General features: G+C 41.1%; 1 protein-coding gene across 1 annotated transcript; it reads left to right on the forward strand.

Annotated features, from left to right (window-relative positions):
- Nucleotides 1–10,290: 10,290 nt before the first annotated feature.
- On the forward strand, nt 10,291–42,980 carry LOC149470221 (thread biopolymer filament subunit alpha-like). Its single transcript, XM_089666113.1, has 10 exons — nt 10,291–10,939; nt 15,826–16,037; nt 17,156–17,216; nt 20,801–20,896; nt 21,623–21,799; nt 23,323–23,448; nt 23,773–23,886; nt 25,534–25,640; nt 40,069–40,373; nt 42,260–42,980. The coding sequence occupies exons 1-10, from the start codon at nt 10,340–10,342 to the stop codon at nt 42,280–42,282; spliced, it is 1,821 nt and encodes a 606-aa protein (XP_089522239.1). The 5' UTR covers nt 10,291–10,339; the 3' UTR covers nt 42,283–42,980.
- The last annotated feature ends 29,109 nt before the right edge of the window (nt 42,981–72,089 follow it).

Consider the following 72,089-nt stretch of genomic DNA (forward strand, 5'->3'; position numbering starts at 1 on the left):
ATTGCACAAAGCAGATAAGTGTAACATGTTTGTTAATTTAAAAAATATTAAAATAAAGGTTTAGAATCACGTTAGTCTCAGATGACTGGGAAGTCCAGAAGAAATTTAAATGCGGGAAAGGCAAAAGAGCATACAAATGCCAATGGGCCCACAGAACAAGGGATGAGAACCCCAAATCAAACAGTGGCCTGATTCACCTTATGGAAACTGGGATCAATAGAGGCCCAAACATCTACCTTGCAAGCATATGAACAGAAAACCAGGTGGTGGCCTTATAAGCTGAGGAACAAATGGTTACTGCTAAAAAGCCCAGGAGGCACCCACAGATCTGATGAAGTGCACAGTTACCAGAAAAGGGGAGATCTATCCTTCAGAAATTAGGCCTGAACTAATAATCCACCTGTAGATGATAGAACGCAGGAGGCCCCCTGTAAGAACCCCCTGAAAAGGGGTGGCAAACGGTTTGCTGGAAGGAAGAAGGACAGGAAGATTATCTCATTGAAGTGAAAAGAAGAAACCACCTTGGGGAAAAAGGGGGCCCTAGCTCTCAAGACAACTTCATCCCTGTGGAACAAAAGAAATAGTTCCTAGCACGATAAGGTGGTCATCTCCAAAACTCACCTGGTGCAGATTATAACAGCCAGGAAAGTAATATTGTGAAAACATCCAAGAGAATATCCACAATTGGATCAAAAGAAGGCAAATGAAGGGCCAACAGAATCAGGTTAAGATCCCACATGGTTGAGATCCCCTGCACAAAAGCCTGAAACAGGACGTTCTGGACACGGGAAGGAGTGGTTAATAGCTATGTTCACATTTGAGTTCCCCATCATTGGTCGGCTTGAAGCTGGGCTTGACCAGCTTGGAAGTCCAGGGCTTACAGAAAAACCAGGCATTACGCTTAAACTTAAAATGTTACTAAACCCAGGACCCTGCATTCTCTCTATCTGGTCTCCCACAGTACACACTACATGAAAATGCAATTATTTTAGTAATTATAAACTGCTAAATACCTTTTCCCATCAACAGTTAGCGCAGTCTTGTGACTTTTATCAGTGTCCAGCACAGCACTGGTTAAAGCTTGTAGGAGGAGTTTTCTTCACTCTAGGAGGATGCAGAACCCTTGACCTCTGTCTGGACAGTGTTGATTGGCCCTGTGCTAATTACATGCACTCTCCCAAGAAAAAAAAAACCTCTCTAGCAATACACACAAAACTGAGCATATACAGAGTGTCTCCATGTGATATGTCTTATCAAGAGATAAGAGGGGGACACTGGAAGAAAGGGAGGATCAGAGAAGTCAGGGTCAAACAGCCTTTTTACACAATGCAGAGGATAAACCCCTTAGGTTCCACAATGAGAATATCAAGCATGCTTTACTGCATATACAGGCTGAATTTACTGTTGTGGGTTTAGTAACATTTTAACGGTTGAGGCCTGTTAGGAACGAAACAAAGGCTTCTGAGGTCTAGAAAAGAAGAGTTTACCTGCAGATACTTTTGTGGCTACCTTGCAAGGCACAATTGTGATGTTTCCTAGACTGTCCACACAATACCTCAGGGTTGCAGGATGGACAGATCCATGGGCAGGGAGACAGGGTCTCAAGCCATCAGTTTGGACCAAACCGCAAAGGATTCACAGATCTCAATGAAATAGTAGGTTGCAGGGCAAGTTGGCTTTAAAGAGCAATTACAGTCTCTTGTCAACTGAGTTCTCACAAGGGACATCCTCAAAAGGGACCAGCAGAGAATTATTGAGGCAGACAATTGCAAGATCCATCAAAGGCACAGTCAATTTTTGTAAAACCCCTCTGCCATCCGGTATTGCTATGTATAACACCCAGCAGAGATGTAAACCTTTCCAGGGTGCACCCAATCACTTTACAATTCTTCCTCAACCACAGAGTGCATAGAGAAGGGATAGGACAGATGGGAAACCTTCTTAGAGCCCATACTGGTGACCTTCGGATGAACAGATACCAGAGATTCCAATTTTAAACAAGTAAGCACGTCACCTACCGGAACAGATATAGTGCCCTTGAGTTTAGAGGAGGGAGCAGCTGAAGCAGCCTCCTCCCTTGCAGAATCCTTATAGTCTGAGGAAGCCGAAACTTCCTCATATTTAACTACCTTCTCCCCCTCCTCCTCCACCTGCTTAAAAACTTAAGCCATGTTAGCATCTAATATAAAATGCAGATGGAAATGGAGGAGGGACCCAAGGTTGCCTATAGGGCAGTAAGCCTGCCCAAAAACTCAAGGAAGATGAAAACTTCTCCCTGCCTAAATAGGAGGAATGGGGAGCACCCAAAGGGGCCACAGAATTAGTGGAGGAAGGAGGAAGCCATGGAGCCAGCATCTGAAATGTGTGTTAGGGTTCCTGGGGGTACAAAAACTTACTCCAGACCCAATGACAGAAAGTGTACCCAGCAGTCTTTTTGCCTTTCCTTCTCCATTTGCAATCCATTGTGCTTGGTGAGAGGGACCCAATGGGTACCAATCTGCAGCCACACAAGAAGGGAAAACAGCTGCATAGGTGGAATTCTTTGGCTGCATGTGTCCTGAACAGCACATTTCTCTGTTCTGCCCAAAACCTTGGGAGAGTAAGACCTTGTGACATGCTAAGTGAAATCCACAAAGGAAAGGAAAATGTGGTGATTACTTCTGCCCCCATCTCAAGGTGTGGAAGGGCATTGTCAGAAAGAGCTTGAGTAGCACCCGGTTCACCTGTCACTAACCACCAAGACATTGTCTGCATGAAGCTTGCATGTTATCCCAATGTTTTCATGGGTTTCCTCCAGGTACTCTGCTTTCCTCACACACTCCACTGACATGCTGGTAGGCTCCATTCTAAATTGGCCCTAGTTTGTGTGTGTACAGGGTCCTTAGACTGAAAGTTCCTTGAGGGTGGGGAGTGATGTGAAAGTGCAATATGAAAACAGCTGTGTAAAATGTTGGTGCTATACAGTATACATACCTGAAATACTGTAAATATGGTGTACAAGTATAAATATAAGTGGCATTTCTGCATTGACCACCAATGTTAAGGGTGCACTATACTAATTACACATGTAAGGAAGTATTTCTCCTTTGTTCACCACAGGGTTCTTCTCCCCCTGACCACCATTATAAGGTCACATTTCTCCACTGACCTCAAATAGTAAGGGTGCATTACATTCGGTACAAATGTAAGGGGGTATTTCTCCACTGACCACCAATGTTACTAAACATTATTTAGTTGTATAGAGGAGTAGGTGTTAACATGTATCCATTGTCAAATACTGTAGGTATGCCATATTCGTAAAGTGGTACTAACTGCACATAGTACTAAATTTAATGCGTTAAGCTAAAAAATAGTCCAGTACAATTCTGTGTCCCCTGTCCCCAAACATTTACCTGTGGTCCATGTTCACCACCTTTAGGTCACCATGATCTGTGCTGCTTCCCTGATCTTCTAGGTTGCAAAAGAGGGTATGGAAGTACTGAGGAACTATATTAAAAACCAAGTTTGTACTCACACTGGGCATGGTAGATCCCAACTATGCCTGAGTTTGAGTGTCTCCCCTTTCCACTGATCTATACTGTGCTGTAAGGAAGCTGTCCTGGGTGCGATTACATCACCACCTCTGCCTTCCAGACCACAGTGATCCTTCCTTCTGCGCTCAGTGATCTATGGAGAATTCGTGTGCAGACACAGTTTGCACTCACACTGATGTGAACTGTACCAGACCACAAGTGAACTGTGCCCAGGACCACCTCTTCCAGTTGGGTGCTGTATGCTTAAAGCCCAACATGGATTATCTGAAAATGTCTTCTTGCAGTGAGGCTGCAAGGATTAACTGCTTGTTTAGTCTAGGGAAGAGTTTTAGCACTTATCTGCTTGCTTGGAACTGGTCTAGCTGCAGAGCCATGCAGGATCAGGTAAGTAGATCTTTTTTATGCCCTCTAGACCTAAAGTTGGCCATAGATGGATCAAACATAAGCTGGTACAACAAGGGGAGACCGAATTTTGATCCATCTAAAGCCGTTCCTGCTCAATAGAAGTTGATCTAATGACTGGCTTGAAAAGGAATGTTGGAAATTTTTGGTTTGATCAGTACATGCAGTCAATCTGCTGCAGCACTGATCCATGTATTAGGGGCAGCACAGTGGCTAAATGGTTAGCACTTCTGCCTGGCAGTACTCAGGTTGTTGGTTCAAATCTCAACCATGGCACCACCTGCCTGGAGTTTGCATGTTCTCTCTGTGCCTGCGTGGGTTTCCCACACTTCAAAGACATGCTGAGAGGTGAATTGGCTCCTGTCTAAATTGTCCCTAGTATGTGTATGTATGAATGTGAGTTACGGACCTTAGATTGTATACCCCTTGAGGGTTAGGGACTGATGTGAATGGACAATATACATATGTAAAAGTGCTACATAAAATTGATGGCGCTATATAAGTACCTGAAATAAATATTCTGACAGCAGAGGAGTCCCACTGTCAGAATACAATAGTGCAGTGGGGAGGATTCCTCCAACCACCTCAAATGTGTGGATGGGCGGAATCTGTTCATTTTGATCAGCCAAAAATAATAGCATCCATCTATGGCTGACCTACACTAGCCTTTAACTCTTGGGATGCAAACCCACTGCAATTAATCATTTTTAAAGAGGTTGTAAAGGCAGAAGTTTTTTTTTTACCTTACTGTATTCTATGCAATAAGGTAAAAAAAACCTTCTGCATGCAGTTTCCCCCGCAGACCCCCTAAATACATACCTGAGCTTGATCACAATTCAGCAATGTGTATGAGAGCTGAAGCTTTCCCGCTCCTCACAGGCTCAGATGCAACAGTTATCAATCAGAGTCAGTGAGGAGGGAGGGGAAGGTCAGGGACAAGCTCCGCTCTGTGTGTCTTATGGACACACAGAGCAGGGCTTCGGAGCGAACACGCATGAGTGCCCCCAGAGCAAGTGACTTGCTATGGGGGTACTCAGCTGGGGGGGAGTGGAGCCAGGAACACCTGCAGGGGACCTGAGAAGAAGAGGATCAGGGCTACTTTGTGCAAAACCATTGTACAGAACAGGTAAGTATAACATGGCTGTTATTTTAATAGAAAAAAATTAAATACTCACTCACACTGATGGGGTTTTGGATGTGTTTTAGACTGCAGTAATTCGCATGATATGGAAAATAATTAATTCCTATGGAGGTCGTTCACATCTATGCAGTCCACACACAGTGCAATTTGATAAAGGGTCGTGTGCGTGTTTGGAGTGGTGCGATCCAATTTTGTGGTTAAATGTAAATTACATGTGAAATGCTTATCTGTTCACATCAAATGCACTTCCAGCACATTTGTGCAAAGTCTCCTGTGTGTTACTGAGCTGGCTTACAGGGAAGACCACAAGGACATTAAGCCAAAATCGCAACTGTGTGAAAATCACAAGAAAAATGCATTGCTATCCAATCTGAACCACTGCTGAATCGATCTACTCCTTGAATTGCACTTGAAAACTGAAAGAACTTTCACCGCTTCAGGGTGAACCTAGCCTACGTTTCCTGGTTTTGGGCTTTAAAAGGTATGTAAACACAGCATTTCATATTCTTGATATGTGTCTGCTGCACCATGTACTTGTATGAAATAGTATCCTATACTCTTTGTATTGCTTCCTTTGTGTGAAATCCCTGGTAACCTGCCAGTCCCTCTGTTTTCCTATTATAAACTGACCACACTAGACAGGCAAGCACAGCGTGGTCAGTTCTCTGACTATGCTGAAACTCAGCCTGCTCTCCTCCAATGATCAGACTTCTACTCACACACCCCTTCTGCAAAGTCATTCACAGTGAAGTTCATTGTACTGCTGTTTCTCCTCCCCAGTTCTCTAAGCTCCTTATGCAGCTGGGAACACAGGGTATTTGATCACTTATATAAGAGGGGGAAAAAATAATTTATAATATTTTATACATTTATACACGAATGTTTTGCCTTTCATTTCTATTTTGAATTGGATGGGTTGTTTTACAAGGTGAGGGTTCACATATACACTATATTGCCAAACGTATTGGTATACCCTTCCAAATCATTTGATTCAGGTGTTCTAATCACCTCCATGGCCACAGGTGTATAAAATCAAGCACCTAGGCATGCAGACTGCTTCTACAAACATTTGTAGAAGAAGTAACTCTAAGGAGCTCTGTGAATGAGTCACTCTAAGGAGCTCTGTGAATGAGTCACTCTAAGGAGCTCTGTGAATACAAGCGTGGTACCGTGATAGGTTGACACCTGTACAATAAGTCCATCTGTGAAATTTCCTTGTTACTAAATATTCCACGGTCAACTGTTAGTGGTATTATAACGAAGTGGAAGCAATTGGGAACAACAGCAACTCAGCCATGAAGTGGTAGGCCATATAATATGACAGAGCGGGGTCATTACATGCTGAAGCGCACAGTGTGCCAACTGACTGCAGGATCAATAGCTAAAGACCTCCAAACTTCGTGTGGCCTTCAGATTAGCACAACAATGCGTAGAGATCTCAATGGAATGGGTTTCCATGGCCGAGCAGCTCATCCAAGCCTTACATCACCAAGTGCAATGCAAAGCGTTGGATGCAGTGGTGTAAAGCACACCGCCACTGGACTCTAGAGCAGTGAAGACGTGTTCTCTGGAGTGACAAATCACACTTCTCTGTCTGGCAATCCAGTGGATGTGTCTGGGTGTGGTGATTACCAGGAGAACAGTACTTGCCTGACGGCACTGTGCCAAGTGTAAAGTTTGGTGGAGGGGGATTATGGTGTGGGGTTGTTTTTCAGGGGTTGGGCTTGGCCCCTTAGTTCCAGTGAAGAGACTTCTTAAGGCATCAGCAGACCAAGACAACTGCTGGTGGTACTATAACAAAGTGGAAGCAACTGGGAACAACAGCAACTCAGCCACAAAGTGGTAGGCCAAGTAAAATGACAGAGCAAAGTCAGTGCATGCTGAAGCGCACAGTGCAAATGTCTGTAGAGTCAGTATCTAAAGACCTCCAAACTTCATGTGGTCTTACATAATCAAGTGTAATGCACATCAGTGTCTGACCTCACAGATGCACTTCTGGAAGAATGGTCAAACATTCCCATAGACACACTCCTAAACCTTGTGGACAGCCTTCCCAGAAGAGTTGAAGCTGTCATAGCTGCAAAGGGTGGGCCAACTCAATATTGAAACCTATGGACTAAGACTTGGATGCCATTAAAGTTCATTTGCATGTAAGGGCGGACGTCCCAATGCTTTTGGCAATATAGTGTACTTTAAAGCAAAGTTCTAATGAAAATGTAAAAAAATAAAAGTCAGTAGCTACAAAAACTGTAGCTGCTGACTTTAAAAAAAAAAAGCCACTTACCTGTCCCTCAATCCCATAGTGTCCTCCCTGCAGCCCGTTTCAAAGGATGCCCTGTGTTCCCGGTGCATCTTCAGTGTGGGCACCCAGCTGTGACAGCTTGCGGTTTCAAAGCTGGGTGCCCACTGCGCATGCACAAATGAATGGTCCTGTAGTCTTCTGGGACCTGTCACATGTCCCAGGAGACTACGGGGAGGGAAGGGGCAACTATTATCTCCGACTGCCTAGGTGATCGCAACAGGAGTGGGAATGGGTACCTGTCAATTTCAAGTACCTGCTCCCCAAAAGTGCTAATCCTTAACTACTTCCTGACCACCCTATAGCAGAAGTACTGCTACAGGGCAGCAGGGCTGCACAAAATCGTGTGTGTGTGTGTGTGTGTGTGTATATATATATATATATATATATATATATATGTCAATCAGTGGGTCCTGTCCGGAGATTTCCCGCCAGCACCCGGCGATCGCTGAGGAATAGTGACAGAGGAGAGGTCTGTATGTAAACAATACAGATCTCTCCTCTGTCAGCACCAACATGTTGCTTTCTTTTGATCTGCATAGCACAGCAATACAAAGCAGTGTGATTATACAGTAAAGCATACGCACACAGGAAAACAGTACACAGTTAACCCTTTGATATCCCCAGATGGTAACCACTTCCTGTCCACTTCCTTTTTCTTAGCACTGATCACTGTATTAGTGTCAGGGGGGATGTCAGTGGCAGTTAGTCAGTCCCTCCCTAGTATCAGAATTCCTGCTGCAGTCCTGCAGTCTCATTATAAGTCGCTGATTGCCGCCATTACTAGTATAAAAAAAATTAAAATAAAAATTCCAGTATATATACCGCCATTTGTAGATGCTATAACTTTCATGGAAACCAATTAATTTACACGTATTGGGATTTTTTTTTAGCAAAGACATGTAACAGAATACATTTTGGCCTAAATTAACGAAATTTGATTTTTAATTTTTTTTTTACTGGATAAGTTGTATAGCAAAAAGTCAAAAATATAGTTTTTTTTCAAAATTGTCAGTATTTTTTATAGCACAAAAAATAAAAAATGCAGTGGTAATCAAATACCACTGCAAGAAAGCTCAATTTGTGGGAAAAAAAGGATGTAAATTTCATTTGGGTGCAGCGCTGCATGACCGCACAAATGTCAAAGTAACGCAACGCTGTAACGCACACAATGGCCTGGTCAGGAAAAGTGAGGGGGGTAAATCCTCTAGAGGGCAAGTGGTTAACGGGGAGCCAGGGATATACATCTATCCACTGGAAATGCTGCCATGTCAGTAATATTCTCAGATTTATGGCTAAGCAATGTTACAGTAGCCTAGGATTTCTGGGACCCCTCTGCAACTTTTAGGTCATATTCTTAAAGCAGAGCTCTAACAATATGACCTTAGAGCTCTGCTTTAAGGTCAGAGTTCCAACCAAAAGGGGACGTTCCCCTTTAAGTCCTTAAAGGAGAATGTCCCCTTTTGATTGGAGCTTCGCTTTAAGACTATGACTTAAAAGTTGCAGAGGTTGACAATAGAGGGCTCAGCGATGTTACAGTAGCCTAGGATTCCTGGACCCCTCTATTGTCAACCTCTGCAACGTTTAGGTCATATTCTTAAAGCAGAGCTCCAACCAAAAGGGGACATTCCCCTTTAAGGACTTAAAGGGGAATGTCCCATTTTGGTTGGAACTCTGACCTTAAAGCGGAGCTCTAAGGTCATATTGTTAGAGCTCTGCTTATAGGTCATATTCTTAAAGTGGAGCTCTAACAATATGACCTTAGAGCTCCGCTTTAAGGTCAGAGTTCCAACCAAAAGGGGACGTTCCCCTTTAAGTCCTTAAAGGAGAATGCCCCCTTTTGATTGTTTGATTGGAGCTCCGCTTTAAGAATATGACTTAAAAGTTGCAGAGGTTGACAATAGAGGGCTCAGCAATGTTATAGTAGCCTAGGATTCCTGGGACCCCTCTATTGCCAACCTCTGCAACTTTTAGGTCATATTCTTAAAGCAGAGCTCCAACCAAAAGGGGACGTTCCCATTTAAGGACTTAAAGGGGAACGTCCCATTTTGGTTGGAACTCCGACCTTAAAGCGGAGCTCTAAGGTCATATTGTTAGAGCTCCGCTTTAAGAATATGACCTAAAAGTTGCAGACGTTGACAATAGAGGGCTCAGCAATGTTACAGTAGCCTAGGATTCCTGGGACCCCTCTATTGTCAACCTCTGCAACTTTTAGGTCATATTCTTAAAGCAGAGCTCCAACCAAAAGGGGACATTCCCCTTTAAGGACGTAAGAGCTCCACTTATAGCTCATATTCTTAAAGTGGAGCTCTAACAATATGACCTTAGAGCTCCGCTTTAAAGTCAGAGTTCCAACCAAAATGGGACATTCCCCTTTACGTCCTTGAAGGGGAATGTCCCCTTTTGGTTGGAGGTCTGCTTTAAGAATATGACCTATCCGTTGCAGAGGTTGACAATAGAGGGGTCCCAGGAATCCTAGGCTACTGTAACATTGCTGAGCCATGTCTCTGAGAATATTACTGACGTGGCAGCATTTCCAGTGGATAGGTGTACAGTATATCCCATGTACATGGCTGAATGTCCCTGTAAGAATGATGATCCTCTGACTATGAGAGCTACAAGTTCCAACAGCCATCTCCAGCCTGGAGCAGGTGGAAGGCAACGCTAGCCCTTGGCAAAGAGCTTAAATTTAGACGTTGACATTTTCTTCATTCTTTCAGCGGCTTGCTACCCCTTGTCTTGCGCTTGATCGCTCCTGCCCGAGGCCAGCTCCGCTCGCTGATTGTAGAGTTTGATTCCAGCTCCGGGAATTTTGATGATTCGTCTTAAAGTGTCTGCTCGCCCAATGGGGAGCGGAGTTTGTGCGTCTGCCCCGGACACCCCATTGACATATATAAGTGGCGGCTGCCTCGGCTGAGACTTCGCTCTGGACGGTGTCAATCTCGGATCCATCAAGCTCTCAGGATGACGGTGGAAAAGCAAATGAAAATCAGCGGCGCCGCTGTGCGCTTCGGAGGCTCGTATGGCAGCAACCGAGTGTTCGGCGGGATCAAGAGCTTTAGGTCACCAGTGCTAGGACTAGGTGGGGGCCTGGGAGGTGGCCTGGGCATGTCCAGGGCGTTCGGGTTGGGAGCTGCAGCTGGTGGAGGAGCTGGGCTCAGAGCAAGCTATGCCGGAGGGCTGAGATTTGGTTTTGGGGGTGGGCAAGGCTTTGGCTCCGCATCAGGCTTCTCCTTAGGGGCAGGCATGGGAGGAGGAATTGGTGGGGCAGGAGGAAGGCTTGGAGGAGCTTCTGGGCTGCTTAGGGGCCGCATAGGCGGGAGAGGCTTCAAGGTTGGTAGCTATGGCTCCAGCCCTTCATTCATGTTTGGTGGTGGAAGACCAGGAATGGGGGGGCTTGGGGGAATTGGAGGAATTGGGGGTCTAGGAGCTGGCCCAAGCGTTTCTGACATGCCGTCCATCGACCCATCTCTGCCTTCTGTGGACACTGTCCAAGTCACCCGTCAGAAGGAGAAGGAGGAACTCCAGAACCTGAACAACAAGTTCGCCCAGTTCATTGACAAGGTACTCTGCCTGCTTGGATCTCACCCAATTCTGGACTGAAAAATGGCCACTCATCTATGTTTGATTGAGGTGTGACTGTAAGTTTAGGGTCCATCTACACTGGCTTAAAGGATAAGTTCATCGTTTAACAAAAAATAATAAATACTTAATTTTTTTTGTAGGTAAAAACATGTACATTTACTATTTTTTGTTTTGGGAGCATGGAAAGCATTGCACCTGCAATCAGCAGATTGCTTGTGCTATACAGGGCTCCTGCAGACCTGTCAGTATATCTGCGTGCTTGTACCTGGTACACAAGCAGGTGCACACTGACAGGAAGACTTCATGAACTACCACAGCACTCAACAGCGCTGTGGTAGTTCAATGAGAACTACAAGCCAACAACTGCAAAGGTTGTCAGAACTTGTAGTTTTCTCATTCAGAGAAAGTCCCACACTAGCTGTGAAAACAGAGGATCAGGGGAGCCGGGGCAGTCCTTTTGTAACACGTCACATGTTACACCTTGAATATGGGTGTAACATGTTACATGTTATAAAAGATGATCCTTTAAAAAAAATACCAGTGCTCTTGGCAGAGAGAAAAACGCTAATTTTTTTGTGCTAGCATTTAGGCGCACTTTTTTTTCTGCCAAAAAAACGCTCTCAAAAAAGGTCTGAACTCTGAGCTTAAAATGTGCCTCTAGACTACCTAATGTGCATGGACACATAGGACAACATTAGATGCTTCTACATGCAAAACACTAAACTCCCTTTATGAGCAGCATTGTTTTTTTTAAGCCAGTGTGCATGGACCCTATTTAATTAGATGTATCAAAGAGTGCTGACCTGCAATAATTTATAGCAAGCAATTACAGATCAGCCTTCAGTAGCCCGACAACACTAAACTGTTGTCTGATTGGCTGTTATAGTTTACTATTTACAAGGGTGCTTTGATCCATGGTCAATAAGTCTATGGGTCAGTTAATTCATTAATGATTAGCTATCAAAAGTCTTATAGTTTTAAATTAATAGATCTGACCTGTGAAATCATGTTATGGAAAACAGTGCATATTGTTCTTTGAACCATTGCCATTTACTTCATGTTGTACAGGTTTCTTTGTAATTCATTTCAGTACTGCTTGTCTATGTAAAAGTCTGTTAGAGTTACAATTGCATGTTTCACATAACTATTTTTATATGGGATATATTTTATGAGATAGTTATAGGAAATGGACCTATAAATATCTCATTCACATAATATGAAGGAAGGTATTGTTTATAAGCTATTTATAAGACATGGTGAAACTCCATGGGGTGATATTGTAAAAGATATAAAACAACTTAGTAAATATTGTATCATATCTAAAGTAATGTATTTTGCAACAGTCTAGTAAATGTTTGTTTTCAGTCAGCACCCAGATAAAGTTGAAAAAAGCCTAAATTTTCCCATTGGCTGGGTGTATGAAGCGACCACAGATTTGACCGATCTGGTGAAAACCTAACTCTCTCACCCTTTATTATAGCTTTTCAGTCTATACCAGTCATTCCCAACCAAGGTTTCATGGAACCCAAAGGGTTCCTCCGAGGGTTCCTATGGGTTGCTTGAGCTGTGGCTGATGGATCTTCCATTTGATGATGTCTGCATAGTTCCAAGACCATCACCACTTGGCAACACCAGTTGCAGGACACCATTGATCTGTTTAGATCTCTGTAGGGGTGGCAATCTGACCTCCACTGTGAGGAAGGCAATTTTCCCATTGACCCCCAAAGAACTGGATTTAGTAAGGGCTTCCGTGAACTAAATATCATTTCTAGGGTTACTCTGGGGTAAAAATGTTGAAAAAAGCTAGTCTATACAGCAGTGCACAATGCTATGCTTCAATTAGATATTTCTCAGTAAACTGATTTTTACAGTTCAGCATAATAGATTGACCCTCTCCAGTTTGGCATGACTTATTTGACGGTCTAGATATAAATCAAGCCCTAACTTTGTGACCAGGATCAGAGATAGGAGGATAGGGCAACAGTGTTGTTCTTATCTCTGCAACAATTTTAACAATGCGCTCACTATAGTGGGTCTGCACAAGGGCTGACACCAGATTCATGGCCACAGAACATAAGTACTGTGTGTGAAAGATTTGTCTCAGGGAATCCCACATAATCTAGTGGGTCAGTCCCACCCCCCATCCTAAATCACTTCTGACATGTTGTAAAGCATAGCCCCTATTTCTTAAATATTACATTCTATAACACATACAGCTATACAACATTCTACTACATACTAACAGAAACACAATTACAGGGGCTGATTTACAAAAAGTAGAGCAAAAACAAAGTGTTGTAGAATACAGTAGTTGTAACAGAATATGTATCTATAGCAATCAATCAGGTTTCATCACATGCAGCAAGTAATGTCATTGTTGCTCCCATTTACCTATTTTATTTGACATTTTACATGTTCCGTAACATTTTGTGATGTGTAGTTTGCTTGTTTTTTTTAATGATGCACATAGTATATTGTGTTTCTTTAAAAGACAGGTAAATTAGAATTCCAAAACAGACTTTACACAGCAATGTAATTACATTTTTACATGTTTTCATACAGTATTACTATGGTACAGAGAATGCTGCAGCCTATATCAAACCAACTCCTAAATATTGATTATGCTAATGAATGATATGGTAGAAAGATGCTGGTAGCCCATAAAAGTTAATCCAGTAGCATCTACATTAATGTCATTTTGGATTGATGTAATTAAAATGTTGCTGTAGTTTAGGTTATCATTGTCAAACATTGTTAATCCTAATTTCTGTTATTGTACATATTAATATAATAATAAACTACAGCAGCAGTCACAGTTAGATGTGTCTAAGGGTGCACATTATACTTCCAGAAAAATAAGCATTTACTTCATATGCACAAGGAAGTAGAAATATCTGTACCAATATTCAGCAGATTACCGTATTTGCCGGCGTATAAGACGACTGGGCGTATAAGACGACCCCCCTACTTTTCCTGCTAAAATTTAGTGTTTGAGCTATACTCGCCGTATAAGACTACCCCTCTTCCAATGCACACCAGTAGCAGGAATAGTGCCCCATCATTGGTATCGGTGGCAGGAATAGTGCCCCATCATTGGTATCAGTGGCAGGAATAGTGCCCCATCATTGGTATCAGTGGGAGGAATAGTGCCCCATCATTGGTATCAGTGGCAGGAATAGTGCCCCATCATTGGTATCAGTGGCAGGAATAGTGCCCCATCATTGGCATTAGTGGCAGGAATAGTGCCCCATCATTAGTATCAGTGGGAGGAATAGTGCCCCATCATTGGTGTCAGTGGGAGGAATAGTGCCCCATCATTAGTATCAGTGGGGGGAATAGTGCCCCATCATTGGTATCAGTGGCAGGAATAGTGCCCCATCATTAGTATCAGTGGGGGGAATAGTGCCCCATCATTGGTATCAGTGGGGGGAATAGTGCCCCATCATTGGTGTCAGTGGGAGGAATGGTGTCCCAACATTGGTGTCAGTGGGAGGAATGGTGTCCCATCATTGGTGTCAGTGGGGGGTGGAATAGTGCCCCATCATTGGTGTCAGTGGGGGGGGGGAATAGTGCCCCATCGTTGATGTCAGTGGGGGGGAGGAATAGTGCCCCATCGTTGGTGTCAGTGGGGGGGAGGAATAGTGCCCCATCGTTGGTGTCAGTGGGGGGGAGGAATAGTGCCCCATCGTTGGTGTCAGTGGGAGGAATAGTGCCACATCATTGGTATCAGTGGGAAGAATAGTGCCCCATCGTTGGTGTCAGTGGGAGGAATAGTGCCCCATCATTGGTATCAGTGGGAGGAATAGTGCTCCATCATTGGTATCAGTGACACCAATGATGGGGCACTATTCCTCCCACTGACACTTGCTGACCCTGTTCTCGTATGGTGCTGCTGTAGCCAGCATATGTGGTTGCAGCAGCACCTCTACACTGACCACTTACCTGCTGGTCCTGCACTCGATTTTCGCGGGGCCGCTCGGCTCCACCCCCTCGCCGGTGATTGGCCGCCTGTGTGCCTTTCCTGAGCTACAGTTCTGGCGGCCAATCACTGGTGAGGAGGCGGAGCCGAGCAGCCGCACGAACATCCAGTGGCCGAACTGAAGGCGCAGCCGCGCTTTCTGGACCGGATCGTCGTGGGACCGGAACCAGGTAAGAAACAGCCGCTGCCCACCCCTGTACTTAGTGTCCCTTCCATTGGGGGAAGGGGGGGGCGGCGGCGGCAACGCGCCGCCCCCCTAAAAAGTGTCAGTATGCCGTATACCGGCGTATAAGACGACCCCCGACTTTTGAGAAGATTTTCAAGGGGTAAAAAGTCGTCTTATACGCCGGCAAATACGGTATGTCTTTGGAGCACTGGAATCCATGTTCCCTTACTGTAAAATGTGTATCACCTTCTATCATGAAACTTGCCAGCATTTTCAGATCAACCCTGGGAACTTGAATGATTTTAAATATAGCACAGTTTACTGGTGATCAATACATGTTATCTATTAGAACAGTGGTTCTTAACCTTGTTGGAGGTACTGAACCCCACCAGTTTCATATGCGCATTCACCGAACCCTTCTTAATTGGAAAAATAAAATATGATTTTTAAAATTCAAAACATAGGTATATATTTATACATAGGTGCACAAAATGAACAAAACCGTTAAGAACAAAGAACAAAACCATTAAAACATGATTTTCACACAAAAACAAAAACATAATAATGAATATTTACTGCACGAATCATATGAGTCGGGTGTGGGTCTTCACCTCTGCCGAACCTGCGAGACTGACTCACTGAACCCCTGGGGTTCGATCGAACCCAGGTTAAGAACCACTGTATTAGAATAATGTGAGTCTGCTTTTATGTGCTCTTCAGGTCCGCAGTTTGGAACAGCAGAACACCATACTCAAAGCTCAGATCAACCTCTACAACCGAAGTGACCCAAGTGGACCAGCCAATGCCACCGTTGTTACCACCACTGCTGTAGCTGGCTACAAAGCCCAGATTGACACCCTAACTCAAACCAAAACAGCACTTTTGGCAGAAATTGATCACTACAAGCAAGTGATTGGTGATATCCAAGTCAAGTGAGTGTCTTGTGGGTGTCATATATCAAATATAATCACAAATATCAATTATGTAAGCATTTGCCTTTAGTTACTGAGGTGTTCATATAATCAGAAACTTTGGTAGTTTTTAGGATAATCTCCCTTCATCCAGTCTAATAGGTGCACTATGACAACTTCGGAAACTTACTATTTCTCCCTAAACATCACTTAGTGCATCTAATGGCTTCTGTGTGACACTTGGAATGAGTCCCATATTAAAATACTATAAATTACATGTAAACACTTCCTTCAACTCCATTGTGAGCCAAATCTTCTTTCATTTGTGTTTCACATGCTTTCCCTCCGAGACACTGCAGCTCACGTTGGCAGGAGAAGCAGTGCTACCACCTCAGAAAGCAGTGACAGGAATAGGTGTGGCCAATTGATGATTGACAAGATACAGACTTTTAAATCAGCAGTGACAATCCTGATAGCCACACCCCCTGCCACAACTTGTCATCCAACTGCAGTACAAGCAGGAGCCTACATGAGGTTGACAACGCTGCTCTGAATTCAGAAGCAGTGCATTAGCATTGTCATTCCATCCCAGAACTCTGCATGAGGTGGAAATTACTGGCAAAATTGACATGAATTTTGGAGACTTTGCATGTAAAGGGAAAGAGCAAACTGTATTGTAGATGTATTTTCAGATAATGGGAGACAATTTCTACTTTAATTATTTTGTCAGTAGCTTGATGAACTTTGGTCCACTGTCAAACGTCGTATAGGATTCCTGGGTTTTTGGAGGTTCATTATGAGGTTTATTCCACCTGTAATGTCTTATATAAAAAGCAGCTATTGAAAACGTAATTCATTACAAAGTAAGAAGTGCCATATTTTAGCAGAATTTTCAGTTTTGCTGAGTTTGATATTTTTGAGTGTTTAACTCTCTGCCAGTTTACATTAATGCCTTGAAATTTGAGTACAATGCAATACATTGCAGCAGTTAATTTATGACAGCTGCACTCTTTTTCAAATCTAAGGGAGTGAGTAGCTGTGAAACCAGTCTATGTGTTGATAATAAGATGTATTATGTAATAACCACAGCTCTATGATCATCAGTAAGCACTAATGTGCTCTACCATGTTTGCCTTTAGGTACGATGAGGACAGTTCAGTCACAAAGACCCTGGAGGCAGAATGGACCACACTCAAAGAGGTCAGTATCAGTGTTAAAAGAAAAAGGTGTTAGTCTTGCAGTAGTTTATGGGTAAATCTCCAGAGTGTCCATGCTGTAGTCAGGAGAATTTGGGCACTTAGCCAAATGTTATGTATAGAATGCATTCCAACTCTTTCCACCTCACCAGTAAAGTCTGCACCTTTATTGATCTTTAAAGTTGAACTCCATATAGATATAAAAGACACAATGTAAGGCCCCACAAGGAACAGTGGAGAAAAAATTACCCTTCCACTCCACAAGCAAAGTCTTCACTTTTATTGATCTTTAAAGTTGAACACCAGTTAGATATAAACAACACAATTTAAGGCCCCACTAGGGGCGGTGGAGAAAAAAATATCTTTGAAGAGGGGCCTTCACTGCAATGGGTAAATGCTTGTTATATCTAGGGATAATACTTACTTTATTCTTCACTCCAGCATGCTTCAACCACACTGTTTGACTGCTGCTCTGAAGCCGGTTCGCTTCGGTGCTCCGTCAAGTGGTTGCACCCTGACACCATCATAGCAGACTAGCAGTTCTGCATTGTACAGTGGGGCAAAAAAGTATTTAGTCAGCCACCAATTGTGCAAGTTCTCCCACTTAAAAAGATGAGAGAGGCCTGTAATTGGCATCATAGGTAGACCTCAACTATGAGAGACAAAATGAGAAAAAAAATCCAGACAATCACATTGGCTGATTTGGAAAGAATTTATTTGCAAATTATGGTGGAAAATAAGTATTTGGTCAATATGAAAAGTTCGTCTCAATACTTTGTTATATATCCTTTGTTGGCAATGACAGAGGTCAAACGTTTCCTGTAAGTCTTCACAAGGTTGGTACACACTGTTGCTGGTATGTTGGCCCATTCCTCCATGCAGATCTCCTCTAGAGCAGTGATGTTTTGTGGCTGTCGCTGGGCAACATGGACTTTCAACTCCCTCCAAAGGTTTTCTATGGGGTTGAGATCTGGAGACTGGCTAGGCCACTCCAGGACCTTGAAATGCTTCTTACGAAGCCACTCCTTCATTGCCCGGGCAGTATGTTTGGGATCATTGTCATGTTGGAAGACCCAGCCACGTTTCATCTTCAATGCCCTTGCTGATGGAAGAAGGTTTGCACTCAAAATCTCACGATACATGGCCCCATTCATTCTGTCATGTACATGGATCAGTCGTCCTGGTCCCTTTGCGGAGAAACAGCCCCAAAGCATGATGTTGCCACCCCAATGCTTCACAGTAGGTATGGTGTTCTTTGGATGCAACTCAGCATTCTCTCTCCTCCAAACACGACGAGTTGTGTTTCTACCAAACAGTTCTATTTTGGTTTCATCTGACCATATGACATTCTCCCAGTCCTCTTCTGGATCATCCAGATGCTCTCTAGCAAACTTCAGACCGGCCCGGACATGTACTGGCTTAAGCAGGGGGACACGTCTGGCACTGCAGGATCTGAGTCCCTGGCGGCGTAGTGTGTTACTGATGGTAGCCTTTGTTACGTTGGTCCCAGCTCTCTGCAGGTCATTCACTAGGTCCCCCGTGTGGTCCTGGGATTTTTGCTCACCGTTCTTGTGATCATTTTGATCCCACGATGTGAGATCTTGCGTGGAGCCCCAGATCAAGGGAGATTATCAGTGGTCTTGTATGTCTCCCATTTTCTAATTATTGCTCCCACAGTTGATTTGTTCACACCAAGCTGCTTGCCTATTGCAGATTCAGTCTTCCCAGCCTGGTGCAGGTCTACAATTTTGTTTCTGGTGACCTTCGACAGCTCTTTGGTCTTCACCATAGTGGAGTTTGGAGTGTGACTGTTTGAGGTTGTGGACAGGTGTCTTTTATACTGATAACAAGTTCAAACAGGTGCCATTGATGCAAGTAATGAGTGCAGAACAGAGGAACCTCTTAAAGAAGAAGGTACAGGTCTGTGAGAGCCAGAAATCTTGCTTGTTTGTAGGTGACCAAATACTTATTTTCCACCATAATTTGCAAATAAATTCATTCCAAATCAGCCAATGTGATTGTCTGGATTTTTGTTCTCATTTTGTCTCTCATAGTTGAGGTCTACCTATGATGCCAATTACAGGCCTCTCTCATCTTTTTAAGTGGGAGAACTTGCACAATTGGTGGCTGACTAAATACTTTTTTGCCCCAGTGTATGTGAGGATAGCAAGGGTCTGCCCACAACCTGGAACATCGAAAAGAAGAGGAGAGATCTGGATTCTGCCAGAACAAGCAATAAGGTAAGTATTACAGCTTATTCCTCTACCTCTAGACTTAACGAGCAATTACCTCTTGATGTGGGGAGACTATTTTTTTTTATCTCAAAGTTCACTTTTAATGCAGCATTTATTGATACATTATTAAATGAAGAAAAAAAAATCAAATCTCCTGCACTGTCAGACAGGGTGGTGCTGTGTAATTCTCAGGACTGTATGGACAGAAACACAAATCCACTCATATGTGTAGAGATATATATTTAATTATTTAATTCTCCACCAGTATTGGTTTCTGTTAGTAAGCTGTACATGTCATGCTGGAGCATGTATAGTATTACTTTTTCTATTATATAGTCGGGCTACAAAAAAGTGTTAAAAAAATACATGTTTCAAATTCAAAAAATATGAAATATTGCATATTAATATTATGTAGCCTTGGATCCAGCCAACATTTAGTTTAGCTTTACAGGTGAAGCAAAGCATGTCCTTTGATAAAGGGGTAGAGATAATAATCCAATCAGGTGCAAGAAAATCTTTTTTTTTCCCAGTTTTGTTTACAGATGATTGCTTATTCAAATTGAACTCAGCTTTTACGTAATTCACTAAGCCTAGTTAACAAAGCCTTTTACTGTGTTAATAAATTATCCTCATTGAGTCATCAAAGCTTTGACTCATCCATTGTCAGAGAACTTACGTTCTAGGTTTCAATGAGAGAGAACCTCAAAGCAAACTGCTCCTTTGTGCTGTTTCTTTAGCTAACCCTTAGTGGTCTGGGTTCCTTGTATTGATTGTTTGTAATATTTATATTATGTATTTTATGTATTCTAAAAAGATGTTTTATTCCCACCCTCATTTTGCAGCTTTTGTAGAGTGTGTACTTCACACTGGCTAAATGGTTAGCACTTCCGCCTGGCAGTACTAGCATCGTTGGTTCGAATCCCAGCCATGGCACCTCCTGCCTGGAGTTTGCATGTTCTCCCTGTGCCTGCATGGGTTTTCTTTGGGTGCTCCGGTTTCCTCCCACACTCCAAAGACATGCTGTTAGGTTAATTGGCTCCTGTCTAAATTGTCCCTAGTGTGTATGTATGAATGTAAGTTAGGGACTTTAGATTGTACGCCCCCTGAGGGTTAGGGACTGATGTGAATGTACAATATATATGTAAAGCGCTGTGTAAATTGACGGCGCTATATAAGTACCTGAAATAAATAAATATTTACTAAGGAGCATATAATGCGTACATTACATACAGAAGTTCCATTATTTGTATTCATCATTTTCTACAGGAATTGACCAGGGGGGCTTCTCAATATTTGCAGCAGATACAATATTTGTCAGCATAACCTTAATAACTTTTCCAATTCTTTCTTTCAGGATATCGATCACTTGTACCTGACCATCTTCGACCTTCAGACCAAACTCACTGGAGTAGAGGATCAAATTACTCTTTCCAAACAAGTCTATGATGCTGTAAGTACAGGTCACTCAACACCATGGAAAATGGGAAATGGAAATGATCCCCAGACAAATAAGCCATGCACCTGGTAGATAAAATAATCATTTTGTCTGGATTTATACCACAATGTAAAATCAAAGCCACTGGTCATGCTGCCATCTTAAAAATCAGATTTTGTGAAATTGTGTCTGAATGCCAGATAAGTGACTTAGTTTATTACCCCAGCACTGAGAACTCTTCAGTGCAGCATCTCAGAGATGCCAGAATCAGAATTGTTTGGCCATGCACATCTAACAGGGACCTAACCCTAGAACTACAATGCAGAACAGAGGAAAAGTTTTTTTTTTTTTTCAACTGGAAAGAGGTTAAATGAAGGCATTGAGATCCAAAGTATAATGAACAAAAACATATTTTGAAGACTTAAATTCCATTTTACAATCTTATTTACCCAATACTTTAAAATTAGCATATGTCCAACAACTGTATGTGTGATGAAGAGCACTTTTAGAAGTTCTGGTTATCACCCTCTAGGGAACCCCAACCATCATATGATCACTGAGATCCATGCTCAAATCAGGAGCATCCTCTGCACAGAACAGAATGTATATAACCTCTTAATTCTATCTTCTGTTCCATATTTACTAAGGGGATTAGTAATTGCAAGAATTTTGACCTAATTTCTATGGCTTTAGAGGACTGCAACACATGGTAAATGATATATCTTGTTCTTCTGTATACAGAAAGTAAGAGAAGTTCAGACCATCATTACAAGTGGTACCAAAGCAGCCATTTCCATTTCATTTGACAACTATGCTCAAGCCGTGGACCTGACATCAGCCATCTCTGATATGAAATTACAGTATGAAGTACTCGTCCAGAAGACCAAACACGAGGCATTCGCAGCAGCTGAGAGCAAGGTGACCTTAGCAGATACCTGTAAAATAATCTCAACAACTGTTGTCAATTTCTTCTTCTAATCTGATTTCTGATTGTATTAGTACACAACTCTCGAGTCCCCTTGTAATCAACAGTGGGAAGCTTTTCCAACTGCTTTTTTTTTATGAACTGTTTATCAACACAGGCCTAGAAAACTAAAGCACTTACCCACAGGAACCAGAGTCCTTGACTCATTTAAAAGATGATACTTGATTGATTTCTGTAGGCGAGTGAAGTCATATCATAATGATAGAAATCATTTTGTCTGCTAAGGAGGCCTTTTTTATCTATTCTGCTCAATGCTAAAGCGGAACTTCACCCAAAAGGCTGCAAGCAGCACAGCCGTCTGCCCACAGTTAAGATGCTAGCACTGGGAACCCAAAAGCTAGTGAAGAACTAGCCCAGGTGAGGCAGTACTGGATCCCTGGTCAGGTGAGTGTTCAAGTCAGCAGCTACAGGATTTGTAGCTGCTGACTTTACTTTTATTTTTTTTCTAGAGTGAAGAACCTCTTTAACGATCCTTTAATACCAAACATTGGTAATTAAGGTATGGTGTGTTAATGCAGCTCATTAATTTGAATGGGCTGCCTAATGCACCAGAACAGACCAAACATTGCTCCTATAGCATTTTCTCTAGCACAGCATACTGCAGTGCAATGGTGTAAATAGGACATATAGTGTAGTAAAAGCCAAATACTAATATATTGGATACATTTGGGAATTATTAGGTCCCTTGAAAGGTTTTTTATTGCTTTATATGCCCTATTGGTAAGCTTTTGCTTCATTCCTTGTCCTTGTGACACAAGAGAAATTCTCTTTAATGTAATGAGAAATCTCCTCTTAGTCAATTGTCACTGAAACTATTTTGGATTCTCCATCTCTTTATGTGTTGGATACAGTGGTCACCAGGATAAAAAGTGTGGGTGATTCACACATAGTAATCAAAACCTGGCAGGAGCTTTAACACTTCCTCTCTAGTTAAAGTTATTGTAAACCCTTGAATATACTCAGTGAAGTTACAGGTCTCAGGTGATACACAGAGGTGAAATAAATCCTCCTAAATAACAAATAATAGTAATAAAATTGCAGCTGTTTATCTACAGCCATCTGTTCCCTACATCCATTTAAAGTGCAGAATTTACATAGGATCTCCCAGCTCTGAAAAGCAAGGGGTGGGGGGCTAAAGCTACATCAGTGAGAAAAGCTCAGAGAGCTGATTGGAGGGAAGGGATACACCCCCTTTACACCGCATACAGGAACAGAGCTGATGCTGTCAGTCACAGGCTGTGTCCTCCCCAGTCACCATTTTTAACTTAAGGAAAATTCATCAGATGTGACCGATGCTTATAGTAGACCAATGAGGAAGTGGACATAAATGTCTGAGGCTTGCAACAATTTCAAACATGTTTGGCTTTAAATGTACTGTGTGCAGTATTTTTAGTCTTGTCGCATTACCATGTTAAGCAGAATCCTTCACGTCTAACCTTTTTTGTCATCTGCACAGATTGTTCTGGCTTCTGGCTCCACACAACCATCTGTACAAGCCCTGACATCATTCAAGGAGGAGTACAGGTCGTTGAAGCTGCAGGTTGACTCAGTTCAACGTGAAATAGAAAGGATTAAGACCTTGGTAAGTATTCATTTATATGACAAATGTTTGAGAATATCAAAATAGTTTATGAATTTTATTAAAAAAATAAAATGTTATAGCTTTATTTTACCGACCTTTACAGCCTTTCTGCATACTCACAATACGGATAGATTTTTTTACATTCACTTTTTACTGTTTCTTTATTTGGGGTAGTTGCAGTGACTTGGTATTCCTTATGTTCTTGAATGCAAAAAGAAAAACTCATAAAAGTTGCCACTTTGTCATAATTCAGTCAGCATAATTTTTTCCTAGTAACAGGATGACCGAGGTGGCTTTATCAAAGCTTCTTTTCTTTTTTTACAGAACATTCAGCTGGAGACTCAGATCGCCGAGGCAGAGACCAGCACCAGCAGCGAGACTGACACATACCAAGAGCAGGTTACAGCCCTCAAGGCTCAGCTAGATGACATTAGAAAGGTAAAGAATGCTGACACAGATTCCTTTCTTATCCTATCTTTCAATTTCACTGTTCACATACTTCAGAGATAGAATCCTTATATAGGCAATGTGGGAACAAGAAATTCCTATTTATACTTGATCTGTGACTTATGAGGGCTGGGATGAAAAACCACTTATCTCTAACCATTAAATCATATGCAATGTGTGTAGAGATAAGTGCGTTGAATGCTAAACTAGCCCACTACCAATGTCTATGAATCTTAATGTGTGATAAGCTGCTGAGAAATGCTACACTTTGGCTATTGTTCCTTGTATTATTAAATTGTGTCTATAGCCAGGACTTTATTTTTAATTTAAAAGCAGTGCTTACTCTTTCCCACCAACAATTTGTTCAGACCCCTCATAAGGTTGCACTACAATACATCACGCTGTGCTGCATCCCAAATCATTTATCTTTTTCTATGGCTTCTCGGTCCTATAACTATTGGCCTCTGGGAACGCATCACTATGTCTTTCTCTTTCCCCTTCTAACTATATCTCCTTTTCTTCTCATATACTCCCAGTTCCTAGGTTTTAACTTTTCTCTTTCTCTTTCCCTATTTTATTTTCTTATTTTTCTTTCTGTTAATCGCATACATGATCATCACCTTCAATGTTCATAATGACGATTGGTCAACATATGGCTACACATATCTATTCTAATACCTACAAATATGACATCACATACTATCATACCCTCTGACCTCCTCCTGCTTGGCCCCCACCACAGCTTACATTTCATAACCTTCTTCTCCCTATATAGGTACCTTTCGCTACAACTCAATGTACATAGTTCCTCTCATCTCTGGGGCTATATAAGTGTCCTTATTTGAAGAATATTAGCCTTGCTTTGGTTGACGTACTTGAATTATTGCCAGCATTGTTATGTTGCCATGTTATACTTGCGAATTTCACCGTTGGTTGATATTAAGTACACAACAAAAACCAATAAAGATTCTTTAAAAAAAAAAAAAAGAAGTGCTGAAGAGTTAGAATCATTATCAGGTTTTTATTGTTGTATGTGTCTCCATTGGAAAAACGTACCTTTCCCACTTGTTCTGGTGACCACTGTCACGTGAATAAAAAGCAATGAAATATAGAATATGTTCAGCCATTATCAGAACAGGAATAGAAGGGAGATCTTCTCATGGGAACACTAGTTCAGGCGACAACTGTTAAATATTTATTTTATCATAGGTCTGTCAATTTACGCAACACTTTACATATATATTGTACATTCACATAAGTCTCTAACCCTCAAGGAGGGTACAATCTAAGGTCCCTAACTTACATTTGAGCCAATCAACCTACCAGCATGTCTCTGGAGTGTGGGAGGATACTCTTGCTGGTGCAGGGAGAACATGCAAATTCTATGCACGGAGTGCCATAGTTGGGATTTGAACTGACAACCCTAGTCCTGCCAGGTGGAAGTGCTAACCACTTAGCCACCATGCTGCCAATGTAATAGAGGTTTTCTCCATTGTGGAGAGTTCCTCAAATGTTATGTTATGCCTACAGAACAGAAATGAGGGGAAATCTCCTCAACATATACAGCAAAGTAGGGAAACAAGCTACTGTACAAATCAGTCCCAGTTTATTCTTATTTTTTATCTTACTTCCTCATAGCAAATTGCCCACTATGGCCAAGAATATCAGGATCTCCTGGCAGTGAAGATGGGATTAGATGTAGAAATTACAGCCTACAAGAAACTGATGGACAGTGAAGAATTAAGGTAAGTGATACCAGTAAAAATTGGAAACATAGGACAAATGCATACAGATTTCTGAAGAGCCATCTCTGAAGGTTTACTAGGGTATCTCACAGCTACAGGGGGCAGTGCAGCTATACTGTAGACCGCACATTACCCTGCTACAATGCAGACCTGTTTTTATTTTATAAACTTTAAGTAAGTTCCATACAGAGATTGACAGTGGCCGACTTCATCCTGTTCTCTTCAGTCTGCTTGTCTGGTTTTTAAATAATAACATTTACTCTACAGCTTGGTCTGCTTTCCTGACAATGAGATCCTTGAAATATTTCTACTTTAAAAAATGCTGCAGAAAAATGTGAGACCTGACATAAATATGGAATAATGGAGCTAAATCCAAAGGAAGCCTTTTACAGCATCAGCTATATCTCAGTGGAAATATCTTGATCTACTAGGATTTGCTGCTGTAATTATGGGTTACAAACACCACCATATTAAGACCAGCACTGTGACCAGTTTGATCACACTGTGCTACTATACAATGTAGAGTTAAAAAAGAGTGATTCCAAGAGCTTCCATCCATCAGAAACCCTCATTATTGTAAGAGTTGGTTTCTGCTATTAATATAAACAACCACCAATTTCTTCATTTTTATGAACAAAAAGGAACAGCATTTTCAAAAAGTACACTGCATCTGCATGTTAGTTAGATAGAAGGTTCCTCTGGTCCCAACATCCCAGCAGATTTCTCACCATCCATCATCCTAGCTGGGATATTTTTATGTCTAGGGTGTTGTCTCTCAACCTTTTTTAGTTGCGACACACGGTTTAAAAGTATCCCCAGTCCAAAATATAAAAAACATAAATGTTACTTATCACTGGGAAACCTAAGCTTGGGACAATGTACTCAAGCACCTTGATGAAGTTAACATCACATTGAAAACCCCCCTTCACATTGAATGTCCCCCATCATATTAGAGTCGCCTCTTCATGTCAGAGGCCCCTATAATTTCAGAGGTCCCCCTACATATTAGGGTCACCCCATCACAATAATGTTCTCCCTACACATCAGGGTCCACCCAACACAATAATGCTCCCTCTATACATCAGAGTCCATCCATCACAGAGCCAGAGCCCCCCCCCCCCCATCACGTTAGAGTCTTCCCATCACACTAGAATCTCATCTATACATTATAGATCCCAAATCACACAAAGTTCTCTCATCCATCTCTGTTCCAAGGCAAACTGGGGTTTGTTCTTGAGGAATCCTGGAGGACCTGAAAGAACACCCCAGGGTGCTGCAGCACCCTGGTTGAGAAACACTGGTTTAGAGCCCAGTCTTACATTTTTGAATATATTCCTTACACAGAGGTTTTAAACTTATGAGGTATAGGGCACATCAACTGTGGCCCCTTACTGTGCCAAAGGGCCATATATAATTTTCAATATATGCAATGATACAGAAGACTGCAGACATACTTCAGAAGTTGTCCAGAAACTGCAGAAATGCTACAGGTGTGAACTGAAGACATGTTACTTTAGAAAGTCATTGTTACATGAGACTGTTAGACATTTCTGCCATTACAGTTCCTTTACCTATTAATGCTCCAGCTCCAACTGCCAACTGTTGGGGTTTGCAATGGACCACACAACAAGTACTAGAAGGCTTGCAGGTTAGTCTTCAGGGCTGTAAAACATCAGTTGAAATTAAATTGTACCAACTGCACGCCCAAAGTACTGCTAAAAAGAATGTAGTGTTTGATTAACCAAAGAAATAGGGTCATTACGCTAGTTTTGTTTCCCATTCTTCCATCCTGTATGGCATTGTTAGCTATTTATTGTCTCTTCTGGCAACACTGGTCGGTGTTGAAAGAAATGCAGTATTAAATTCAGGTCTGTAGCCTGCAGCACAGAATATGTCACAGTCACCCCCGTGTTCTTTCAGAAACTCCTGCCTTTACTGACCCCGCTATTCAGTCTCACTGTGAACAGCTGTTTCCATGAACCCAGCTGATTGATAGCCAGTTTTGCTGAGTAACGGAGTGTAGCCGACTGTAAATTAGAGAGCTGTGCTAAAACAGCCCAAGAACATACAGTAAGAATGGGATGTATTAATCAGACTCTGGACAGATCAGGCAAGGTGACCATTCGGTAAATTCAGGACAGGCGGCCCTGGGCGAGATTGAATGCAGCATGGTATACCTCACTGGGTAAACAGCAGTAAAATACCTCTCTTTGTGGGAGCACTTGCTGCGGCTCAGCTAAATACCTTTTACAATCGGATATATGCTACATTCACTGCTATGTTTATATTGTTTGAGTGTCATACCAAAGCAGTGCAGTCATATTACATTTTCTGTAAGTGTTAGATCTTGTATGTATGTCAGTGTATGGTAGAATATAACAACGAAGTGGCCTACTTACTATATATAAAAGCATATACAGTATATGGAAATAGACACTGAGAATGAGAGAGAAAGAGGTCCAGACAAGCAGTTTCACATAAATGGATCTACTTCAGTTATTTATATTATTGCTCCTGAAATCTTATTTTCTTATTTTATATTTGAAATTATTTTTACATCAGGTATAGTGTACATTTCATTTTGGTGCCCTTGTGATATCTGCATGTTCACAAAATATATGTATATAAAAGATAAGGCGGCACTCAGAGGGCTTGAAATGTGAACACTCATTGATAAGGCTTATTTCCATATCACTCAGCCTAGCTACATATTATTGTGGGTTGGGAATGCACTCAAAATCACTCTCATTGCCGACCCACAGGCAAACATGCTGCTCTTTAGCAGATGCAAAGGGGTGCCAATAATTGTTAATCAGCAGAAGTGGTGCAGTTTCGTGTGCGCCAAACCACATGGTGCCACAACACTATACGGCGCAGTGCGTTTTAAAAAAAAAAGGGTCAGGGACTTCTTTTCTTGCGTTTCTATGAGTAGGGCAACCCATTGAAATGAATGAGCTGCCTACACACAGACCACAGGTTGCAATACTGTGAACCAGGGATAAGTTCTCACCTTTCAAACTCTGTGTACCACCTTATCTTTTGGATTATATCTGTCTCATGCCATGCTGAGTACATAGACCCATTTTCTCTGGATATGTGTGCAGTAGCAACCACTGGATTTTATATACATATATATATATATATATATATATATATATATATATATATATATATATATATATATAAAATAGCACAGGTCTTTTAGACTGATAAAAAGCTTTGTTTTGTTGTATTTTGTAAAATAACAAACATCTCACACTTACCTGCTCTGTGCAGCAGTTTTGCACAGAGCAGTCCCAATTCTCTTCTTCTTGGGTCCTCTGCTGGCACTCCTGGCTCCTCCCCCTTGACTAGTGCCCCCGCAATAGCAAGCCATTTGCTATGGACGCATGTGTGTGTGTTTGCTCCAGAGCCTAGTCCGATGCATCCAATAGACACATAGAACCGTGTTTCAGCCCTGCCCCCCGTTCTCTCCTCATTGGCTCACTGGCTGTGATTGACTGCTGTTTCTTTGCTAATGAGGAGAGAGTGACCTGGGACAGCCGAGGCTCCCATGCACATTGCTGGATAGAGATTGGGCTCAGGTGAGTATTAGGGGAGTTGGTGGGAGGAGCAGTGCATAGATTTTTTACCTTAGAATGCACGAAGGTAAAAAAAACCTTCAGCCTTTACTACTACTTTAACAACCCCCAGCAGCATATACCCACACACACCTTTTTTACATCCATTCGCCAGGTAGGAGTGACAATGTGACTTCCTCCTCTCATGTGACAGAACTGTCACATGAGATTGAGGAAGTAGTGCATAGCTCGGTGTAAGCTCCATCAAGTTGTTTTAGAACTTACACAGATCTTTCTTTCCTACCCCTGTCTTTCCTATCCCATCAACTGGGATATATTATTTTTTATAGCAAAACTAGAGTTTTCCTTTAAAAGTGACTGCCTTTGTATTTGGAGGAAAAAAAAGACTGCCTTTGATTAATGTGTATCTACACAAGAAACAATATTTGCTATATTGCAGCTTCCAAGTATTTCAATGTGGTGTCTGCATTAGTATTTTTAGTATATTTTTTTTAGGCTGTTTTTCCTTTTTATCACCTGGTGATCCTGCCAGTAACACTTCCTGTCCTAGGGTGACAACGCTCATTCACTATACTGTGACTACAGAGTATCAGTGAAGTCACTGTAGGACAGGACTACAGACTAAAACTCCTCCTCTCCTCTTCTCAGTAATATAAGGGAGAGGTTAGCAATGTGCCTGATAAAGACTGCCACACATTTAAACAGCAAATGAAGTTAAGATTTCTGGTAGGATCAACATGTATTTTTTGCACATATCACCCATGTATAACAAAATGCTTTCAATGGTATTTTTAACAGATCAAAAGAGAGTGAATAAAAGATGTTCATTCTTAAGGTTTACATATACTCTAATTACTGGTCTGTGAGCGTTTACAGACTAATGATTATGTTAGGTGTTTTTGCTTCGTTTGCAGCTCTATAAGTCTTTGCAAGCATGGGGAGGCAGGTCTCTGAATGGATGTAACATATGCTACGCAAAAATTGGCACCCTTATGTTATAGCTATTAAAAAATTCAGTGGGAGTCTAAAACTCTATTACAAAAATTATTAGAAGTTATTGAGAGTGTTATACAACATCATATTTAATTACATTAAATTGACAATAAAAGCATGCATCCATCTATTCCAATAACCTATGGGATTTTTTATTTTTTACTTTTATTTGGCACTTCCTAATAGCAGGGCATTCCCCTGCCTGAAAAAGTAATATTGAAAATATCCTGAACCAAGCATTTATTCAGAATCCTGACACTGGCTGGAAGTTTTCTGATATAATCCATTTTAAATTATTTAGCAGAGCAATTTAGAGTCGAGAGGGACATGTCAGCCAAAAATAAGCAGAGATTGAGAGAATGTGAAAAATATACTGGAGTGAAATAGCTGGATAATCAAAATGTGACTGATTACATTATGGCCTCCATAGTCTGTCATTGCCTGACAGCTATATTGCCCAGGAGGTCAAGTTGCACTTGGGGGCCGATGTTTTATACTGCAGCGACAGGCAGGTCTTGGCTGTACATCTGTCTTTTTTTTTACCTTTCTATGAAATCAGACTGGAAAGCATTAAACAGATACTGACTGAACTGCCACATAGATAAAAATACCTACACACCTGTAATTTAGTATTAAATGTAAAGGGAGGGTTAGGAAGACCCTGCATGGGCTCTTCCAGCAATAAGGACTTTCAAGCTGTCATGGTTCAAGTCTACTGGTCATCAGAAAAATGCTAGTTCCCTGGCTGTCATTGTGATGCTCTGGCTTCAATGTCTTTGACCCAGAACAAATACGGAGATAAGGAATTACATGCCTATTCAAGGTCTGGAAATGCATGTTACACGCCTATTCCAGGTCTGGAAATACATGTTACACGCCTATTCCAGGTCTGGGACTGAAGTGTTAAAGCCAGACATGGCAAGCAATTCGCATTTTTAGAAGGAAGTTAGAAATGGCAGTTCTGTATTCCTGTTTTGACAACATACAGACTTAATGCATGGTAACACAATGCATTCATGCACATTAACATGTGCTTCGCTAAAGCCTAACTCCAGACACAATAGTGTTTTTAATCTTTAGTGCTGAACTCCAGCCATAAACAAGTTTTGGCCATTTGTACTGTAAACATAAATGAACACTAATGCATTGTGTGCAGTGCAAGGCATTCTGTGATTGGAGATTGTGATATTCATTCACACCTCCTCCAATCAAAAAAAAAAACCTCTCATCCCTTGAAAAGAATGAAGGACATCTTCGGAATGGAAAGCGACTGACCCCCTGTGACCTGTGTCACAGTCACACTGGAACGGTGTCAGTGTTCTGACTGTACTATATGGAGGGAATAAAAGTATGAGTATTAAATAACGCAGCACATTTACCACACTTCATTATTGTTCATTTATATTTACAATGCAGATGGCCAAAGGTTTTGGCCACAGTTCAGCTTTAATAGTCTCATTGACACTATGTTTTTTACTATTTTAGGAGGACTCTAATCTCCGCTGAGCAATTCTGATACGCACAGTGGGGAGGAACAGTAGAATTATGCCTATATTCAACACCATTTCCAACCTTGTGCCTCCATCCTCCACACTCTGATGTACCAATTGCAAAGTACAGTACAATGATGACATTTGTGCCATGCTTTGTGAATGGCATGGCAGCGTAAGGGGAAGAAGGCACAACACTGGAACTGGTGTGGATTGTAGACCCTGATCTGATACAGAGGGAGCTGAAAGTGTGCACCCCCACTGTACATATTAAAATAGTTCAACACAACTTAGAGAGCTCCTAAAATAGAAACAATAAGTGTTAATGTGACTAGTAAGGATTAAAAAACTAAAAGAGCTGAGTTGGGCTTTAAGGCAGCCATTTATTTGGGGTTGCAGCGCAGCTTAACACTTAGAAAAATGGGACATGACCCATTTTCCAAATGCAGCAAATCACAACACACGGCATGTGCATTGTACTGCATTGCCTGCTACTTTTATTAGTGCATTGGGCTGTCATTCAAAATGAATAGCTCTGCACCCCACTTCATGCATTACAGTGAGTTGTGGTTACACAAAATAAAATATGCGTTTTATCACATGTTGCCATAACGTGCCAGCGGGCTAGCTCAGTAGATTGCATTAAAAAAAGGCCTGGATTCTTTCTTAGATACACAGAATATAAATGGATACTAACATTTACAGGTAAAGTTGATCCAGAGAATATCCAATTGTGTCACAGGGGATCAGGAAGGATTTTTTTCCCTGCAGGAGCAAATTGGATCGTGCTTTGCTGGGTTTTTTGCCTTCCTCTGGATCAACTGTGGGTATAGGATTATAAAAATGTTTCTCTTTTTTTTTAAAGGTTGAACTGAATGGACTTTTGTCTTTTTTCAGCCAGACTAACTATGTAACTATGTAACACATAAATATAACTGAGCCCTCAGGCCTAATTTATTTCAGTGTGTTTTTCTGATAGGATGTTGTATTTTTATTGCTGCCTGGTTCTCCAGAGTGGGGGCTTTCCCTCACTTCCTGTCCCGGTGACCACTGCCACTGAATATTAAGTGATTAAAAGCCTTTGCAGCAGGATTGCAGGCAGCAATAAAAAACTGACTGAGGTTCTAATGTTTTCCTGTACAATTAAAATGTTTTTAATACTCTATAGTCCTACTTAGAGAGATATTCTGTTTCAATGACCACCCTCACTGTGCATACAGTAACACTCTGGGACACTGACTCTGTCATGTTATGAAATGCATGTCAAGTTTTCTTTTTGTTTCACATGCTGCTTACTTTTCTCTCTTGGGAATAACACTATCAGAATTTTAGCTCAGGCTGACAATCAATACAATACTCAAACAGTGGTATCCCTGGATGGATTATCCTTTATGTAGAATAAGCACAAAGGTCAGTAAATAGTGCACAGAGATGCCCACCTAGAAACCAATCAGAACTGACTTCAATGAAGTCAGATTAGTGAAAAATGGATTCTGATTGGTTCACCTCAATAATGAAGTAGTCTGAATATTGAAGTCCAGGGGATGTTAAGCCACAACCATCTCTAATCTTGCCACTTGATTTTTGGAAGATGTAAAAAGCTGGCGGTTATTTCAACTTATCTAACCAGAACCAAATTTTCAGTTTTGGTGAAGTTGTTTTTCAACTTGGGCAACCCTTTAAAAAACCTTCATATTTGTTCTTCTAATGTGTGGCACTCTCGGGGCACAGGCAGGATCTATAACTTCAGGTTTCTACAGTGGTACAGGTATTTAGGTAGTGGGTAATGTAATGTAGTGTTGTATGATTAAAACTCTGAAAAGAGTTTAAAAACAAAAAACCAATAAACACCTATCTGGATGCAGCATCAGTCTGATGCTGCATCTGTTCCAAGACCCAAAACTGAGAGATCAAACATCACTGATTTCTCCATTCTAGGTCTTCAGTGAGCAGAGAGCCGGTGACTGTCATTCACTGGCTCTCTGCTCTGCCCCTCCAGCGCTCACTGAGAGGCTCTCAAAGGCTCGCAGAGAGGCTGAGTCACCAGCCAGTCCATGCATCTGAATTGATCCCTAAGTCAGGTTCTCTCGAGAGTCTGGAGAGGCTCTGTAAACATCATAAGCAAACATACATATTTGACAGCATACCACAGATCTCCAATATGGTCCAAAAAAGGTTTTTATTGCAAAAAGATCACATCACAAAAGAAAGTGCAACGTTTCAGAGCCACACAGGACCCCTTTGTCAGGCATACGCAGGACCCCTTCATCAGGCATACGGCTCCGAAATGTTGCACTTTCTTTTTTGATGTGCTCTTTTTGCAATAATAATCTTTTTTGGACCATATTAGAGATCCGTAGTGTGCTAGCGAATAAGAACGTTTGCTTATGATGTTTCCAGTCCCTGCTGGTAGTCACTACAGCACCCTCCATTGATGAGCCATACTTCCAGGAATGTGTGCAAAGGGAATATATTGATAGATGGAGAGGTTCTGTGACATCGGTACACAGCAGGCTTTAATCCGCTCTGAAAACAGGTCACGGGAATGCACAATGAAGTGCAACTCCTGTGATCCCCAGGAGAAGTAGGGCCAAAAGAGCTTTGACCCTATTTTTCCTTTATTAAGTATAGTACTGTGTGAAAATTAGTAAGGCTACTGCATTATACCTGGTACTGCATATTTTATGATCATATTCATGGTGTTCATTTGAAAAATCTGACTTTATTTAATAAAATGTAAGTAATGAGACCTATTTATGTATCCTCTAACCATTAAGCATACAACGCAATTAGAATTTCTTTTTCATTGGCCCATACTACTGAATAAATGAGAAGCAGAATCTGGTTGCCAATGGTGACAGTTACAGAGTTAACTATAGTTCTTTGATAAATTCCCTTTTTTCTGCAGCCGTGTTCCATTATCATATAAAAATCTGCAGTGTGTTCCATTCCAGCGGGGCACGGCTGCAGAGGTTGTGTTTACTCTTGATATTCTGATGTCTTCCTCTAAACATCGCAGTGCATTCCGCATCCAACGAGACGTTGGCTCTAATGTGTTTCTTCATTGCGCACTTGTTAATGGCTTGCTAAAAATAGCCGTGCTGTATTCCAGTAAAATATTACTAGTGAAATAGAGCAGAGCGCAGACAAGTTTAATGCGCTGTCTTCTCTCCAGCTACAGTACGCTTTGCTGACTTGGATATGTTTCATGGTACAGTATTTTCCATTGCAGGGAAATAAATATGTCTAGTCTTTATTGAAGGTAGCAGTAGAGAAGAAAGGATGTCACCTATACTGCATAACAAGAACAGCCTGTCCTGGGAAGATATCACATATAGATAGATCCAGTGTAATCTCTGCCAGGGCTGACCAAACAGCAGGGACTTGATTTGCTGAGACTTGTGGTTCTTTAGCAGCTGCTGCATTGCAGGTTGCTTGTGTCTGTTCAATGCCTCCATAATGAAAGAACAACCTTCACACCCCAAGAAGTAGGAAGATGCCTCTACTCTATGAGCTCATTCTTTTTTTACTATAAATTTACTTTATTTTATCTTTATTCAAAACATCTTTTTACATTACTAAATGCACAAAATATAACTGGATATTAACATTTATAGGTAATACCACTAGGTATTATTGATCCAGGGAATATCAAATGCCTCCTAGGGGATCAGCAAGGAATTTTTTCCCCCCGCTGGAGCAAATTGGATCATGTTTTATTGGGGGTTTTGAACCTTCCTCTGGATCAGCTATGGGTATGGGATTGTGTATGGAGGTTCTTTATTTATTTATTTTTTTCTATTAGTTAATTCATTTAAACCCAGTTTTTATTGATTCTGGTTCTCTGCAAAAACAACAATCTTCAGATTTCCCTTCATCCATTGCTTCCCATTGAGGTTGATGTGAGGTTTACTGGGCATAACTGCCAGTTACAATCACATAAGGAAAACTCTCACTGGGATAATATGGGCACAGCCATTCCTGACTACAAAATAATATTTGCTGATGCAACAGCTTTTATACTTTCTGTATCAAAGACTTACTCTCTCTGCATGCTTGTGGGTCAGGGAGACATTTTTACTGTAAGGTAGTGCAGAGTGAACAGTGGATCCCAGTCAATGCCTACTGATCCAGACTCTGAGCATTCTGTAAGTTCCAGTTCAAGAAGACTCCACATGGCCAACATCAATGTTGGGGAAGCCATGCAACCCTTCAGGAGTGATTACATGGGTGCTTCTAGAGAGGGTTCCGAGCAAGTGATATTACTGAATAGCTTGCTTGAATGAAAGGATAAGGTAGAGCTTCATGTTCAATAGTTTTTTCTGCAGGTATAATTTTTAATTGTTATCAAACCCGATCTTTTGAATGGGCAACTGCAAATTGTTGCATATAGTCCCTTCTTTGCAGGACTTAGTGAGATTTTAGGGGGGGGAAAATTAGCCAAACTCTTCCCCATTTTTAAAGCAACGGAAAAAATCAAAGACAATTAGTCATGGCCATGCACGGTCATGAGAAGTTAATGGTTGCCTCATTACGTCAAGCTTCCCACTAATCTCTAGCCCAAAGGCCATGTCAAACTAGTACCTTTGTTATAGAGGTATGTCACAGCTACAGATCTTTCTGCTTATTTTTTTCTGTCCATTTGTAGTTAGCTACAGAATTGTTGCTGTAGTCGACTTCAATGGTTATCTATGCAGCTAGAATTCACCTTGGCTATTACCAGTGACATGCTTTCAAATGTGACATGGACATAAAGAGAGCAAGTCTGTTGCTGCTACAAATCCCTGCTACAAAATCGCCAACAGGACAACAAATTTGACATAGACATAGGGAGAGGGAGTCTGTAGCTGCTACAAATACCTGCTGTAATTCTTCAGTATGACATGGGCTTAAGAGTGCAAGATAGGAGAAAGGTGATTTGGTGGACAGCTGGGTCCAGGCAAGATTTTAATCTCCCTCAAGACCTTTTGTCTGGTCAAGCATCACCCAGAGGATATGGATGAATGTAAGGCTCCATTGAGGAGGGTTTGTATTTGGTCCTAAATAGTCCACAAACACAGACTGGGATTGATTTACTAAAATTAGCGAGTGCAAAATCTGGTGCAGCTCTGCATAGAAACCAATCAGCTTCCAGGTTTTACTGTCAAAGCTTAATTGAACAAGCAGAAGTGTAATGCTGGTTGGCTACCAAGCACAGCTGCACACAATGTTGCACTCTCCAGCTTTAGTAAATCAACCCCATTGAGTTTAGGCAATATCTATGAGAGCACCCCTTACTGACTATTACACCTAGGCAAAAATGCTGGAAGAAGCACATCTGCATCTGAATGGAGCCAAGGGTTAAATAGCACTATGGTACAAGATACCTCCATCTTCTCTGGCTCCCAAGGGTGACATTTGTATCTAGCTTTTAATGACTCATGTAGTTTATGAATTGCTGATAATACACTGTCTCGTGACCTACATAGAGGTTATTTTAGTTCTGTTAAACAGCTTGTGTGTACAGAGTCACCTCATCAATACATTGACCCTCATGTGCATTAAAAGTGGTGCCAATGCAAATGGGAACTGTTGCCTCCTTAACCCTTTCTCTGTTGAAGGACATTTCTGTGTTGACAATTCAAAAGCTTTCTGATCTTTCCAGCAAAGATGGCTATAAGTCTGGCTTATTTATAGCTTAGCGAAGCGAAAGGAAAATGTCAGGAGAGGTTAAGAGTTCTAGAAATCCAGTAAATTGGCAGTGCAGGTTCTGGCGCCCAGAATTAATTTTCCAACACTTTATATTGTGCTTTGTAAAAGAAAATTATATCCCTTGAAGAAGAAGTCAAACTTAATTAACTGTAATCCATGTGTCGGCAACTTTGCAAATATCATTTTATTAACATTTTCTTATTGCCTGACATTAAGGTGACAAAAATGCTGAATGAGCCATCGTTTTATGCTGCAGGTGTAAGACTGAAGCTAGCTGCTTGTAAACATTAATGCTGCAATCCTTAGAAGTGCATATTTTGCTTTTTTTGCTCTTCCCCTATTGGTATGAATGAGCACATAGCTCCCTTACCAAGCCATTCTGGTGGTTGATGATTGGTTCAGTGCATTCACATCAGAGTGGGAAAAGACAATAGACAAGGCTCCCTATACATGCTTTTGGCTGTTGAATGGAGCTGAGGGGAAAGGTTTGCTTTAAAGTAGCTTTCCACTTTGATCAAAAGCTTAAAATGTACTACAATCATGGTTGTAGGAATTCTGATGATGACAAAGTTAGCCATTAAAGTTGCAAGCTTAAAGTATAACTAAAGGCAAAACTTTTTTTTTTTAGTTTTGGACAGAGTGGAGAGGAATTAGAACACCTGTCAAGTTTTATTGCTGTCTGTGCCCGCCATTAGGAAGATTCACCCTTTCTATTTGACCTGTTTACCATTATCATTGAAAGCGAAAGTACAAGAAGTCCCAAAATTTGGATTATCCCCAAAAAGTAATAGAGGGAATATTTTTCAATGGGGACACTATTTTTGATAACCTGGGGTCCCCAAAAGAATTTCCTTAATTTGTTGATAATTTCTCATGTCCTGTTTTGGCTATGCGATAGGAAGTGAAGGCAAATCTCCCCAGCTGGACACAGATGGCAAAAAATAAACTGATTAGAGTTATAACCCTCCCTTACTCTATCCAAAATAAAAAAAAAATGCCTATAGTTGTACTTTAATGTAGCTCTTTACTATATATATATATATATATATATACAGCACAGAGCAGAGATCCAGTGTGAATTTTGAGACGGAAGGCACTTTTAAAGGACCAGTTTCTCCAGAAAGTAATATTTTATGTTCATAGGCCCTTGACTTCTTTGATTACTTAAATACTCCAACAGGGAGATCTTGCCATAATTCCCAAATCTATTCCTGTTCACTAGGAAGTATTGGGTGTCCCCATTCACCTTTGTGCGCCCCATCTAATCTTGTTAGAATCTCCATATTATAAAATACATATAAAAATCCAGTAGGAAGAGGGTGCCTCCCTATAAGGCTCTGGCAGGTGCACAGATCTGGGAAATCAAGAAAAGATATTAGGCAAAGACCCCAAGAGACTTAAGAAATAAAGCTCCATCATCTTCCAAAAACAGAAATTTTAACATTTGCTTTCATAGACAATAATAGAGCTATCCTGCTTATTTTGATTTGCATTGGATGTAACCGCTGTGTACGATTATATCTTTTCAAACATTTTCTTTTATGATTTGACTGGTCCAAGTTTAAAGTTCACATTCCTTCAGCACATCGTAGGGGTGGCACGTGGCTCCCTTATCTAGGACAAAGATGCTCTGCACTGCTTTTCATGCACAAAAGGAGACAAGCCTTCTGTACACAGCTTCATCTTCTGTGACGATGGGATCCAGAACGCCTAATTACCCTGATTTCTGCTGTTTTGATAAATGCGTTTATTTGGAAAATGACATCATTTGCTTCATTGCCCAGAACAAACACATTAATTTGCCTAAGCTCTATACAGTGTTATTTTTGTGACACAACATGACAGTTGTGGGGGCTGATATAGGGTCCTTAGGAAACAATGCTTAATTCCTTTCTAATACATTTAAAATATATGTTTTATAAATAGGCCATTTAGTACAACCATTTCAGTATTAAACAATGTTTCGTGCATAAGACTATTATGGCTCTTTCAAACAATGGTGAGCATAGTCAGCAATGGGCCCCTGTGCAAGAACAAAGGGATGAAGTGACAGGTTCTTTCACAGGTGCATTTGACCTGCAGTTTACCGCTGCATTTGACTTGCTTCAAGCAGGCTCAGTATTCCTATAGACATGTATAGGAATGCAAAACCCTGTTGAAGCCAACAAAAGCATGTCAATGCAGGTCCCAAAATACCACCCCACCTTTGCCCTTCTGTGGCCTTTCTTACTGGCTTTTATAACAGCCAATGCCAAATTATAAAACATATACTGTAATCTCTCTAGGGTCTCCAGGGTTGCAAATGATCTTTTGCTGCTGTGAAAATCCCCCCTGACCAGGAACCAGTAATATGACATGGCATAGATATATAGGGAAAAACAGAATTTGGCGTCAGTCACCTCGGCCCTATACTTGCTTTTCCATTTCAGAAACCATAACATATAGAGCTATGGACTGAGTGATTGGAAATGTCTGTTGGTATGCAGTAGATGATGGGGTTTTAATATAAAGAAAGCTTGTGTGTAATTTCACAAAGAACTGTTAAAGTTTGTTAAGTTTTGCATTTGCTCAGTGGATATACTATATGTAGGATAAATAGAGTGTTCTTAAATGTGGCTGGTGTCTTCTTTAAGTTTAATGCTTAAGGTAATACATTTCTATTTTATCTTACAGACTCAGCTCTGGAAGTGGCATCACGGTACAGATGTCCAAAACTAGCATTGGTGGAGGAGGCGGAGGTGCTGGTGGTGGAGCTGGACTTGGCGGAGGCCTTGGTGGAGGACTAGGAGGTGGTTTTGGAGGCGGTCTTGGTCTTGGAGGAGGTCTTGGAGGAGGTCTTGGAGCAGGATTTGGAGGTGGCTTAAGCCTTGGTGGTGGCCTTGGTGGTGGCATTGGAAGTAGTGTCAGTTCAAGCCTGGGCCTGGGTGCCGGAGGAGGTTTCGGATTTTCAGGATTTGGAAATTTGAACTCTAGCTCAAGTAAGTTTATTATCACGTAAACAAGCAATTTAAGACTTAATGCAGCACAAGATTCACTAGCAGTCAATCAAATCTGAGTTTACTGTAATCTGCTCAGTAAAAGATGATTTGTTGCTATGGGTTTTTGTATTTTCTGCATAATTATTTGTTTGCCTTATTAAAAGTTAAGCTATAATCTTTTTTAGAATTTATAGATATCTACATAAATGTGATCAGCTTAATACTAATAATATTGATGAGTATTAAAGGTTAAAACACTTCATTTCTGGGTATGGGTTGTAATGATATATGTACAAGGGGGAGCCACATTTACTCATTAAATATGCAGGCTCTGCTTCCTGCTTAGTAATATTGCACAATGACTTCCCTTGCCCTGTCTCTCACTGTAAAGCTGGACATACACAAATTAAAATTCAGCTGAAATCTAGTGTAATATATGCATGAAACAAACATGATTCAGGGAATGCAGTACTGCAAGTCTTAGCATTCTATAAGATTCAGTATCTGGATTTACAATTTCCAGCATTTTGTGATGTCCAAAGGAAGCGCAGAACCAGTTCTGTAACAGTGGTATTTGGTAAGCCTATTGGAAGCCTCCTCCTTGGTGGCATCAGGAGCAGACAGTGCTGTAATCATATACCTCCCAGCTTCATGAGATGGGAAAGAGGGGCACCTTTTAGTACAAAGTATGTTTGCAAAAAGACACACACCCTTGCTCTGAGTTTCATGGACCACTAGGTCCAACAAAAAATGTATTGCCTATACCCAAAAAGTGTTATTATTATTCACACTTTTTTTCCTTTTGTAAAGGATTTTCAAAGTAGCAAACACAATAATTTAGAGGTTGGATAAATTATATGGTGTAATATGAGACTCTGCATAGTTAAATAATACATATTTAAAGAGGTCTATATTTCATGTCAAAACAATGGGATAGCTGAGGAGGAAAAAGGGATTTGGTTTGAAAAGAGGGACAGCCCTTCGAAATGAGGGTCAGTTGGGAGCTATGCTGTAAGGCCCCATTCACACTTGGGCATTATGAATTATATGGAATCACCACGATTCTGCCTGTAATTTTTTTGGCTATACAGTGAAATAAATAAGTGATGGCAGAAAAAGACCGAGTGGTCCATCGAGTCTGCCGTTTTTGTTTGGGGGGGTTTGTGTGTGGTTTTTTTTTGGTGTTTCCTTTTTTTGTTTTTGTCAGGGGGGGTTGTATTTTGTTTTTTTTTCATTAACTTTTTTGTATAGATCTATGCTTCTCCCAAAGCATGTTTGAAGCTATTTACTGCTGACTGGCCCACTACCTCTGCTGGAAGTTATTCCAATCATCAACTACTCCTTCAGTAAAATAGTACTTCCTGAGATTAGTTTTGAACGTTCATCCAGTTAGTTTAAGGTCATGTCCCCATGTTCTTGATTTTGGTTTTGTGTTGAAAATACTGCCCTCCTGAACCTTATTCACCCCCTTGATGTATTTAAAGGTTTCAATCATGTCTCCTCTTTCCCTTCTGTCCTCCAGACTGTACATAAGTTCCTGAAGTTGCTCTTGATATGTTGTACCCCCAGACCTTTCACCATTTTTGTTACCCATCACTGGACTTGTTTTATCTTACCAATATCTTTTTGTAAGTGGGGTCTCCAGAACTGGACACAGTATTCTAAATGAGGTCTAACTAAAGATCTATATAGAGGAATCAGGACACCCTTCCTCCTGCTGGTGACCCCTCTAGAGATGCATCCTAGAATTCTATTTGCTTTCCTCACTGCCTGGCCACACTGTTTGCTCATTTTGAAATAATCTGAAATAAGTACCCCAAGTATATAGCAGTATATATGTATAATTAGTGGTTCGCATTGAATAACTTTGCATTTTTCTCCCCCAGTGTCCACATCAAGTATCTTTTGAAGAACGAATATTGAAGAACATCGCCTGATATGAATTTCTTAGAAACCATAACATGAAACCAATGTGGCGTTCAGATGAAAACAGCCAGAACGTTTTCCACATAAAAAAAAAGTAATGAAAAAAAAAAAAGAAAAAATCTTATCTGCACTCACAGAGCTACCTGAGAAGACCCCGACACTTTATTCTCTAATGTCGCTAACTACGGGAACTTTGTTTCATGTTTTTGTTTATAGTTGAAAGCGCTATCATATAACCCTTCTGCGTATTCTTGCGGTGATTGAAAGACTTTCCTTTAATATTTTTTTTATATTTCTTTTCATTTTCCACAAAATGTATAAATTATACATGTAACCCCAGCGCTTGCCACTTAAGTCTCTAATTACTGAACTGCAGGAAGTTTAGCCTAATCTGGGATTTATCCGGACTACTGAACACACAAGGGCAAATCTCTCCTCTCTATGTCAGGCTGAAAGTGTGCAGTAATAGGAACGCGGTATAACAGTGACACGCTACTAGGAATAGACACGTGCAATCTACAGGTAAATGCATCGCGTGTTGCTAGAAAAGAAAGGAGCGTGTTTTAACCTCCTGCAGGGTCCTTGTATCAAGAGAGCATTTAGCAGATCCCTGATCAAAATAAAGGGCTTTTTCTGTTAAAAATTTAAAGAAATCAAAATAAAAGCATTTCTTAAACATTAGTTGTGTATGTAGTTAATTGTATTTGAAGGTCTTTATTAATGTATGACAGCGATATTGTGTGCCTTTGCCTTTGTTGTAATTCAGAAGATGTTAAAAACTCTAAGCAACAAGTGGATTGCTAATACTATTCACGAAACATTGCAATGAGGCTGAAATCAGAAAGTCTATTCAATAATGTTGAACTCTAGGGAGATATAAATGACACACATGAAAGCAATTTTGTTACATTATTAAAGCAGTATTAGATCCAAAAATGTAATATATTGCAGCTTACCACTATTTAGATGTGGTGGCTGCATTAGTCTTCTTTTGTAAGTTTTTTTTTTTTTGCTTCTGTTTTCACCTGGTGATCTGGTCAGTGACACACCTCCTGTATTAGAGTGCTTCCACTGTGGATGAAGGAGCACCTTTGGACAGTAGCACTGTCAGTCTGGGGGGAGGGGAGTCTTAGATGTGTTGGAAAAAACTGAAGCCAAACTCCCCCTATCACTTTTTAAGCAGCTACAGCAACAGTTTTTTTTTTTCTTTAGGGATAAAGGTTTTACATAAATCAATAAAAGCTGACAATTGTAAGCACCCCTGTCAATGATATATTGTTTGTCTCAACCTTCTAACTGCTACATCTGAATGACAGCTTGTTCTGTTGAAAAACAGTAGACTTACTGGGCAGATCACCTGGTGAAAATAAAAGAATGAAAGCCTTAAAAAGAAAGCTAATGTAGCCACCAAATCTAAGAATAGGTAAGCTGAAGTATATTAAATGTTTGCTTTTGGGGTTAATACCACTTTAAATGCATTTTTTTAAAGCCAAAATGTGCAGCATAAAAAAAAAGTCACAGAAAATCCAGCACAATGGACATTACTTACTGTTAGTAGGATGTGTCCCTTGTGCTGATGCCTCTTCTTTTAGATGAAATCTTCCTCCTTATGAAACCAAAACCTCCCCACAGCCATTATATTCCTGTGTAGGTTAATCTAAGGGACTGTCACAGGCTCTCATCAAGAGAGCCTGACTTTGCCTGTTGTTTCTGCCCAACTGTTCTTTTCATAGAGCTTGTTACTACAGCTTCTATAAATGAAACAGGATCTATGAATGGAGGATGGGTGGGTGATTAAAAGGATCTCCCCCTCCATTCACAGATTATGTAGAACATTTGTAGTACACTTACCTTCTGGCAACAGCGCCAAAATCTCTTCTTTGGAACCACAGTGCAATCTCAGTGAAAAGAATTGGTATACACAATTACATGCAGCCCTGCTGCAGGCACTGTATAGTGAATCCATAACCCATAGACAGAAGGCTATAGATTGCCTATCAAAACCATAAATAGACAGGCACCTGCTCAATAGCATACAGCATATAAATATGTGCCCTATAACATAAGAGATGAAATACACAAATATATAAAGTGCTCTCCCAACACCACATGTAATAGCATATCTAATACAGTGTATGGGAAAGTCCAAAAATGGTAAATGGATCAGATTCCCATAGGAGGGTGTCACATAGATCCAATAAGTTATTTTCCACCATTTGTGAATAATAAATTAATTTACCACTCACCAAAAGGTGTTGACCTCCACTCTGGGTGGTCAAATAACGTTAGGGTAATGAAATGACATATGGGTTCCTCACTACAGGCTCTCTTAAGATGGATCTCCAAGCTCCCCTTCTTGTAGTAGTAGCTCTCAGGAAGACGCCGCCAGGTGAAACGTACGTAGAAGCATGATCCCGTCACTTCTGGAGTCCCACCAGACGTCACGTCCGGCCCGCTAACATGAGGCTTGGAACATACCCTGGCATTACACAGGGAGACATGTTGTTCCCACATTGGCACAGTTACACATGGTACAGGCACCATATTATGTGAGTGCATTTTTACTTAATTTATGAACCATAGTTCCTAATAAATACTACATTTAGAGCACATTTTATGGAAATTCTTTTATATTTTGATCTTTTCGAGAGCTACTACTATAATCCATCTTATGAAAGCCTGTAGTGAAGAACCCATATGTCATTTGATTACCCTAGCGTTATTTGACCACCCAGAATGGAGGTCAACGCCTTCTGGTGAGTGGGAAATTCATTTATTACTCACAAGTGGTGGAGAACACCCTCCTATGGGACTCTCATCCATTTACAATTTTTGGACTTTACCATACACTGTATGAGATACTGTATACAATTACACGTGGTGTTGGGAGAGCGCCTTATATATTTGCTTATTTCATCTCTTCTGTTATGTTATATGTGTTATATTATATAATATTATATTATGTTATGTTTTGTTATCTTATATGACACATATTTATATGTTGTATTCTATTGAGCAAGCGCCTGTCTATTTATGTTTTTGATATTTCGAGTGTTTACTCACTTAATAAGAGCAACTGCCTTTTCTTATAGCTTTACTATATTTTAGTTTATATTCTTACTAGGTTACACAGGTGCCATGATATTGCCTTTTTTTATTTATATAGATTGCCTATGCCTAGCAAAGCAGGTTTACTGTAATCATTCCCAGGCTACACTTACTTAAAGAGTAACCCTACATTTATTATGAAAAAACACTCCCCTCTGGGTGATCAATGTATATTGCAGGGATTTCCTCAAATGTGTTGCAGAGCCCTACCTGTTTCTGCGCTGAAGAAAAAAGCTGTTTGTTCTTCTATTTATCTTTGGATATTGATTCAGATTGGGGGGGACTTTCTCATTATTATTAAGCTGATGCACTTACAGTGTTCTAATGAAAAAAAGTTGCAGGGTCTGCATCCTTTTAGAAGTGATTGACCCTTCAGGAGAATCTCACCAAAAATGATTTTTTTTGTTGCAGAGGATGTCTAAAATCTGATTTGTATCTTACTGAAGTCTTCAGGGAAAATCAGTCAGCCAACCACACAAGCAAGAAATGACATTTCTGGGGGTGTTTCTTACACCAAGTCTATACAGAACTCCTTCAGGTTGCCATATTATATAAAATTTTACAGAAACTTAAAGCACTGCAGATTGAAAAGAAAATGTCATTTTAAAAAGCATTCAATTACAACATGGCTTATGTTGGAATTATGCATGCTAGGTTTTTGTTTTTTTAATTTGTCATTTTTTTCCCCACAAATGTGGAGTTACCCTTTAAGACATGACATTGTAAAAGGGCTATTTGAAACCAAAAGGTGATCACATATTTTTTCATGTGCATGGACACAAAATTCAGTACATTATAGTTTATTCAACCCACAATTCATAAAATGCAGTAGTGAGGAGAGAAATACCGACCAAAAGGGCAGATAAAAAGGCACCTTCTAATGCACGTATGTATCCACTAAAATGATTGATGGTATTTTTAATAGAGTCTGTTTAATGATGAATATTGAATTTAGTCATTATATTGGCTTCTTGCAATCCTCTATACAACACTGACACTGTGAGTGGGGGAGTCAACACTCTGAGCCTGCCAGGTCCCTATTGCTTTGAATAATGCTGTCATCCTAACACTGAATATGCTTACAGGGAGGAAGGAACAGGAGTGACTTCATTAGCGTGCTGCTATCGCTATTGCTACTGCTTGTTTAGTGTGCGTTCAACAAAGGGTTTGCAGATCTTTGACCAGGTTGTACTGCTTAACTGCACTAGAGGTCAGGAACCAGTACATGCTATATTAGCAGAGGGGTTTGGCTGACTGGCTGAAAATGATTATGTATGTTTTGCTACTAGAGATGCAGATAGTGCCTTTTTTCACAGGGAAAGGGTCCATGAACAGGTGTGAAACTGATTGGAGATAGGTAGGTGCAGCCCACAAAAGAGACTATTCTCTAGTAGAGTGGTTCTCAACCTGTGGGTCGTGACCCCTTTGGGGGTCGAACGACCCTTTCACAGGGGCCACCTAAGACCATCAGAAAACACATATTTCCGATGTGTAAAGAGCAGCTACTGTGTTGAAAGCAGCTGCTGTGTTAAAAGCAGCTACTGTGTTGAAAGCAGCAGTATTGGAGGTAAAACGACACTCATGAATTATAATTACTGGGTAAATAATTTTATGGTTGGGGGTCACCACAACATGAGGAACTGTATTAAAGGGTCACGGCATTAGGAAGGTTGAGAACCACTGCTCTAGTCAGTCTTGGCTCCTAGGCGCTTTGAGAGCAGCGTGAAGCCTAACAGGTAGGGAGCATGAGAACTATGAGAGGCTGAGAGCTGCGGTGACTGGACAGGGCTGGATGGTGTACCCAGCGATACTTCCAATTAGGACAGTATGCGCCCAGGACAAACATCCATAAAGCTAGCAAATGACTCACATAGAGTATGACAGCCTGCTGGCAGCAGGGCTGGATGGAGCACCTATGCCCCCATCCACAACTAAACATCAAAGTCCTGTGCACTGGGGCTAAAGACAGTGTGCAGGTGGCCTAAATCTCAAAATACATACTTATCATTTACACTTGGTCATGCATGACCATGGTCTCCACTAGACCTCTGAAGATATGATGTGGTATCTGGCAACAAGGTTGCGAGGTGGGTCCTTCATGGAATGGACTTGTTTTACCAGCACATCCCACAGATGCTTGCTTGGATTGAGCTCTAAAGAATGTGTTGGTTAAGTAAACGCAATGAAGACACATTCTTCTGTTTCTATGTGGTCCAGTTCTGATGCTCATATGCCCATTGGCTGTGGACACCCTGGCCAGTCTGTGGCATACAAAACAAACTGCAATGCAGAACTGTGTGTTCTGAGAGCAGAGAGCAGTGATTCTGCAGCCTGGGAGTGTACAGGAGCCTGTCAGACTGCTTGTGCACTCACAGACTGCAGTGCCAGCCAGTCCTAGTGTCCCTGATCACTGCCCCTGTGTCCCTGATCATTACCCAGTGTAGGGACAATAAACAATGCAGCCAGCCCTGTCACCTATCCTGGTGCACACCAAAACACTATCATACACCATACCAGTGTCCTGATCACCGCTATAACCCACAGCAGCTCTCTGATAACTGCCTTACTCCATACCAGCATCCTGATCACCCCATACACCATACCAGCATCTTGATAACCACCATGCCCAATACCAACATCCTGATCACCCCATATGCCTTACCAACGTCCTGATCACCACCATACACCATAACAATGTCCTGATCACCGCCATACCTCATGCTAACATCCTGATTACTGCCATACCCCATACCAGTGTCCTGATCACTACCATACGTCATATCAGCGTCTGGCATTTTAGGGTCTCAACAAATCCATTTTCAGATTTACACTATATTGCCAAAAGTATTGGGAAGTCTACCTTTAAGCACATGAACTTTAATAGCAACCAGGTGTTAGTCTGTAGGGTTTAATACTGAGTTGGCCAACCCTTTGCAGCTATAACAGCTTTAACTCTTCTGGGAAGGCTGTCCACAAGGTTTAGGAGTGTGTAAATGGAAATGTTTGACCATTCTTCCAGAAGTGCATTTATGAGGTCAGGCACCGATGTCGGACGAGAAGGCCTGGCTCGCAGTCTCCACTCGAATTCATCCTCAAGGTGTTCTATCGGGTTGAGGTCAGGATTCTGTGCAGGCCAGTTAAGTTCCTCTACCCCAAACTCACTCATCCATGTCTTTATGGATCTTGCTTTGTGTACTGATGCGCAGTCATGTTGGAACAGGAATAGTCAAACAAAACTGTTCCCACAAAGTTGAGAGCATAAAATTGTCCAAAATGTCATGGGAAAAACAACCCCACACCATAATCCCCCCCACCAAAGTTTACACATGCACAATGTAGTCAGGTAAGTACTGTTCTTCTGGCAACCACCAAACCCAGACATGTCCATTGGATTGCCAGACAAAGAAGATTCTTCACTCCATAAAAACACGTCTCCACTGCTGCAGAGTCCAGTGGCGGCTTGCTTTACATCACTGCATCCGACTCTTTGCATTGCACTTGGTGATATAAGGTGTAGAGAGCTCCATTCCATGAAGCTCTCTACGCACTGTTGCTGAAGGTCATATGAAGTTTGGAGGTCTTCAGCTATTGACTGTGCAGACAGTTGGTGACTTCTGAGCACTGTGGCCTACCTCTTTGTGGCTGAGTTGCTGTTGTTCCCAGTTGCTTCCACTTTGTTATAATACCACTAGCAGCTGACCGTGGAATATTTAGTAACAAGGAAATTTCACGGATGGACTTATTGCACAGGTGGCAACCTATCATGGTACCACTCTTGAATTCACTGGACTCCTGAGAGTGACCCATTCTTTCACAAATGTTTGTAGAAGCAGTCTGCATGCCTAGGTGCTTGATTTTATACACCTGCGGCCATGGAGGTGATTGGAACCCCTGAATCCAATGATTTGGAGGGGTGTCCCAATACTTATGACAATATAGTGTATATCTCATTGTTTGTAGACTCTATAACCTTTACACAGATAATATGACAAATAATATACACCGCTTGGGTTATTTTTACCCAAAAAATGTATCAGCATACATTTTGGCCTAAATTTATGAAGAAAAATATTTTGCTAAATTTTATAACAAAAACTAAGCAAAAAAAAAAGGATTTATTTCAAAATGTTCTGTCTTTTTTCATGTATATAGCAAAAAATAAAAAAAAACCAGTGGTGATAAAATACCACCAAAAGAATGCATCTCTCTGCCTCAAAAAAATTATAAAAATTTCATATGGGTACAATGTTGCATGACTAAGTAATTGTCACTCAAGGTGTGATAGTGCTGAAAGCTGAAAATTGGCCTGGACTTGAAGCGGGTGAAAATATCCAGACTTGAAGTGGTTAAAGTGGTTGTAAACCCTTACACAAACCCATTAAAGTGACTAGCCTCAGGTGATATACAGAGATGAAACAAATCCTCGTACATAAGTTGCACCTGTTTATCTACAAACTCTCTTCTCTACAGCCATTCAAAGTGCTCAATATATATAGCTTGTCTGAGCTTTCAGAAACAGGAGGCGGAAAGGTGCACTCAGTGAGAACAGCTCTGAGATCAGTTCTGAGAGCTGACTGGAGGGAAAGGACACACCACCTTTCACAAAGCCCACAGGAACAGTGATGAAGCTGTCAATCACAGGCTGTGTTTTGGAGTTCCCTCACCATCACCTTTGTTTAGCTCTTGGTGTCTGGAAAACCTTTCAGAAGTGACTCATGTAGATAGCAGAGGAACGAGGCAGCAGAGAAAAATGACACTTAGTGCTCTGGATTAAGACAGGCACACACTATAGAGGTATATGTTAATAATTCATGTCAGAGGTTTACAACCACTTTAACTTTTTCAGCAATCTGAGCTCCAGTAGCTTTTCTATTGGATCGGACTACACGAGCCAGCCTTCACTCCCCACATGCATCAATGAACCTTGCTCATCCATGACCCTGTTGCCAGTTCACTGGTTCTCCTTTCCTGGACCACTTTTGGTAGATCCTGACCTCTGCAAACCAGGAATATTCCACAAGAGCTGCAGTTTTGGACTTGCTCTGACCCAGTCATCAATTCATTACAACTTAGCCCTTGTCAAAGTCACTCAAATCCTTACAGTTGCCCATTTTTTCTGCTTTCAACACATCAACTTCAGGGACAACATGTTCACTTGCTGCCTAATATATCCCACCTATTTCCAGATGTCACTGTCACAAGGTAATCAATGTTATTTGCTTTACCTGTCAGTGGTCATAATAGTGAAGTATCATTGACTGTGTCACTGAAGTCTCTAGAATAACAGGAATATTTTCATTCTTATAGACAGTGTATGATTTAAATGCTACCCATATCCAATATATATATATATATATATATATATATATATATACAGTCAGGTCCATAAATATTGGGACATCAACACAATTCTAACATTTTTGGCTCTATATACCACCACAATGGATTTGAAATGAAACAAAGAAGATGTGCTTTAACTACAGACTGTCAGCTTTAATTTGAGGGTATTTACATCCAAATCAGGTGAACGGTGTAGGAATTACAACAGTTTGCATATGTGCCTCCCACTTATTAAGGAACCAAAAGTAATGGGACAGAATAATAATCATAAATCAAACTTTCACTTTTTAATACTTGGTTGCAAATCCTTTGCAGTCAATTACAGTCTGAAGTATGGAACGCATAGACATCACCAGACGCTGGGTTTCATCCCTGGTGATGCTCTGCCAGGCCTCTACTGCAACTGTCTTCAGTTCCTGCTTGTTCTTGGGGCATTTTCCCTTCAGTTTTGTCTTCAGCAAGTGAAATGCATGCTCAATCGGATTCAGGTCAGGTGATTGACTTGGCCACTGCATAACATTCCACTTCTTTCCCTTAAAAAACTCTTTGGTTGCTTTTGCAGTATGCTTTGGGTCATTGTCCATCTGCACTGTGAAGCGGCGTCCAATGAGTTCTGAAGCATTTGGCTGAATATGAGCAGATAATATTGCCCGAAACACTTCAGAATTCATCCTGCTGATTTTGTCAGCAGTCACATCATCAATAAATACAAGAGAAGCAGTTCCATTGGCAGCCATACATGCCCACGCCATGACACTACCACCACCATGCTTCACTGATGAGGTGGTATGCTTAGGATCATGAGCAGTTCCTTTCCTTCTCCATACTCTTCTCTTCCCATCACTCTGGTACAAGTTGATCTTGGTCTCATCTGTCCATAGGATGTTGTTCCAGAACTTTGAAGGCTTTTTTAGATGTCGTTTGGCAAACTCTAATCTGGCCTTCCTGTTTTTGAGGCTCACCAATGGCTTACATCTTGTGGTGAACCCTCTGTATTCACTCTGGTGAGGTCTTCTCTTGATTGTTGACTTTGACACACATACACTTACCTCCTGGAGAGTGTTCTTGATCTGGCCAACTGTTGTGAAGGGTGTTTTCTTCACCAGAGAAAGAATTCTTCGGTCATCCACCACAGTTGTTTTCCGTGGTCTTCCGGGTCTTTTGGTGTTGCTGAGCTCACCGGTGCGTTCCTTCTTTTTAAGAATGTTACAAACAGTTGTTTTGGCCACGCCTAATGTTTTTGCTATCTCTTTGATGGGTTTGTTTTGTTTTTTCAGCCTAATGATGGCTTGCTTCACTGATAGTGACAGCTCTTTGGATCTCATCTTGAGACTTGACAGCAACAGATTCCAAATGCAAATAGCACACTTGAAATTAACTCTGGACCTTTTATCTGCTCATTGTAATTGGGATAATGAGGGAATAACACACACCTGGCCATGGAACAGCTGAGAAACCAATTGTCTCATTACTTTTGGTCCCTTAATAAGTGGGAGGCACATATGCAAACTGTTGTAATTCCTACACCGTTCACCTGATTTGGATGTAAATACCCTCAAATTAAACCTGACAGTCTGCAGTTAAAGCACATCTTGTTCGTTTCATTTCAAATCCATTGTGGTGGTGTATAGAGCCAAAAATGTTAGAATTGTGTAGATGTCCCAATATTTATGGACCTGACTGTATATATATATATATATATATATATATATATATCATAGGATCCTCAGTGCAATTGCCAGTCTCACCAGCTTTATGTTGTAAAGAAAGAATGGAGATTGTCATCTAAAACCCTTGTGTTTAAATGAGTATTTTTGGTATACCTCTGTGTTCATCCTTTTTTCACCATGACAATGCCAACAGTTTTGTGATGTGCGGCAGTATTCTGATAAGCCGGTAGGAAAACAGAGTGCTATCAGGAAGGAGATTGAGGAAAATCTATCTTCACTCCTCCATCTTCACAGCAGGACGGAGAAGTGAAAATATGTGTCGCACCTAAGAAAAGATTTTTTTTCCCTTAAACGTTTCTAGTAAAATCTGCTAAATCTTTTTGTATAAATAATATTGCAAGAGAGAATTAAATTAGTATATTGAGCAGAAAATAAATGACTCACAGCTCACATTTCTAACAATGACTAATATTCCCTACAATCACACAATAAAACCATACATCAGGCATTTGTATACCTTTATCAGAGAGAGCACAATGTGGTTTTGTTCTCAATATACAGATCAGTATAAACGTAAAAGCATTTGTAACAAATGAGAAAACAAAAGATCTATACAGAATTCCTTTATACATTGTAATGATTAAAAACATATGTAAACCCAACATTTCATATCCTTGATATGTGCCTGCTGTACTTGTATTATTCTGTTCTCTTTGTACTGCTTCCTTTGTTTAAAATCCCTAGTGTTCCTGCCAGTCCCTCTGCACTCCTATTAAAAACTGACTGCAGAAGGCAGGGGAACACTCCAGTGGTCAGTTCTCTAGTGCAGTGTTTCTCAGTCTTTTTTCGGTCAAGGCACCCTTTAAAATTATGGGCAGTCCTGAGGCATCTTTTACAATTATGGACAGTCCCGAGGCACCCTTTAAAATGATGGACAGTCTTGAGGCACTCCATTCTAAAATGGGAGGCCTCAAGACTGTCCATCATTTTAAAAGAACACCCCATTCTAAAATGTGAAAAAATATTGTAATAACGCAGCAACATCCACACATGTAGGACACCCAACATTAAAGGTGATTTATTCTTCCAAAGCAAATACACTTTTGCACCCTAGTACTGACTAGTATACCTATGTTTCTCTTCTCCCTCAGTTTTTCCTCCATCACTGAGCTAATATGACCCCAGCACTGATGGAGAGGGGCAGGGGAGGGTCAAACCAGGATGCTGTGCAGGCAGCTGACATCGGCCTTATCAACTGATGATGTCATTGGTTGTCAGCATGCCAGCGGCTAGAAGGTCGTAATGGTGCACAATGAAAACCTGTAGCTTTGTGTAACTAAAAGGCAGGCTTGTTCCACCTGCTGGCTTATATACAAGTTTTGAGCAATTTTTAGACATTTTGTCAAGGCACCCCTGAAGAGACCTCAAGGCACCCTGGTTGAAAAAGGCTGCTCTAGTGTGTCACTGTGCTGGGAACTCAGCCTACTCTCCTCCAATGATCAGACTTGTCTTGACTCCACCCCTTCCTGCACAGCCATTCACTGGGAAGATCAGTGTTCTGCTGTTTCTCTTTCCCTAGCTCTTCTGCAGTTGTGAACTGAGGGCATGTGGTCACTTAAAAAAAGGAGGAAATGGTATTTATAAAGTTTTTTTATATTTATATGTTAATGCTTTACCTTTCGTTTCTATTTTATGAATGGATTGTTTTACAAGGTGAGAGTTTACAATCACTTTAACATTTAAAATAACACATCTGTTTGATTTATGTCTTATAGCATGCTAACATGTACCTCTCCAAATTATTATAATTTTAATATACCCAAAATGGTACTGGTTCTTAAGGACGGCACAGAGAACCCCAGAATGTCCCTGTCCCCTTAAAAGACAAGTATAGTCAAAACATTTTTTTTTTTGGCCATACTTCTCTTGTGGGTCACAGGAGTGAATTTTGTTCTTTAGAATCAGCCGACAGTGGGCTAAAGCCTGCTGTCAGCTGACATCACAGAGCCGGTCCAGGCTCTGCAAGGATCCCAATTTTAAAGTCAGAATCTACCCAGATGCCTGACGGGCAGCAGAGTCAGCCTCTCAGTGCACCTCTAAGAGCCTGAGCCAGCCGCTCTCACCCCCTTCACAGCCCAGGACTCCTGTGAGTGCTGGAGGGGCAGAAAAGAGAGCCGTTGACTGACAGTCACTGCTCTTTGTTCATTGGGTTATGCAGCAGGATAATAAGAGCCAAGAACTGCAATCAACGGTCATGTGATCACTAGGTTCTTGATCTTAGAGGCAATGGGTGACAGCTGCAGCATTGGGCCAACTGGACTTCGCCTTTAAAGGATAACTTCACCTTTGGAATGTGTTACATGTTCCATCTGTATTAAGAAGCACCTTTACGTTCTAAGATATAAATTATTTAATTGCATTAGTGTTAATTTTTTTGGATAACTACATTTACCTGTTCCCCTAGTTATAAAGCTCGTGTCCTTGGCACTCCCTGCACACTGAACTGAGTTTTTCCAGCTATCTTCTGTTAACTATAAAACCTCTCCTCCCAATTAATAGAGATGAGCAGAAGTAATAGTCCAAATCTGCCTTGTGTGACAACGCTGCTGTTCCATATAGTGAGTGAGTGTTATCACCCTAGGCAAGGATGCGTGATTGTCAAAATCACTTTATGAGAAAATGTAAAAAATTCTGAGAAAAGAACATTAATGCAGCCACTACTTTCATGCTGCAATATTTTGCATTTTTGTTTTTTGGTTTAGATACAGTTATGAATCATTGCCAGGTCTGAATCTACCTTCCTCCAAACCCAAGGCAGAGGAATAGGAAGCAATAGGGATCTTTTGTAACATATCACACTTACAGTATATATCCTGCTTATGCTGTCCATAGTTCCATCAACACTGTGGGTGGTGCCAGACGTACTGTTTCTTCTATTTTATTTTAAAGGAATATACATTTTCAACAATGTACATGTAGGGATCTGCTTTCCTTTACTGTCTGAATGTAAGTGGCTGTGCTATGAGTTAGTTATGTACATCACTTCCTGTTTCTGCGGGGCTGTGTTACAAAACCCAAGAAGGAGGAAGTGAAGAGACAAAGAGGAGCTGACACTACATGTCCAAATACAGAAGCTGCATTACTGAAATACTGTATTTTATCCAGACCAGAAGCAGAGACTGTTAGGTAATTGTTCCTGTGTTCTGGCTGTTTAACTATAGCTGCCCTTTCTTGATCTGAATCCAAAAGACAGATACGTCTCTGTCCTATTGTTATCATTTCACATGCACAGTGCCTGATTTCTAAGTCTGTGCCACTGTATGTATGCAGTAGTCATCATCCAATATTTTAGTAAATTAACCTGTTTATTGCAATAGAATTCATATCCAAACTCCTGTCATTTTAGTTACATGCGGCCCCTGTTATTTAGTCAATCCTGTTCCTTCTGGTCTGGGATTCTTTAGCTAGTTTTAGTTTAGGGCTCCATAACCAGCATAGACTAGAGCCAAGTTAGGCATCTGAACACTTCTGATAGTTAGATGTCAGATTAGAAACTACTAGGGACTAAAGTGTAGAGTAGATAGGTTGACTTTAAATCTCAGTGCCACACCACTGTTTTGGCTGGTAAAATCTGTGCTCCAGGCTCTTTGGACAACAGTCAGTGGATCTCCTCATCACTACTGATCTTGTCTTTGGATCTCTGATATAATGACAGATGCCGCATCACAATAATCCACAGGGGCCCCTGCAATTGAGCTTTGCTCCAACATTCATCTGGAGGTATCTCTATTAACAACTATATATACCCAGCTATATGTGCTAAAATCCACCAGGACTCTTGTTAGGCCCATTGCTGATAATACCTGATTGCACATTGGATGTATATTATTCATCTTTTCCTATATAACATTTGTGTTATTTTTATACTGGTGTGCATCCATATACAGTGCTTTGAAAAACAATTTGCCCCCTTCCTGATTTTTTTTTTTTGCACACTTAAATGATTCAGATCATCAAACGCATTTTAATATTACACAAAATACAGTTTTTAAATGATGATTTCATTTATTAAGGCCTGCCTGACACTATGTGAAAAAGTAATTCCCCCTAAACAATAACTGGTTGTATACAAACCTTGGCGGCAAATACTGCGTGTTTGTGATAAAAGGCAATGAGTCTCTCACATCGCTCTGGAGGAATTTTGGCCCGCTCTTCTTTGCAGAATTATTTTAATTCATCCACTTTGGATGGGTTTCGAGCATGAACATCCTGTTTAAGGTCATGCCACAGCATCTCAATTGGATTAAAGTCCAGACTTTGACTAGTCCACTCCAAAACCTTAATTTTGCTTTTTTTAGCAATTCAGAGGTGGACTTGCTGGTGTGTTTCGGATTATTATCCTGCTGCATAACCCAAGTACTCTTGAGCTTGAGGTCACATACTGATGCCCGGATATTATCCTTCAGGATTTTCTGGCAGCGCACAAAATTCATGTTTTCATCAAATATGGCAAGTCATCAAGGTCCTGAAGATCATCACACTACCACCACCATGTTTGACTGTTGGTATGATATTCTTGTTATGAAATGCTGTGTAAGTTTTACGCCAGATGTAATGGGATGCACACCTTCTAAAACGTTCAACGTTTGTCTCATCAGTCCACAGAATATTTGCCCAAAAGTCTTGGGGATTAGCAGTAGCTTTTGGCTCTCCCATAGGTGCCATTTTTGCCCAGTCTCTTTCTTTTTGTTGAATCATGAACACTGATCTTAACTGAAGCAAGTGAGGCCTGCAGTTCTTTAGATGTTGTTCTGGGCTCTTTTATGACCTCCTGGATGAGTTGTCATTGTGCTCTTGGAGTAATTATGGTAGACCTGCTACTCCAGGGAAGGTCCACCACTGTTCCAAGTTTTCTCCATTTGTGGATAATGGCTCTCATTGTGGTTCGCTGGAGTCTCAAAGAAATGGATTTGTAATCCTTTCCAGACTGATAAATGCCAATTACTTTGTTTCTCATCTGTTCTTGAATTTCTTTAGATCGCAGCAAGATGTGTTGTTTTTTTTAGATCTTTTAGCATGCTTCCCTTTGTCAGACAGCTTCTATTTGTGTGATGTCTTGATTCAACAGGTCTGACAGTAATCAGGCCTAGTTGTGGCAAGAGAAAATTAAACTCAGCTGTCCTAAATATTTTGGTTAATCACAGTTCATTCATGATTTAGCAAGGGAGGGGGGCCATTACTTCTTTACATAGGGCCAGGCAGGTTTGGCCAGCTTTTTTACCTTAATAAAGGAAATCATCATTTAAAAATAGCATTTTGTATTTAATCGTGTTATCTCTGTGTAATATTAAAATTTGTTTGAAGACATGAATCATGTCATGAGTCGTGTGAAAATCATGAGTCGTGTGAAAAATATGCAAAAAAAACAAATCAGGAAGAGGGCAAATACTTTTTCACAGCACTGTAATGGGGTTGATTTACTAAGACTGGAGAGTGCAAAATCTGTGCAGCTGTGCATGGTAGCCAATTAGCGTCTAACTTCAGCTTGATCAATTAAGCTTTGACAAAAAAAGACTGGAAGCTGATTTCTATGCAGAGCTGCACCAGATTTTGCATTCTTCAGTTTTAGTTAATCCAGCCCACTTATTGTTAATGTTATATGCTGGTTACAGTAATTCCTTTACTCTCAATTACTTTGATTAGATTACTGCATTACTGCATAGGTTACTGCATAACTCCTGTCCTGGGTGGAGTCATTGCCAACTTTATTGTCAAACCCACTCTTCCACTTAGCAAAGGCTCTGGTTCTCCTATTTACCTACAGGTTTAGCAAGGGGTTAACTGGCAACCTTAGGCCCTGGGGGCAAGTAGAACCCAAAGGCCCATGTTGCAGCGATTTGACCCCCCCTCCCGCTCTTCCTCTTCCCTGCCTCCTCTCAATCCCCATCCCAAGCTAAAGCTCTGCTCCAAGCACTCTCTGCTCACCGGGAGGGTCGGGCTAGACAGTGCCTGCTGCACCATCTCCGGGTTTCTGAACTGGCCGGCAGGGGGTGGCCAAGGGCTGTAGGTGGGAGCCAGGACAGCTCAGTTGGAGCTGGCAGGGGAGGAGAGCCTCCAGTGGGGCATGGAGCTGGCCTCTGCTTAGTGCTGGGGGTGGCCTGTGTTCTGTCCTCATCCTCATCCTGCACTTCGTAGGACACCTGTAGGGACTTTTTACTCCTCTTCACCAGGAAGCCTTTAGGCAGTGCCAGGACAAGGTCATCCAGCACACCCAGGGCGAAGATGGAAGACTGTGCCCCTCCACACTGATGATCAGTGTGCCCTGATGATCAGTGTAGCCCCAGCAGTGCCACCTGTCAGTGTCCATCAGTGCCAGCTGTCAGTGCTCATCAGTGCCTCGTGCCAGTGCCCATCAGTGCCACATATCAGTGCCTACCAGTGCACATCAATGCCACTTATCAGTGCCCATCTGAGCTGCCTTTCAGTGTCACCCATCAGTGCCTACCAGTGCCACCAATCAATGCCAATCAGTGCCACCTATCAGTGATGCCAATCAGTGCCGCCTATCAGTGCCAGTCAGTGCCGCCTATCAGTGCCAGTCAGTGCCGCCTATCAGTGCGCATCAGTGCCGCCTATCAGTGCCAGTCAGTGCCGCCTAACAGTGCCAGTCAGTGCCACCTAACAGTGCCAGTCAGTGCCGCCTATCAGTACCATATATCAGTGCCATGTATCAGTGCTGTCTTTCAGTGCCCATCAGTGATGCTTGTCAATGCCCATCAGTGCCACCTACCAATGCCTCCTCATCAGTGCCCATCAGTGCCACCTATCAGTGTCCATCAGTGCAGCCTATCAGTGCCCATCACTGCAGCCTCATTAGCCCTCATCAGTGAAGGAGAAAATCACTTTACAAAATTTTATAACAAAAACTAAGAAGAAACAGGGTTTTTTTTCAAACTTTTCAGTGGTTTTTGGTTTGTTTAAGAAAAAATAAAAAACCCAGAGGTGATTAAATACCACCAAAATAAAGCTCTATCTGTCACAAAAAAAATGATAAAAATGTCATATGGGTACAGTGTTGCATGACTGCACAATTGTCATTCAAAGTGCGACAGCTCTGAAAGCTTGAAATTGGCCTGGGCAGGAAGGGAGTATAAGTGCCCTGTAGGCTTGTGGTTAAAATCCATCTTTGGGCAGAAAACAAACCCCCACCCACACCTCCCTCCTTCTACCCTCTAACTGAACACTGGAATGCAAAAAGAAAAAAAAACGTTCTAAATACCCTTTCTATTTAGAGGGTGTGACCAGATGTAGCGCCGAGCAGATGTAAACCTAAGGAGCTCCTGATATCTTGACCCATTCTAATGGGTTTTACTGGGCTCAGTGACCGGTTTTCCCACATCTGACCACCGCACGACCTTCAGCTATCCGTCTACCCCATCTGAGATACCATCCTGCCAAAAGACACCCGCTACTCCAGTGGGAAAGAAGCTACCTGTGTATCAGACTCCTGGGGCGGGCGTCATCTTGGCCAGGAAACTACAGACGCTCCTCACAGAACTTGAGATAGAGTCGGCCCTGGACGATGCGGCGGTAGCCTCTCCACAGAGGGATGCAGACAACATCACTGTCAGTACAAGACCTCCCTACTGGTCCGCATTGACTGTGTGGCAGAGGAGTGCAATGTCATCCGGAACAACCTTGACAAGATCAGAGGCAGTCTATCAGAAATGGAGGACCAGATCTCCGCCACAGAAGACAAAACGTCTAGACACTCTGACCTCCTCCAGTCATTGTAGGACACAGTCTGAAATCTTGTGGCCAAGGCAGATGATGTTGAAAACAAACTCTGCTGCAACAATGTTAGAGTCCTTGGATTACCAGAGGGTATGCAGCCGGAAGAATTCGCAGAAACCTTTTTAAGGAGCTGCTGCATTTGGAGGCCTTATCACCTACCTATGTTGTAGAAAGGGCGCACAGAGTACCTACCTGGAAAAGACCACCTGGCACCTTATCCTTTGCGAAGCCAGAAAACAGTCTTCTTTACAGTTTGAAAACACTTCTGTTCATCTGTACCCAGACTTCTCGGTAGAGGTGCAAAAGAAGCGGAAGTTCTTCATAGATATTCGGAAGTAGTGTTCCTTTTCTTACCACCCCCCCCCCCCCCGACCTTTTTTTTTCGTTTACAAAGACTGTCCATGGTGAGCTGAACGTGGAAGAAGAGAACTACGCCATCCATTGGACAATGTTGGTTTGTCGTTCTGGGACTAAAACTATGATAGCTATTTTATGTTCTGTTTGTGTTGCAGCTACACGGTAGGGAAGTTCAGTTGCTGGGGAGTTTTTTAGCGCTCAATTTCTTTGTTTCTGCTCAGGCAGTTTCTGAGGTTCAGGGGCTTCGGAGATTTCAACTAGAGGAATGGCAAATTTCTTCTTTCTCCTTCCATTGTTTTGAAGGGTCTAATGGACTACCCCCAACATCTCCTGAAATTAGTTTTAAAATCATTGATCATGGCTCTCAAGCTGATTTTGTGGAACATTAGGGGTCTCAATGATAAATTCAAATGATCCCTAATGTTAAAATACTTGCAGATCCATAAACCACAAATCCTATTTCTGCAATAAACCCACTTAGTGGGCATTGAAGTTCTGGCTCTGCACAGGGCCTGGGTTAAGCAAGATTTCCATTCTATCTACTCAGTCTGTGCTAGAGGATTTTCCATTCTCCTGCACAAATCTTTACTGTACATATTTATCAAAGTCATAACTGATCCTGGTGGCCGATATGTTATTATATTGTTAGAGCTAGCTGTATGGACATTTGCAAATGTGTATCTGCCTCTATCCTTTGACCCTGCCGTGCTTTATATTATTCAGGAAATAGTGGCCCCTTACTCAGTTAGTTATAGGAGGGGACTTCAACAACATACTTAATGATAGCTAGGAACACTGCTCCAGATCTGGTGGGTTGGGCAGATACCTTCCAACTTACTGATGTTTGGCATTGGAATCATCCTAGTGATAGATACTATTCACACATCTCTACCTCTCACTGCTCTGGGGCACATACTGTATAGACCTAATGTTTGGCTCCTCTTTTGCTCTAACCCATGTGGATACAGTGGACTATCTGCCGGCAGGACTGTCCAACCACTCTCCCCTCGAGCTTGTTCTGAAGGTTGGGTCTCAGTATGACCCCGGTTGTTGGAGACTGGACACTGTGGTAAAAAATGAGTGGACAAAAATTTGGCTGATTACTGGTCTTTAAACGAGGAGTCTGCTTCCCTGAATGTAGTCTGAAAGGCCTAGAAGGGGAATTTATCTCTGGCATCAAAGCAGTGCACACAGAGTTTGCCTCTAAAACTGCACAGAAGAAAATGAAAAAAAGGCAGCAGCTACTTTTGCAGCTGATGCAACCCCGGATCACTATGCCAACCTAGCTCAAATTAAGCAAGATCTGAAATTACACCTTACTACTCTTACTCAATCTGGGCCTTGGAGGGGAAGCTTTTTGAGTCAGGGGACAAAAACTGAAAACTCCTTGCTAATCTTGTTTCTGATCCTTGTTACCAGACTGTAGTCTGCAACCAGGGTGTTGCTTACCTCAGCTCTGGATATTCTGGCTGAATTTGAAAGATATTATGGTACGTTTTATGCCCAAACAACACCACCCTCACCTATGATGTTATCTGCATAAAATATAAATTCACGAGACAGCTGTCATTGAAGAGGTACTTTGCCAGTAATCCTATCATAAAAAACACCACCTCCAACAACTATATTCACTCTAATCTTTGAAATGCCTCAACTTACAAGCCCCCTCCGCAAATACACTCTTATGTCAACTTATTTAAAGAAAATGTTTTGAAGGAATTGGCTAATATGTTGATTAAACGGCCATTTGATGGATCTGGAACGAATAAGGCAATCAAATCTCTCCTTGAAAGGAAAGATCTCGTTATTAGACCTGCGGATAAAGGAGGAGGGGTGGTAATTTTAAATAAATGTGATTACATTACAGAAGTTAACAACATTCTGAGTGACAGAACCACTTACTCCCCTCTACCCAAAGACCCACTCCCGGGCTTTAAACGTTCTCTTAAAAACATCATTAATATGGGTTATGAAAATAAGATATTAAACAAAAAAGAAAAAGCATTTTTATGCCTAGTCGCACCAAGACTCCCGATTTTATACATTTTACCTAAGATCCACAAAGATCCGATTAAACCCCCAGGAAGGCCCATCGTCAGTGGCATAGGATCTTTATGTTCCAAGATCGGCAAATATATAGATTACTTTCTGCAGCCACTAGTATTACAGACACCCTCATATCAACGCGACACTAAACAAGTGCTAAATGTGGTAAAAGATGTTACAATATTGCCTGCTACATACCTTGTTACTGCGGATGTAGCTTCTTTATATACCAATATTAACCATATGGATGGCATGGAGGCTGCTGACTTTTATCTTACGCACAACAGCACTTTACCTACAGCACAGAAAGACTTTATTTTAAATCTGTTAGAATTCTCCATGAACAAAAATTACTTTTGGTTTAATAAGGAATACTATTTGCAAATCAAGGGAGTGGCTATGGGGGCTAAATTTGCCCCCAGCCTTGCAAACCTTTTCATGGCTCGATGGGAAGAGGACCTCATATATGCAAGGGAATGGCCGGAACTATTATTATATAAAAGATATATAGATAACATTTTCCTCCTGTGGAACGGAGAAGAACAATCACTGATTAATTTCTTTTGCACTTTAAACAACAACAATTTTAACATTAACCTCACCTACACCTATAGTAGACAAGAAATCAACTTCCTTAACTTGACCCTTGTGAATCTAAATTGGAAAATCATCACTAAATCTTATTTTAAAAATACTGACCGTAACAGTTATATTCTTGTTGATAGCTGCCACCATCCATCTTGGTTGGCAAACATACCAAAGGGTCAATTCATGAGGATCAGGAGGAACTGCACTGACTTGGAAACCTATCACTCACAGGCCATGATCCTCAAGAACAGATTTCTAGAGAAAGGTTACAGTGAAACACCCCTGAATGACAACCTTAATGCTGTGGCAAATTTAAACAGAGATGAAATGCTCATAAGTGGGGACAGAACAGTACAAACTCGAGAATGTCCCTTCATCACCACTTACTCTATGCAACACAGGGAAATTAGCGGAATTATTAAAACAAATTGGGGCATTTTAAAAACAGACCCCATCTTATTGAATATTCTACCTGACAAACCCGAAATCATTTTTTGTAAAGCTACAGATATAAGACACCATATAGCACCTAATGTCGTGGACCCACCAAAGAACATTTTATTATTTTCAGACGTAAAAGGCTTCCATCTGTGCAACAGATGTGTCATCTGCAAACGCAATAATATTAGAAAGCAGAGAATTAAGTCGTTCTCTTCCAACTCCACTGGTAGAACATACACCATTAAGAATTTTATTTCCTGTAATAGTAGATACGTGGCGTATATGCTTGAATGCCCCTGCCACAAACAATATGTGGGGCGTACAACTAGAATTTTAAGAGACCGCCTCCGTGAACATGTTTACAATATCAAAAAAGGTTATAAGGAACATTCGCTATCAAAGCATTATAGACTTTGCCATAACAGGGACCCTACTACCCTGAAATTTGTGGGGATTGATGTTGTCACTCCACATTGGAGAGGCGTACATAAAAAACGGGCTGTTTCACAGTTGGAGACCAAATGGATCTTTGAATTAGGCACTTTACACCCTTTGGGACATAATATAGAACTTGATGTGAATTGTTTCATAGATAACAGCTGAATCTATTGGTCTATAACGTCTCATTAGTCCGCATGTTACCTCATAACCATCCTTTACTTGTTATTTGTGATTTTTTTGTGATTTTGGCCCATTTGATGGATTTTAGTCACAATTCATGTCTATTTTATTCTATATTATCAATTTTATTCTATAGACTTTCATATACAGTTTTATATATGGGTTATACTAATCATTTGGATTTTCATTGTTATTCATATTATTTTATATATTTATCTGATTATGTGTATTCTATTCTATTTTTATGTCTGTTTATCCAATATGGTTCATTTCACTGCGCACTTTTTGATATGGATTATTATTTATTTTAGAAGTTTATCCTTTTTATTGATACCAGAATTTTATATACATCAGCAATTCTTAAACCGATTAATATTTTTTATATATTTCTTATATATATTTTTTATACATCAATTTTTCTCATACCACCATGTATAATATTTTTTCATACCACCATGTTTACAATATTTGATCTTTGGTGGTTTTCTTAATTACTTATCTTATCATCAGTTATTTTTAAAATTCTATACTTTTTAAATTCTATATTTATTATCCTTGTGAACATATATAATTTATGCTATTCAGCACTCATGATTTGGTGCGATAGTATTTGGACTGACATGACCATTTTATCACATTCCCCCTTATTCACACAAGCTTTTGCTGATTAGTAATAATCGCCTTCCAATTTAACTAATAGTCCGGATTCTAGGCTATTTTTAGCATTATTGTGTCCCTAACAGCATCACAGCTGTTACTGTGACTTCAATCCATGGCAAAATGGCGCCTAGATGTTGCGCATGCACACTTTGTACATTCTGTACTCTTCAACAAAATGGCAGCGACACAGTGCGCATACGCCAATAACCCTATATAACGAATTGACATCCATCACGGCAGTGTTGGTCTCCCCTCTGATGAAGTGCGTTAGCATGAAAAGCTTTAGGAAGGAGGAACAAACACGCCGTGACGTCACGCCGCCGGAGCCACGTGTAAGTCCAGCGGCCGTCTTTAAAACTCGGTCAGTGCGTACTTTACTCTGCAATACTGCTTACTTTTATATATACTGTTTTACATATTTCCATGGAATAAAGCTTTTGAAAATACTACACTATGGGCACTTCTTCTGTGGCTCCTGTGTGGAGCTATTAATTACAGAGTCTCCAGATGATCCTCATTTATCCAGCACCCAGAGGAGGGAATCCCTGTAACCAGGCAGAATACCCATACATCCTAAAGGGGACCTCTGGATGAGCAGATTTCACTTAATCCCAAGATATACTGCAGTGCTGCTCCATACCTAGAAGGAAGTTCACCAGATGCCTGTCATACCCCGCTCCCCTAAGTAGTTTGTGGTGGATATATTTATATGCGCATATCCTATGCGCTTCTGGTGAGTGCGCAATTTTATCATTACTTCTAAGCATAAGCATTTGAATTCTGCTACAGCTGGGAACATTTATCATCTTTCATCACCTATGAACGTTTTATGAACTTTTATTGTCGTATTGTTATTTTATCAGCGCTGCACTTTATTTATACAGTTTATTGAGGTTTTACATGGTTATCTTTAGTGCTACAGCTGCTTTTTAAAAGCGCTCACTTTGTCTTATCCCACACTTGTTATTTTATCCCCTGCCCTGTTTGCATTGGCCAGAGAACTATTGGCAGTAGCCCTGTGGCAAGCAGAAAATGTGGTGGGCATAAAGGTTGGTTTGATCACTGAGAAAGTGGCATTGTACGCCAATGATTTAATGTTATTTCTGAATGGCCCAGACTGCTTATTACTGAATGCTTTGGACATTTTGGCTGCCTTTGCAAATCGCTCAGATCTCCACACTAACTCGGAGAAATCTGAAATTCTTCCCATAGATCAAGGAGCACATCAGTTAGCCAAACCGACTATCCCCTTCACTTGGGTATCCTGTTTGACATACCTAGGTATTACTATTTCAGAATCTGCAGGAATTTATTGTCAACTTAAAGTGATTCTAAAGGCTTATTTTTTTAACAAAAGAAAACAAACATGTCTATACTTACCTGCTGTGTACAGTGGTTTTGCACAGAGCAGCTCGGATCCTCCTCTTCTCAGGTCCCCTTCAGGCTCTCCTAACCCTTCCCTCCTGTTGGGAATGCATGAAGGTAAAAAACCTTGAGCCTTTAGAACCACTTTAATTTATACCCAAAGGTGCAGAGCATTAGGCAGAGGTTGAGAGCATGTGGTAACCTCCCTTTAAATATTATTGGACACACTAATCTCTTCAAAATGAAGGTACTTCCTGTACTGCTGTATGTGCTTTGGCATTCACCTGTCTGGGTACCGAAGAATTTCTTTAATCAACTACACTCCATGCTTAGTCCTTTCCTATGGCAGTCCCACCCACCTAGGTTTAGTAAACAAATAATCCGAAGACCATGGACTCAGGGGGGACTAACGTGCCCAGACTTCCATACCTATTATTTTTCTGCCCTTCTTACACATGCCCATAACTGGCTGATTTCTGATGACACCAATGCTTCAGTTGTGTTTGAGGCAGCCTACACAGTTTCCTTTGAAATGCTCTGCAATATGCTATACAGGTTAGAAAGGGCTACTGCTCCACCCTCTACCCTTGCCATGACAGCAGTAATCAAGACCTGGAGGCTGACTATGCCTAAGAACTCTACAACCCCTGCCTTTTGGTCTCCTCATACCCCATTGTGGCATAACTATAATCTACCTGAGTTTAAATCTGTAGCTGACCCCCGCTGTTTGGGCGCTAAGGGGGATTACATTTTTGGACAATATATCTGATAGGGGGTCACTGATTACATTCGATCACTTGAAATCACAGTTGGCCCTTTCCAATTCCCACTTCTTTAAGTTCCTCCCCCTCAGCCATGCCTGTGTAGAAAAGATGTATACACCTATTTTCAGGCTGCTCCAGTCCAGACACATTATCCCCTATGTGAGTTAGTGGTGTATGCAGGGGAGAGAAGGGAGCTCCAACAACAGATGGGACATGGGAACCTCTGGGTGATGTCACCGCTCCAGGCTTTACTGGCCATTGTTAAGCACTCTCTCCTCTACCCTGCCGCCACCGCACTGACACCGGGGATCATGTGACCAAACTGGAGCGAGCTGAGAATATGTAAGTCCATAGGTTAGGGGGTGCAAATTACTTGCCCAGTGCTAACAACCCAGGCTACGCCCCTGCATGGCTCACTCACTATAAGGTACCTAGGGAGGAGTGGTGTTGTCAACCTACACTGCTCTCCCAAATTGGACTGCATACACTTTCTGCTCTCTTCATCTCCATTACATAGGGAGGAGGAATTGTATATTTCGCTGAAGACAGCTTGGAAAGCTGATACCATTGTTTAAAATTTCAGTTCACAAGAAGTTACAATGATACAGGATTTCTAATAGCATTGTCAGGTAATTTTCTTATTCTTATATTTTTTATTCGAAATGTGCTTGTAGAAACTACCATACTTGTTCTTGCAGAAAATGTTCACACTTCACCAGAGAGGTGAGTATCATTTCTCTTCCATTCACTATAAACGGCAGTAAATTCTTCTGTTAAAAAAAACAAACTTTTCCCTGAAGAACATAATGTGCTAGTATGTCATTACTGGCAGAGCATGCATCTTCACCGGGTCTTTCTTCCAGGTTCACGGTCTTCAGCTGTGCTGACATCTCTACCTCGCATGAGTCACGGCCATAGCACAGAGATGGCTATCCCTTCAGAGCGCATGCGCCGGCTGCAGAAATAGTGCGTATCTCCTAAACGGTGCATGTTTAGGAGATATTCCTTGTACCTATAATAAAGCTTACCTGTAGGTACAAGTGTCCAAGCAGTGTTTACTACCGCTTTAAGCCTGAAAAGCATTTCTAAAGGGAATGTATATTCTGACCGATCTGAATGTTTTATTCTACAAGTAAAAAGTTCTATTGTGTTCATTGCACACCTTATAGGCTTGCTCACAGTTCATACTGTAGTGAATTGGTGGACAGTACTACCATTCAACTATAGAAATCAATGATCTTCACCAGCTCACCCTGGTATAGAGAGAATCTTGTCCTTTATTCACATAAACAGGAAGGCATCACAAACTGATGTTTCTGGACCTGTCAGGATCTCTTTTTCAAGGTCACTGCTTTATGTGAATAAAGGGCAAGATCATCACTCTACCAAGGTGAGCTTGTGAAGATCCTTATTGTCTTCTTATTCTACAAGCAGTGAACAGTGCTCGACAAAACGGGTTTTGTTTTATCATTTTGTATTACAGACATTCTGCAGCAGTACTTATAATGAAACTCTTCTCAGCAGTTTCCTGTCTAATATTCACTGTAATAGTGAAGAGTCATCTTTGTCATTGGAATAGCCAGCCTGTAAATGCAATATATGTGAAATGTCAACTTGCTACCAACAAATAATTTTAAGCTTTCTTTTCAAAAGCAGTTAAATAGCTTTTCTAAAGTTTTGTACAACTGCAGTGCTGTATTGAGTTGCTGTGTTAAAGGAACACTCCAATCCAAACTGAAAATGAATCCTTTATAGATGCTTCAAGGAAGCAAAACCTATGTGCCTCGGGTTTCAGTTATATCCAGGCAATACTGCAGACCACCTCAATCTGCTTGGTTATCTGAGAAGCCCAATTTGTTATGCAGGAGAGATATTCCCTAACACACCCACAGATTCTACTGTAGCTCCCCCAGACCCCCGGAGGCATATGAGGCACCCCCCGGAGGCAAGATGAGAGAGCTTTTTTCCAGAGTTGAGGCCATGGCTAGATGGATTATATTCTGTACAGCAATACAGGAGAGAGAGGGGTGGGGGATATAGAGCACCCTTAATGACTTGCAAACTCACAGACTCCATCCATAGACCTCAGTAATGGCAAAGGACCTTTCATTTAAAACTAGCAACTTGTGCCATTTACAGACGAAGTAGTATCTCTAACAGCAGCAGCCTGGTACTAGGATGGAGTATCAGAGGTGACTCTGCCATTGGTACTTGTTGGATTTTTAGACACATATAATACTTCTTCTAGTGTCTTGAGGCGATTATGAATGAAAGAGCCATTGAAATAAAAAATGAAGTGTGATTTTATTCTATCACACAATGGTGTAAAATAACAATGTAAAGCGTATTATGAACAGTTCCATGTAAAATAACAAGCAAACGTTTAAAACAAAGTCACCATAATCTGTCATGGCTGTCCTTGCCATGTGTGTCTCATGTCCTGAGTCCGAGAAAAAAGACGGAAGTAGACTGAAGTGACGTTAATGACTATGTCTTGTCTTGCAGCACCTGTTGCAGCTTCTCAGACGTGTGTATGCAAGAGTGTCATGTTAGCGTAAGTGTGTGTGTGTGTGAGTCTCTCTCTGTCCGTTATCCGATGGTCTTTTATGAGGCAAATGTACATCATAGTTAGTGATCTTAATACCTTCTATGGAAAGTATTACTGCTTAGCAAAGCCATTTCATATAAGGAAAAGATGCTATACATATGATATTTGATGGACAGGAACATATGTATGCTGATATACCAATGATGTAACCCTCAGCTATATATAAAGAACAGTATAGCTTAAGAACATATCAATGTATAATCACTAAACTATATATGTATTAATGTTAGAAACGTATACTAAATACTCACAGATACTATTAAAATACATACTGTAATAGTAAATCACTTCTAATAACCTTGACATAACTAACAAATACTTTTAACCAACTATATCTAAATATAGTATACTCAACCTTCAATTGGTATATACTATCTCAGCTTAACTTGTATATCTTTTGGTCTCAGCTATAATTGAAGAATAGTAAATACTACCATTTGTCAAAGACCACTTACACATATTAATATTAATTATGACTAATCATAAAAACCAAATATTTTGCAAGCTTGCCATCAATATAAGTGCCGAATCATAATTTAGATTTAACAGTACTTTACCCATGGCCTCAAGTAGAAGGACCACACCACACAGGCAGGCTTCTCTTTTTCCAGGCTTTTGCACCAATAAACCTTCTACTGGTTGGCCAGTGGAAACATGAACATTCCTCACTTAGTATAAGGGCTCGTTCACACTTGACTTTATTGCTAATTATTGCCAAACGCCCCTACAGCGTTTGACAGTCGTTAGGCGTTTGGGAAGCATTTTTAACGCTCCTCAAATGCTCCCCAAATGCTCCCAAAATGCCCTATGCACAGTTTTGAGGCGGTTGATAGGTGTTTGCCAAGCATTAAAACCGCACCACTAACTCCTATAATGAAGTTAAATGGTATTAACGCCCCGCAAGCACCTCGCAACCGTGTCGCAATCACACCGCAAACGCCTGCCAGGTGTTTGCGGACCTTCACCATAGACTTGAATGGGAGGCTTCAACTCCTCCTAACTTGACAGGAGGTGTCAGTTTTTCCGCGACACAACGCTAACGGTTCCGTTTGAACAGCACTGTGTGCTGCCATGTGCAGAATTTTCATAGGTGTTTCTCAAACGCCTGTCTGACACCTGCTGACAAAGCTAGTGTGAACGTAGCCTTACAGCAGTATCTCACTCTATTAACAGAGGTATCACTGACACCTACTACCAGCAGGGAGCAACAACAGCAACATTGAGTTTAGGGGAAAACTAAATGCGTAAGCATACTTTAAATCAGCATGGGCCGTCTACCACCCAGCAAGACTACATTTAAATAGTCCATAATGTCAAGCGCTGAGCAAACAGTGCTATATAACTCCTGTATAATAATAATAATAATAATAGTCGTCCCTGCTTATGCCAGGATGGCTACACTTTTTATTTGCATATATAAGGCCTGATGTTTTTAAATTGCCAGTACTGAAATGTTTCTCAATGATCACAGCCACAATGGCTTATAGAAACATAACTACATTGTTCCCCATTAGCAATTTAAAATGTATTTGCTGAACACCTTCCAGCTAGGTATGTCTTCACACCTCCAGTTGGGAGGAACACAACTAAGGGAATGTTGCATAAAAATGTGTAGCATTTCTACAGTTGTTATGGATCTAATTTTATATAACACTATAAAAAAATAAATATATAACAATATAATATATATATATATATATTTATATATATATATATATATATATATATATATATATATAAAAATATAAAAAGTGTAGCAGTACCCCCTAAGGAGTCACTAGAGATTTGTGTCCCTTAAAGTCCTGCACAGCCAGGCAACATGCATTTCCTTCAGACCTTACACACAGGAGACAGTAAAGAGTCCTTCATTTTTTTTTTCATTGTAGTAGGGGATGTAAACTTGGATGGGGATGAGGGGTACATGGGATGCCCAAGAAACTGTAAAACATGGCACCTTCCTGGAACTATGTACAAGTAGTCAGAAAGGGTTTTCTCTTCTCTTCTTGGAGAGCTAGCCAGCCTCTCCTTGTGTACCTCCTCAGACCCCAGATGAAATGTCTTCTTTACCCAGCTGCCGGAGGGAAACCGTAGCCAAGAGGTCCCAGAAGCTGCCACCATAGATGAAAACAGTCCCAGATGGGGGCTAGTCAGGTTTCCCACCTGAATGCTGTTTCCGCTTATCCAGCCTAGGGGGTGTGGGGTTACTTACTCAGTCTTTCCTGCAAGCTTGTGGGTTGGTGGCTTCCTTCAGGCCTTCAAGTTGTCCTCTCTCAGGAGACGATGATGCTGAGAGATCCTACCAGCACCTCCACCTGTAGGTAGACCTGTCTCCTGGACCCAAACACCATCCTGCTCACTCCATCTTCTACCTGAACTCTCCTGCTGCTGAGCAGGCTCAGACACTCTTAAGGGCTGTCCTGACCCCATG

The sequence above is a fragment of the Staurois parvus genome, unplaced genomic scaffold, assembly GCF_062004578.1.
Source record: "Staurois parvus isolate SC_StPar_1 unplaced genomic scaffold, SC_StPar_1.0 ptg000050l, whole genome shotgun sequence".
NCBI classification, from domain to species: Eukaryota; Metazoa; Chordata; class Amphibia; order Anura; family Ranidae; genus Staurois; species Staurois parvus.

Excerpts from the sequence above, each read along its gene's own strand:
- LOC149470221 (XM_089666113.1), top strand. The coding sequence starts at position 10,340 with ATGACGGTGGAAAAGCAAATGAAAATCAGCGGCGCCGCTGTGCGCTTC. Across the intron at positions 20,897-21,622 it reads CCAAACAAGTCTATGATGCT|AAAGTAAGAGAAGTTCAGAC; the intron begins GTAAGTACAGGT and ends TTCTGTATACAG. Across the intron at positions 23,449-23,772 it reads TAGAAAGGATTAAGACCTTG|AACATTCAGCTGGAGACTCA; the intron begins GTAAGTATTCAT and ends CTTTTTTTACAG.